We start from the raw sequence: 72,089 nt of genomic DNA on the forward strand, positions 1-72,089 counted from the left end.
TAAACTCTTTAAATTTGAAAAACTCAACAAGCAGATACCCGAAAATCAAAACAATCAAAACAGAGAACAATCAACTTGAATCAATTCAAGACAAACAAATAGAAACACATATCAAAAAGTAGTTGAAATTAGGGTTTATCAGAATTTGAAACTTGAAATGAAAAACAAAATTGAAAATGACTTGGTAAATGATAAATTTACAGATATAAGAAAACACTTATGAAAAGGTAAATCTATGAGGAGGAGAAGATGACTTACATAGGAGAAAGGCTTTCGTGAATAGAAAATGCTCTAAAGGAGAAGAAAAGATGATGCAGATGAGAAGCGAAGATGGCTTCGTAGCAACTCTATAAGTATGAAAAACCTATCCTTTCTCGTCACCAATCACTCTTTCTCGAGCTTTTCAAATTTCTCCCTCACAATGATAGGGAAGTTGTCGAATATAATGATGTTTCCAAATCCGGACTCGAACTCGAGATTATCCTCTTCGTAAACTTCCTCATCATCACTAAACAATGCAAGAAAAAAAAGAGAGCGTGAGAACATCGCTTCCTAGGGTTTCAGTTCAGTGGCCAGAACAAAATAAATTAAAAATCACGAAATAGACACCTAACAATTCTGCAAGTTTCGCTGGGAGGAAGACAAATGGAGTCGAGATCAAGAATAGAGGAATCGACACCGAGAAGCAGTGTAGTGTCTTCGATCTCCTTCATTACCATGACATCCACCATGATTATGGCCTCAGAGGCGAGTATGAAGAGCAGAAGTTTGGTTTCTAGGGTTCAACACATGTGCGTTTTCAGCTCTAAATTAAATAAGAACTAATTTTTATTTTTACAGCGGTTATTGTGTTTAACAAGTATAAAAGAAGTTTTTCAATTTTATATTGTTGTTATTATATTATTTTTTATACCGGTTGTAGGTTTAATAGGTGTAGAATTATTTTTTATACCAGTTTAGGTTGTAACCGGTATAAAAAAGTTTCTCTTATTTACGATACTACCATCGCACCATTTTTTAAACTTGTTGGATTTCTACCGGTATAAAAATTAACTATAAAAAGTATATTTTGCATTAGTGAATGTCTCCACATGCCTGAAAGTTGTTGCCCCTCTTATGGTGGTTTTGATATTGGTGGACTTAGATGTAAAATCCACAATGTGTTCCATTTATAAAGAGATGAATTGTGCATAAAAGAATATTAGGTTCAACATTAACAATATTAAGATGAGGTAAAATTTTAAACTTTTACTCATTCAAAGTTTAATTATTTACGTGTGAAACTATTTGTAATATAGCATAATTGGTTTGATCATTATATGTAGTTATGAAGAGGTTTAGAGAATAATTGATGCTCGATGGGATAATCAACTTCATAGGCCTTTACATGCAACTGCCTATTTTATAAACCTCCATTTTCACTGTGAACATAACTTTAAATATGATGATGATGGAGAGGTGAAAGAATGATTGTATTTGTGCATGAGAAGATTGGTACCAAATATGGTAGAAAAAGAAAAATTAATTTGCAAATTGTTGAATTTCATTTTGCTATAAGACTTTCTGGAATGGAAGATGCAAAAGAATGCAATAAAGAATTAAATCACAGGGAATGGTGGGAGATGTTTGGGGATGAAACTTCAGAGTTGAAGATATTTGATATTTGAATTCTAAGTTTGACTTGTAATTCTTCATGATGTGAGCGCAATAGAAGTTCATTTGAAATGGTAATTTAAATTATTTTTAATTTATAATTTTCTTTATTATGTTTATATATTTACTAAAAATTTGATATTTCATTTTAGGTTCATACAAATAGAAGAAATCGTTTGTATAAGAAAAAGATGAATGATTTAGTTTATGTGATGTATAACTTGAAGCTGAAAAATAGATAAATTCGAAAAACGGTTATTCTTCCATTTGATGACATTGAATTAGATGATGAATGAATAATTAAAGAGGCAGATGATGTTGTTGCTGAGATTGAGTAAGTTGAAAGTGAAAATGATGGTGAAAATGTTCACTTGGATGGAGTAACAACCGATCCTGCTCTAGATGTTTTTGATCTTGATAACATAACATTTTAAGATAATGAGGATGAACAACATTCATCAAGGAAAGAGTTGGATGAAGATGATGATAGAAATGATGATGCTATTATTAGAGGATTAGACACAAACACTTTGACATTTCAATTTATGTTTTACAATATTTTTATAAACTTATTTATTTCAATTTATATAATTTTGTGGACTTGTTTGAATTATGATGTTATTCATTTTTATGTAAACGAGTTTACAAGTCAAATTTATTGGACTCTCATGAGTTTACATATAAACTTTCACTTTTGACTTTTAAAAATTTCTTAAACATTTAAAAAAAAAAGCGAACTAGTAACACTAATCTCACATATGTATATAAATAGATTGTCATTTGCAAAATCAACTAACAAACGAAAAAAATATACTTTAACATGTCTAAATGTTAGACCATCAAATAAAAAACAATTGAAAGTTAACCTGATTTATCAATTACCTTAAAAAAGAATTAAACTTTACATTTTTTATAAAGAGATATTCATTTTATTTTATAATACTTTTCTTAATCAATAGTAATAATTGTACAACATATGTGAAAGAAAAAAAAAACTTAATGTAAAAGAATACTTATTATTTCAACAATAAATAAAAGGATAATAATCCGTCACTTTGTCTATTTATGTAAATAGAATGTTTTTTATAGTATTTAATTTATACTATTTTTCTCTTATCAATGTAATAATTATATATATATATATATATATATATATATATGTAAGAATTAGTTATAAAGTTTGTTTGATCTCATTTGTGATAGTTTTGTCACTTCCATTTTGACTATCCTACATATATATAAATATAATTATATATTTTTTATCCTCTGACTTGAAGTAAAAATTAGAATTAGTTTTTTTATAATTTATTATCCAATTTAGTCTCACAATTTTATAAATGTGTTTAAACTAAATTTTGTTAAATTTATTTAATATTTTAAACTTGTTTTATAATATAATAGTATTAGAATTATTTACAGTGTTTTATATATTTTTGTTTCAATACTAGTTAAAAAATACATATAAAAAATTATATAAATTTAACAAAATTTGATTAAATTAATTCTAAAAATAATAGATTACGTTGATCTAATTTTTTCTTAAAAAGACTAATTTTAATTTTTATTTAAAGTTAAGATATCAAAAGTATATTTAATTCATATAAATATTGTAATGATTGAAGAAAAAATTCATTTACTTCAATTTTTTTCCTTAAAAATAAAATTTCTTTATTAAGAGAGTGAAAAAAAATACGTATTCAAAGACCGAAATAGATAAATTTGACACTCAAAAAACAGAAAAAAAAAATTGATGTCACAAATAAGTTTGTTGATTGCATTTTGTAAGACATGATTTTATAATAAACAAACAAACCATTTTAGATAGAAAAATGATTTATTTTGGAGAGATTTAGTAAATATTGTACACGTGACAAGGAAGAGTTTTTAAAATGATAGGAGTCTTTGCTTTAGTAAATTTATAAAAGTGCGTTGAATAAATATAAAATGTTAAAATTAACTCTTAACACGAGGTTAAAAACAAAAAGAACAAGACAATACACGCATATAATCCAATATTTGTTAACTGTATTCTTGGAACTTTAAAATATAATGAATTTGGTGAAAACATAACTTAAACATGAAATGATGTGGTGATTAAGAATATAATCAATAATTTACTTTCATCACTCAATTACATGTTGAATGTTATTCGAAAACACTGTGATATGAAAAATGTTAATTATTTTGTTTTATTAATGATACAATTGAAGAAAAAAAGAAAAAAAAAGGTTTTGGTGAGGGATGGAGGTGACGGTGACCATCACGATGACGGTGACCAGTAACGGTTACAAAATCCATATGGAGAGAGTGAATGTGTGTCTTTCACAGTTTGACCCGTTTGACCAGACTTGGATGAGAGAAATGAAGAAAAAATAAAATAAAAATTATTTTTTTATTTTAATTTTTAAGAAATAAAATAATGAAGGTGGTGGTGGGTCCCAGAGTGAGTGGATGAACGTATATTCATTCATTCATGTTTGGCTTTCGCATTATTGCCAGCTTTCACTTCGTCCTTTTATTTTCTCGAAACCCACACCCAATTCATCTCTTCAACTTCATCGACCCTTTTTCTTCCTAATTATCAATATTCTTTATTTAATTTTTTATTTTATATTATTAAATAAAATAATAATAGTTGTACCGTATGATCGGACGGTCATATAATAGTAATAGGAGTGAATGATCTCGTTTCTTTTAATCCACTAAACAAGATAAGATGAAGACAAAGTTTACTGAGTCACATATGAGTGAAGGTCCACTAACAAAGTAATTCTCAAGAAATGTTAAGAATCGATATTAAAGATAAATATCAATCAGTATAATGATCGAAATTAGATCGTGATTAAGATTCTACTAAATCTTAGATCCATATATAGATGATCATATTTATTATAAATTTAAGACTTTGTTTTGACGCGTTCGAATTAATTATTAATTTAAGCATGAAAATATTCATCGAAACAATAATAAAATAAATAAAGAAAATCCGTAAAGCTTAACCTTTTTGCTTGTCTCTCTCCTACGCCACTTGCCTTATAAGTTCCAACCACGATCTTGCTTCTCCCATCTCATTCCCTTCTTTTATCCACAAGGCCACCACTCTTTGCTTCATAAAACCCTAATTTCTTATTTTGTTTTGCTCCATTCAATTTCAGCATGCCAAAAATGAATCGCCTTCATGGGTCCATCTGCTTCCTAAATCAAGAAAATAAAACACAACCTTAAATCTGCATAAAATCTGTCTTGTGACCACTCTGCAAACGTAGCTCCAACGAGCTAATTACCCCTTCAATTCAACAACACTAACTATTTATTCATTTTCTCAAGTTACTTTATTCACATTCTTCCAAAAAATTTCTTCATATGTTTTCCACAACATTAAAAAATCCACTTAAAATATATAAGTAAGACTATTTTACCTTACAAAAGTTAGATTTAAATTTATTTCTTCATACATTATGAAATCATATTATAAGAATTGCATTTAAGTTTGTTATATCACCTACTATTAAATCATACTTCTCATTCATATTTAAATTTCTTTATTATTCGTATAAGGCTAAGATTAATAATATTTTATGTTTTTTCTTCTTTACTTTATAAATGTATTTTAAAAACTTATGTATGATTAATTCATAAAAATTTCTCATGCAATTTAATAAGAATGATAAAATGATTCTTAAGTTAATTTGTCAACTTGTAAAAATTCTTACAACCGGCTTAAAGCCCACACAGGTAAAATCTTTGCTTTAGCTTCCTTAAAAAAAAAAGACAAAAAAAATCGTTTTAATACTAATATATCTCTATTAAAATAGTTGTAAAATTACGTTTAAAAATAAAATTTAATTAAAATATTATGAATAACTATTAATTTTTATTATTGGTATTAGAAAAAAACATTTGATGAGCTAATATTTTATTGGTATTATTAACAACTTTTTTAAATACATAGGAAATTATATTGGTTAATTATCTATATTTTCTTTTACTAATCAATTATGGTTTATATATTCTTTTTTTCTCTCTTTGTAACTTTTCACCTATTCATTTTACTTTTTAGTTTCTTGCTTTCTTCTTGAACATTGTTTCAATAATTCACTTTGATACATTAGTTCATGTCTATTAATTTATTCTCATTCTTATATGTTGTGCATGCATTATTTACTTAATTTATGTGTTTGTGTCATAAGTAAGTTGTGGTTACATGTTTCTTTTGTTGTAATGATGTCCAAAGCAAATTTTGTGATACAAAATTGTTATGCTTAATGTAAAGTTAAGCTATGTTAGGATAGATGAAATTGTGTCTAGATATGTTGTAAAGTCAAACTAGAATGTCCTTAAAATTAATCTGATTACAACGTAATTGATTAAGTGTTATTGTGGCACTGAAACATATCTTTTTCAAATGCTTAATTGCCTAAACTATTATAATAAATTAGAAATATATACAATATAATATCGATTAAAATAGTAATACTTGAAAAATGAGTTTCATTTATTAAATTATCAACATAATCGATTAATTTGCTTGTTTTGTTACTAGGCTTAAAATATTAATGCTTTTAATCAAATAAGACACTGATACAAATAAAAGCTTAATTTTTTAGAACTAAAAAATAAATATTTTTAATCGATTATCCCACTAGTATAATTGATTAACATATTCAGAAAAAGTTTTTTCATTAAAAATAATCTTTCCTCTGGTTTCAAAAAGGAGTTTTTGAGATTAAAATAACGAATGATAGAATTTAGAATGTTGCATTATTTGTGGTCTTCAAGAAAATCAATCAACATCAATTGATGGTAAGAAATTATCGTTTGGCTAGGTCAATTTGTAATATCTTCACAAATCAGGTGAATTATTTTCTTTCTATTTTTGTATAATCCTTCTTTTATATTGTTTTGACCTTGTTACTGACATATTAGGGTAATTCTATATAGCATTTGTTTTGTAATTTTTAAAATATGTTTCAAGTTCTTTCTTATATATTGAAACTTTTTAAAACTCGATGTAATTTTTAAAATATCGTTTCTTGTGTTTTTTTTCCATACTTAAATCTATATTTTAAAAATTTGATTAGGTTATTTAATTGTACATCATCTAGTCACTTTATCAATTGATAATAAAGTATCATTTCGATATTGTTTTAAAATTGAAATTTAAAAAAATAAAAAACAATTCACTCCTTCTTGATGGAAAAAATTAACAATATTAACACATTTATCAAGTTCTATTTTTTTTTATAAAAAATGTTAATCTAGCTAGTAATCCTAAATATAATACAGTAATAACTTTTCATTGTATAAATATATTTTGTATATATTTTAAGGTTTTATCCCAAAATCTGATCAACTGTGTGAATGATTCAAAATAACATTTTTTAATTGTTTTATCAATGATTAAAATAACATTTTAAAGTTCAATAAAATAATTAAATATTTTCCTACAAATGAGTGAAAAAACCTTATATATGGAGATACCATATAGGAACATGTAGAGTATTAATATATTTTTACATGTATTTAAAATAATTATTGACACATGATATTATAATAATTTTATTATTTTATTATCAGTATGCCATTTACTATTAAATTTTGAAGTCTCATTTTATGACATAGAATTTAGAAAATAACATAAATGTACATTATGATTATTATTTTTGAAATAAAATTTTCATTAAATTTGATACGTCCTTCAATATTTAATCTTAAAATTTTCATTGCATAATATTCAATACGCAAATGTGAAGAACTCCGTTATCTTTGTTTATCGATATACAATATTTTAGTTATTATATAATTACTAGTATGTCACTTAATTATTTATCTAAAATTGTTATTATACAATATTAAATTCACAAATTTCATTTGTTGAGAGAAATATTTGAACTTCTTTACATACGTAACATCTTCTTAATGTTATTCAATATTTAATGTGAAAACTATTATGGTAAGATATCGGTATAGAATGTCTTAATTATTCTAATATTGGTTAAGAAATAAATTTTATTATGTGTAAACAATTACTTACTACCAATATCATAACTCTTTATACACCATATTTATCCATTTTCCCTACCTACTTATTAATGCAAATATGCTAGAAAATGATATAAATAATACCAAAAAAGAACACATTCAATGAACTTCAAAATTTCCAATTGTAGCAAAACTTGAACTCTAAGCTATCATCATTAGTTAGTTGATTTTGGATAAACATAGAATCTAGTTCATCCTCCAAGAAATCTTGATATCCAACTTTTATTTATTTTCTTACCTCTATATTATTCGTTAACTCCCCCTTCTATTTTTTTTTCAATAAATGAAAATTCTTGAGGAATATTAGAGAAGATGAGATTGTGAATTGCACCAATGGGAGAAGGGCACTAAGAAGCTCTTATCAATGAGTCTTTTTCAGCACTAAAAATGAAAATCAATGGCATTAACATTTTTTGAACCTTTCAATGAATTCATTATATCCTCAATTTGATTCATTGGGTGCTCTCCAATCATTCTCATAACAATAGCTATGGCTAAAAGAATTGTTTTAATCGTGACAGATCTAAAACCCTAAGTCAAGAACATAAATATATTAAAATAAGAAAATAAAATATATATATATATTTCAAATATTTAATAACATTTTTAACAAAATTCAACCACAAAGCACCATCTGACATGAAGCACACAAATTTTTTTGAAAAAAAAGAAAAGGGCTGAAAATTAATCCCAAGTAGTAACTTATTATGCCTTGAAAATTCTCAATAATTGCTATTTGACATCTCCATGTTTGACATTTGATTTAAATAAGTAATAAAAGGTGAAGAACTTTGTTTCTTTCTTTTTTAACGGTTTTGCTACTCAACTATATATATATATATATATATATATATATATATATATATATATATATATATATATATGTGTGTGTGTGTGTGTGTGTGTGTAGGTTTGCATCTATCCATAATCTATAATTGTCATTTGTTAATATCTTAAGCCTTAATTAACTTAATAAAGTGTTTTCCATTATGTAAATATAAGATTATGTAAGATCATTTTTAAACCCAATCATTAGATTTCATTTACGTCAGAATTCATTTACTTAACCTTTAAAATGAATGTTTTTTTAAGGTCCAAGTATCAGTAATAAAACTCTTTCAAATAAATATAACTTAACGTTGATGTGAATTTTTGAATAAAATCAATCGATTCTTTATTAAATTCTTAGTATATTTATCTTCTTCAATCATCTTGTTTATTAAGAAATGTAATATTTTATATATAATATAAAAGTAATATTTCTGTTAATGTAAAATAATGAGAGATTTTTGCTATTCTCTTTGAAAATGTATTAGATATTGATAGTACTCTTGTTGATTCTCATATTTGGTGCTCTTCAATCCTTTTCCATGGAGATGCTATGCAGCAAATAAATTCTTTTTCTCAGAACTACTTGTCTCCATCGTCTTTCCAAGGCCCACTTTTCCATATTCACACTTCCACATGAATATACCCTTTGTCCCATTTGCCACCATCACAGGGAAAACAATCTTCATTAATTTTTATTTTTTATTTTTTATTTTCTTTTCATATATTCATACACATGTCACAAACAAACCCTAAAAGAAGAATCTAGAATCGAAGAATCAAATTTATAAGCTTGCTAGATTTTTTCCATATTCTAAACGCCATTTTTGTTTTGGTACAACACAGCGAATTTACCTCGCAAGTGAAAGAACAAGAATATTGGCAAGTGACGAGTGTGCAGTGCCTGAGCAATTATTATATTTCTTTTTTCTGCTACAAATTATTTTGTTTCCTGCAAAATAATTCTCGATTAATTGTTTTCCATTATCATCCACAATTTACGAATCATTACACACCCAGTGGCCTGTAATAATCATGCACACCCAACGTCATTTTGTTGTCTCTTCTCAAAAAATCAGCTCCAGATTTATGACCTGCATGAAAATCTCTCCAATGTCATTATTTTTTATTTTTCAAAATATTTTTCTATTGAATTATTGACGATGGAAATAAATAATCATGTTAGATGTATTTATTCACTTATATAATATTAATCAAAACCTTATCTTTGTGTGAAAGGGACAAAAACAAACACTATCTGGTCTTTGTATATATGAGTTGGTTTGCTATATATTCTCTTTGTCACAATGACCTACCTCTCATAATTTTTTTTCTTTATTCATGGATTTGATTATACACATATATGAATTTCTAATACCCATTTTTTTTAATTTTTAAATTTATCTAATTTTTCTAAAAATACTCTTTCTTTGTAAATTTCACCACCTAAATGAAAGTTTTTTTCTTCTCTCTCTCTATATATCTGAAAGTGTTGGTGATGAAGATCCTTGTCATCCCACAAAATGATATTAATTTAACAGTGAATGAGAAGGAATGGAGGAAAACTCTTGATGAGTTTGTAAGCACCAATGGCTGTGAATGAATATGGCACCCACATAAACGCACTCTTTGTGTTGATATTTAATGGTGCTAATTCTAAAAAAAGTGATTCCTACCATTTCAAAAAGTGGTGTTAGGGGCCAAATCATGTAAAAAGGTGTATATTCTATATTATATATTATTTAGGTGCAACTAGCTCAAACTAAATAAGAGTAATATGGATAACATCATTTCTTTAAATGTTCGATTTTAAGATATATAGGTAATATAATTATAAATAAGCCATCGAGAATTTATAATGCTATATTTCGGGTATGAGAATTGATGAGTGATAATAACATATCTAATAATTGGTGACATAATAAATTCAAGAAACAATAATTTTTTAATATGATAAGTTTTAAATGGCTTTGAAATCATTTAAAAAAAACAACTTCATAAAATTGAACTGTAAAATGAAAATTGTATAATCTATAATATTATTTATATTACAATTCAATCTTATGTTCATTCTAAATTAAGTAAAAAAATTAGAATTTTTAATATCACATGTATAATTAACAACACTTAGTTTTCCTAGTAATAAATTGTTAAACCACTTTCTATCCTTTTAACATACTACCAAAACTATAGTAAGACATGCTGTTAACACATATTAACATATTTTAGCATAAATCAATGGAAAAAAATTTTCTTTATAGCAAAATAGTTCATCAAAAGAAATAATAATTAAGAACAACTTCCTGGGATGAACTATTTTCATATATCAAACTATGATATTCTATTCTTCAATGTTATACAAATATTTATACTCAATTATTTGCAAAGGGAGACAAAAGAACTTGAACAATATATATAATATATGTTGTAAATGTCGGATATAGAAAATATATTATGTGGTCACCTTGCAACAAAACAAGGCTAGTCACTAGTTGATACATCGAGGTCAACAATATTTGATGAAATGACCAATGGTTTCCAACAACAAAAACACAATCCAGTGGTTCGAATTTTAACGTGAGACATGGAAATACAAACACATGTAGTGTCCATGAGAATGGGAAAAGAAGAAATGTCCTTTTATGGAAAAAATCAATGAATATCTAACGCTGGCAGAATCATACAACTTTCCAATAATGATGTTTTTGGCAAATTTTTTAAGTTAAAAATATATAACTCTATATACAAGTAATTTTTTTAGAAAAAGTTAAGTGATTTTAGCACGTAAAACTTATCCAAACGATCCTTTACTCTTTTAGTTGTTTTTTTTTATGGGGCTTTGAGTTTATATATTTTAACCCTTTCACTAATTTCTGCTCTATCATTAAAAGATTGATTTTGCCAATAATGGTCATTTTATAGTTGTATGTTTGGCTTCTCAAGCAACGTAATTAGCAAGTTTGATAACCAATAAAATAGTTTATTAGTGGATTATGCCATAGATTATACCCATAATTCAGATAATGCTTGATCTCCATTGGGGTGCAAAAGATCAGCAATGCTTAATGCCCTTGTTCCTATCGTTTTCCCTTCTCTCTTTCTGAACGTACTAAAGGTTCTCCTTTAATTAATATAATTTATTAGGAAAAATACAAATTCTGATCATGATATAAAATTGATAAAATATTTGAGTCAATACTGATGAATGGTCAGAAATTGAAGTAAAATATACAACAACTTTATCTAATGTTTGGTTAGGTGAGATGACCATATGGTATTTGTAACCTAATATTTTATTGTCACTTGATGAGCCAATAAGGTAATGTCACGTTATCGTTTGTTCGTACCTATTAAATAGTATGCATATCTTTGCCATTTAAAGTCGAGTGTCCCTTCTGAACAAGGGGTACCCTCTGAGTTTTCTTCCCATGATTTTGATTTTAACCACATGAAGTGACAACAGTGAAGTGAACCGTCAGATCTCTCAAATCTTTGTAAGGGGTTTGAAGGAAACAGTAACAATGGTACAAGAAATCAAAGACCATTCCCTCAAACAGGACTCAAAATCAACAACTTCAATTTTTCATGCACTTTCACTATCTCGTCGAGCAAGAGCCACATTAATTATTTAGTTATTTTATTTGATGGTGACTCAAAAATGGTGTGGGCAAAATTAATAATCTACCACTTGTTTCTGCTGTCCAATTATAAGCAATTAGAACAAACTTAGAAGAGTTTATTATGGTTGAACCACATTATTGAATTCATTTTCGATATCATTGATTCCATCACTTGCTATTTCCCTATAGTGGCCCCCTTTTCTTTCTGTTTTTTTAAGTAACATATGATCTTTAATTTTATGGAATTGTGTAAGATTTTAAATTGTGATTTTATGAATGCATTATATACGAATGGACGTGAATCTGGCATAGAAACTTGACATGGTTAAGAAGTAAATTTTAAACTTATCTAATAATAAATTTTGATATCATGTTAAAATATAGATTTTAATTTTATTTTAATTTAACAATGAAATTTATATTTATTTATAATTAATTTTATTTTTAGTCGAGATTATCAGGATTTTTATATAATTTTATATTATATCAAGGGTTTGTACATATAGTTTTTCTGTATTATTTGTTTTTCTACAAGTGTTTGAATAGTGTTTGGTCCATCTCTACCAAACTTTTTCCTTCCAATTATTGATATTGTTTTCATTTCAGTTTTCTCACAATACAAGTACTTCTCAGACCAACTTTAGTGAAGTTCCTTCCAAAGCTGCTTAAAGAAAGTAAGTTTTGCATTTACCATCAATAATGTAAAACCAGAAAATAATAAAATGCATCAGATTAGTCTTACTTTTTAACAATATTTATTGTTTATATTTTATTATTTAAGCTATTTAAAGTCAGTGTGTCTTAAATAAATCTTTCTTAAAAAAAATCATGAAATTTGACGTTACTAATTATTATGTTTTGAAAATAAATTAGATATAAGATATGAATGAAATGTGTTTGGATTAGGTAGCTGGATTTAATAAGAAGAATTTAGTGGAGATGGTAGATCTGCATAAGGGGTCCCTTGTTTTACAGAAAGAGCAGTGTAGAATATTTGTGGTCGTCTCAGTTAGCAACAAGTTTCAGAAGAATTCAGAAATGAGAGGTTGGAAAGGATGAGCTGAAGGAGATACTCACAGCCACACTATAACTGAACTCAGATATCAAATGAAAAAAAAAAGATTGATGTAATATTATTCTATTTTCAAATTCACACAATTCATATTCAAATTTATACCTTTTAATTAATTCTTATGTAATTTAAAATATCCATTAGTATATAATTCTCTATATGTACAATTTTTCTTATAATAATCCAATTCTCAAATATGGGAATTTGAAATAAAAATGTTTATAATATTTAAAAGAAGTATAATCAGTAATCAATGTTTACTGTAATAATCAAAACATTACTTAATTAATTAGTGACTTCCTTTCAATCTTTAAGAGAATATTAATAATTAATAATATTACATGGTCCTGAATTAAGGACGTTAGTGGTCTTATCCTTGACTTGTCCTTTATTTTTTTGGTTTATATTCATAATAATGATAAAGTCATCCATTGTCCTAATTTGTATTCTTCCACTAAAATAATATTTATATTCTAAGGAACACTGTTAACCCATGTGTTGCTTACAAATAAATAAATCAATAGTAAAAAATAAAATATTCTTACAAATATTTTTTCATCATTCTGGTCAAGTACGAAAATACTTTTTTCATCATTTTGGAAAACGACACGAAGTTAAGCACAAATAACTATTCCAGTGTTTCTCACATTGAATCGAAAACTGATAATGCCTTCTATTTCGATCAGAGTTTGTTAAGTATTATTATTAGAGTAAATTATATATTTAATATCCTCTATTGGAAGGATAAAAAAAAAATATATTTGAAACTACGGCTGTCAAAATGGATTGTAATCATGAGCTAATCTAATCTATCATGAGTTTGAGCCGGGTTGAATTTGAAAAAAATGTAACTTTTTTATGCGGGTTAGTTTTTAATCTGGCTCACTTAAAACTCGGTTTATCCGAGAGTTGAACCGTGGTGAGTCGGATTGACTCAACAACCCACTTAATTTAATTTAATTATTTATTATTTTGTGTTTTAATAATATTAGTTAGTATTTTTTTATTATATTCTAGATGGGGATAAAAAAAAGATGTTTCAAGAGAAAAATATTATAGATTTATCTATTCAAGACTCTAATATTATAAATGGACAAGTGATACAAAAATTATCAATATTAAAACTTATTTGTTCGCCTTTTGTGCTTGTTTTTGAATTATGCTTGGATGATATGATATTTTTTTATTTATTTTGAATTGTCTTTGGAGTTTAACATCATTTTAGAGTGAAATTTATTTAGATTTGAATTAAAAAAATTATATATACTTTTTATTTTAAAAAAAACTTATAATTAAGTGAGATAGTGAGCCAACTCGTTTAACTCATCAATCCGTGGTGGGTCCAGACTGGGTCGAGACGAGTTCAAATTTTTTCAACTCGCTAATAAGTGAGCCGGATTGGATTGACTCACTAAGTGACCAATCCGTGATGAGTTGGGTCGGGTCGAGTCGAATTATCCGTTTTGACAGCTCTATTTTAAACAATATAAAACTATTAAATGTAATAAAAATATAAATTCTTAGTCAAGATGTATAAGAAATGACTAATTATTCTCCATACAATACTTAAGAAACCAATTTGGTTATCAACTCATAACAGATCTTGATATTCCTATCTCAAGTATGTTGAATAATATACTTAAGATCAATCAGTATAGATCTGAATTATTATTTATTTTGAAATTTTTATTTATTACAGTTTTATTTTTAAAAAATATATATTTAAATTGGCTTAAACTTTATTCATTTGCTATTATTGGAGGTTGTAATAATAAATTCATTTAACCTAATCCATTTAATAATTTGGATAATATATATATATATATATATATATATATATATATATATATATATATATATATATATATATATATATATATATATATATATATATATATATATATATATATATATATATATATATATATTAATTCTTCAATCAACCTAAGGCAATATATTCTATATTCTCTTGGATCTTACTTTCACTTTTTCTCTTAATTTTCATTTCTTAATTTCAAGTTTCCAAATGTTTTTAATAATTTATTAATTTGTACTTTTATTCACACTCTCATATCTTTCCATTCAGTTTTCAATTTTCCCCTTTTCGTAACTAAATTTATCTTTCTATTTTTATTATTTAAGCGAGTTAACTTTTCAACATGTAATTTTAAAAAAATAATAATTAAGTGGTTAATGGAAGAAGATGAATTGAGTCTTTGACTGTTTATACGAACTAAACTTTTGATTTTCACTAAAGTCAAAACTATTCCAACATATGGGCCAAAACCCGAGTCCCTAATATTCATTGTAATCTAAAACATTGATTTTTCTTTCTGCACCTCCATAATTTTCAAAACGACTATTTCTGGAATTGGATTTTTAGAATAAATTTTCTTAAATGCATGAAATGCGATCTGAAGTAAGTTTTTCGGAACAAAATTTTTGGACCAAACATTCAAAAATATATATAATATATATTGAAATGAGTTTTTCCAGAACAAACTTTCTAAAACACATGTAATTATTCTTGAATATGTTTTTTGTTTTGGAATTAAGCTGAGAATATTTTAGTCTTTATTTGTAATATGGGGTGCAGTTAGTAATAATGGAGGCGGATAAAAAAGAAGCCTAATGTTATCGTGTTCAGCCCAAGAGGCCGTACAATGAAGGCTCAATAAAACTGTTTAAATCGATTGGCATTGCTTTTATTCGTAAACATGGGAATTCTTATAATAACATAAAAAAATTAGTCTAATAAAAAATATAAATAAGTCACACTTAATATTAAGAAATCAGATGGACTGCAAATCGATTTCTCAATATTCCATTTTTTTAATATCGAGATCTTTTTTTTTATAATTTCTTTCTATTTAAAATTGTATTTTATTTTATTTTTAATATTTTTTTATTATGTTAATATTTTTAATTACAAAATTAAACATATTTGAAATATGTCGTTTAAATTATTTAAATTTTTTTAGAAAACAGTTATTAAGCTGTTAATTTTGAAATTTAATTACATAAATTTAATGAAGTTTTTTATAATTTGATATAAATAAAATGAACAATTAACACCAGAAATTTAATCATATATATACATATTATGATATTAATCAATATGTAGTTTCTATATTATTATAAGTTTATACTTATAATAAATATTATTAATTAAATAGTCATTTTAACTTTTAATAATAATTTGCACATATTTTAAATTACTTAGAAGAGATCAACACAACTTTCAATAAAAATACATTTAAGCAATCAATTTAGGGATAGTTTAATTTTTTATTTGGAAGTGAAATTTATATTCTTGGATTCTAAAAAATTCTTTTTAAGGGTGATTTTCTTTCACATTCGTCCACTCTCTATTTAGCATAAATATTTTCAACCATGAACACCAATTTCGTACTGTCATTCACCTTAAGAGGATGCGCTTACTTTAACTATTTATTAAGAAGACTTTTCATATAGGAGACCTTACATACTTGTATAAGTCAATCACCAAGATTAACCATAGACTCTGGTATCATTGATAGGTTTTTCAAGAGAAGAATTCATCATGGATATACAATACCAATAAGACCTGAATTCAATCCACATAAATGATCAACACCACTTTTAGTCTAAAACTTTAAAATAATAGATTTGTGAATCTTCTACCTTATATGTTACTCAACTTACTCGTTTATACATTATACTTGACTCATTCTTAAATTTCCAATATTATCCATATAATTCTATTTATTTATTTTAAATATATTTCAAAATTTCAAAACAACTGAGGAATATTATTCTTTCTCGAAAAACTTCATATATTCTAAAATCAACTCCATCTAAATCAAGAATCAAGAAATTGCATCTTTCTACATTCTATCAATATTGATAGTTCTCCATTAGACTAATTAAACACTAGCAATTAACAACATCCAATAAATTCACCAATTTGCTTCACATAGTTCAACACATGCCAGAATTTCAATCATCTTTTAAAATTGTTAGGAACAGTCTCATGAACAAATTTAATAGTTATTAAATGTGGAAGAGAAAGTAAGACATGAAGAAGTATTTAAAAAATGAAGTAGAAAGAAAAGAGAAAGAGAGAATAAAGTCTAAAATGATGTTATGCTATGAAAATTGAGGAGACACATGAATGGGATGGGTCCAACATCCATGTGAGTGGGTATCCAAGTTCCATTAATCTCATTTCAACAAAATTTGCAATCTCATTCTAATAATGGATTAATGAAATAGAAATTGTTAAACTACTTTTTCTTTGACCTTATAGTTGAAGCTTATAGCAAGTTCTCGTTTGACAAGACAAGCAACAAACTAAACAAGTTTAAAGAAAGAGTACATTGTTCTTTTGTGAAATATGCAAAATCTGAAAAAGTTAAGATGTAATAAGAAAGATATGATAGCTAGAGATCTTGATCAAAGACAACAATAAAGCAATGAGAAAACACAAAAGAGATGCACTCAGAATATATATATGGGGATTATTGCTGAGTAATAATTACGTAGAAAGTTAGCTTATAAAGCAAAAGCTCACTGATTCAACTTGAAAATTTTAAATAAATAAATAAAACATTGTGATGAAGGAGAAAAAAAAGAGAAAGGAAAAGAAAAGAAAGGTTAGTGAAACAAGTGAATTATGAATATTGCTGCCACTTTATCTTCTACTTCCTTTTACCCTCTCAATCTTATTTCAAGGAGTTTTTCAAACTATCTTTTTATTATTCAAGCTTGACATTATCACTTGTGTATGTTAATTATTCACCAATGTGTGTATACAACATCATTTTCCATTCTAGTGCTTTAGAGAATATTACATTTTAGATCATAGTAAAAATTTGCAAATTAATATTTAGTATTTGTCAAGAAAACTATACATTATAAAATATCATTAAATTAAAGAAAAAATACGTAATCATTAGATTAACTAATTTAAATATTATTTTATAAATTAAAAAGTATTGATGTCTAAAATAATCTTTATTATAAATAAAAAATTATAATTAATTTGTTAAATTTGTTTCTAACATTAATTATCGATATTTTTCATACTTATTTTTATCAATCATTAGATACTTGTATAAACCTAGATTAGTAAAGGACATAAATAGAAAATGTGACAATAATTAAAGAAACCAAATAGGAAAATAAATAGAAAATAAGTCTAAAAGACAATGTGATAAAAAGTATATTTTCTATTCAAGAGAAGAAAAACGAAAAAATATCATGATTTTTTAAAAGACTAAAATTTTGAAAAACAAAAACAAATTAGATTATACTTTTACTTTATTATGTGATTATTAGTAATATTATTTAATTGAGTCATAATCATGTTGTAATAAATAAAAAGAGATGAATTGGTGTGGAGAACATGTTAGTTCAATTTGTTGGCTTTATTTATTTTTTTATTTTTTTATATACCATTTCACTATCAATCATGAATTTGAATGAAATATAATTGATAGCATTTATTTTAGATATAAAACATCATCATTGAATTGAAGTGTTTATGATGGATAGAGCTCCTTATATAAATTGTGATGTGAACTATTTCAATTGTGACTTGAGGTTTAAATATAAATAATAAAAAACAATTTTTTTTCTTTTTTATATTACTTAAGCACAGAAGATAAGTCACTTAAAACAATTATACCACACTTAAACAATGAAAATCCAGTATTGTTTATGTATGTCGAATAGTCTCGTATAGTTCAGGAATTGAGATCATAATTTGAATATTTTTTCATCTTTTTACTTTGTGAGACACTTTTTTAATTCTATTTAGACCTATATCGATAATGCTAATTTTAAAATAAATGAGTGATTGTTCTTCTTCGATCCTTATTGTCCGTCTAGAGACTGAAGACATTCTTGAAGTAATCTCCTAGTTCTTACAAAATGGAGACAGTAGATCAGTTTATAGAATTTTTTTTCTTTTTGCCACATTTCGCTCACAAAATTAAAGGGACATAATATTAATGTTATCTCTTCAATAACTCAAGTGTTTACAAGTGAGAATCTTGGAAGTTATGTTATGTAAGATGTAACTCAAGCCAAATACTCACAATTCAAAAAATCATTCTCCTCTATCTGAAATTTAGGAATTGACTATTTTGGTGATTTGTTTTGTTATTTCAAGTTGAATGTTGATTGTATTGTTATTCATAAGTGCATGCTTATAATATTATTTATAAACCTTATAATATATTATTTATATTTTACTCCTTTAAAATTACTTTTAATATGCATAAAAATGCCTATATAATACACGTGTAAGAAGTGCATGTCTATGTAAAGTTTTACACTCTATCTTGAAAACTATTAAAGTGTTAATGCCTATTTGGCTTTTACCTATAATCTATTCTTTCCACCCATTATTATTCTTTCCACCCATTATTATTACAATGTAAGATACAAACTTACCAATAAGATTCCACATAATGTACTGTTGGGTACAAACAAAGTCTCACATCGGATAAAATAAGAGATGGACATAAGTTTATATACACATAAAATTCATCCATCGTTAAGAGCTTTTTCGAGTGATACCAAAAACAAATCCGTGAATGTTTGACCTATAGAGGACAATAATAAATAGTGAATTAGCTCAGATTACAATGTCAATTTCAATTCAAAACTTTAAAATAATAGGTTTATGAATATTTTCCTTATATATTATTCTTAAATATTTTTATTCAATAGAACTTCCAACTTACCCTGAATTCTTATACTGAACGTATTAGTTCTAGTTCTTTTTTCTGTTTTTTCAAACAATATCGTATGAAAGTTTAAGCTCAAAGAAAATTGCATTTTATAGGAGAAAGATATGAGTTAAACTAGGAAATAGAAGGATACCATGCATCAATGTATGACTCATCCGGAAAACTAAAAAGAATCAGCTTTTATGAAATTAATTTAACTGTTTGAAGGAACATCACACAGCTGTTTTGAGGAATAACATTTAATATTCAAATAAACAACGACAGGGACAGGGTGTGATACAAAGGTTGTAGTTTATTATTATTAGTAGCAGTATTTGAATTGCTACATTGATTAATTTATTATATATCAACTTATCTTCTGCTTCTAAAAAGTGTGTTTGTCTGCTTTCTATTACGGATTGGCTGATGAAGATACAATTAATTAGTGGACATTTCACGTTAATTTGAAGTCTAAAGATCCCTCACTCACTCCATAGGCTTCTTTTGCCACAAAATGTTCTCACAAAAGAAAGGAAAAGGGTCATCAATTAAACTATATTAAGGAAAGAAAAGGATTAAGGAGGATATTTGTATGATGTAAATGGAAGTACCTACATACAAGGAAGTATATATTATCAGTGATAGGGGAAAGGCTTGTATCAAACGTTATGCCAGAATCTGTAAAATCTGTAAAAGAAAAAGAGAAAAAAACTCAAAGATAAGGAACTTTGGTTCCTTTTGGTCTGTTTATAAGCAATGATGGTTGTGATGAGTGAAAATACTTTAGCAGAAGCTACAACAAGAAGAGAAGAAGAGAAAAAATGTCACCGGTTGGATTACCACCAGGCTTTAGGTTCCATCCAACCGATGAAGAGCTTGTCAACTACTATCTCAAGAGGAAGATCGATGGCCAAGAAATTGAACTTGATATCATTCCTGAAGTTGATCTCTACAAATGTGAACCTTGGGAATTAGCAGGTTTTCTTCTCTTTAACTACCCTTCAATTCAATTCTTCCAAATACTTTGTTTCTCCTACTTGTCATTCATCCATTTATATCTCATAATACTTGGCTTGCACATTCACATTTTTTGTGAACAATGAAATTTAAAACCTTGTGTAAACTACTCAGCCTCTTCATCACTATGTTGATCCTGGTGGATATACAGTAGACTCTTTATCTAGTTCCAACATTTAGCTATCTGATAGGTAATATATATGGAAAAACTACCACCAAAATAGTACCTAACTTGAAATATCTTTGATGGACCATGCATGTGCCTACTTACTACTTAGTGACATTCTTCTTTGTTGAGAAGTAGATTTTAAACTTAACCTTATAAAATCAACTTCTAAAATGAAGTTTGTACTAATTTAATCCATAATGGGATCTCCAACATTCTTCGTATATATGAATAATCTTATTAGGCAAGGGCTATCAATCTGATGCACTGTATATGGCCTAAATTTTCAGTGAGGCAAAGTTGTTCAACTGATAGACTGATTTTGGAACATTTTTTGTTGTTTTTGCATGGTTAGAGAAATCATTTTTACCCAGTAGAGATCCAGAGTGGTACTTTTTTGGACCCCGGGATAGGAAATACCCGAATGGGTTTAGAACAAATAGAGCAACTCGTGCAGGGTACTGGAAGTCCACTGGAAAAGATAGGAAAGTTTCCTGCCAAAGCAGACCCATTGGCATGAAGAAGACTTTGGTGTACTATAGAGGCAGAGCTCCTCAAGGAATCAGAACTGATTGGGTAATGCATGAGTATCGCCTTGATGACAAAGAGTGTGAAGACACCACTGGATTACAGGTATGTGTGTATATATATATATATATATATATATATATATATATATATATATATATATATATATATATATATATATATATATATATATATATATATATATTCAACCAATGTTAAAATATCAACAATGATACATACACATTTTAACAGTATAATAACTTCATGTTTATCTTTTATATCTTTCTTTATGACACATTTATTAAGTTATCAATATCACATTATCATCTTTTCTTATGTAACCTTTCTATCACAATATTATTTCAGTATCTCACATTGTTATCATTTTCACCTCTGTGTATCTCTCATAGTGTATGCACACCGGTATTTGTATTCAAAATATGTAACTATTAGCACCATAAAGTAAAGCTCTCAATCCCTACTCATATTCAAAAGGGATTAAAATAAGACAAAAGAATAGTAACCCTGTAGCCACGGCAGACCTATTATACAAAACCAGTAGCAATTCAAATGTAAGATACATTAAAATAATATTTGAAGAAAGTTGATAAAGTCCTTCTTGCACTTATTTTAATGTTATCTTGAGTATTTCGCTAGTTGTGCTTATTGAATTGCTTGTTGGCTTTTTAGGTAGTAGCTTTTTACTCTGATTCAGTAATTGTTATCAGTTTTCATAATCAAGTGATATTAGCTTGCTTTAGTTTTAAAATGGCTATTTCTAAAAAATGCATTAGCAATCATGCAACTTATATAGTCACTCAGTCATGTCATGTACACATTTACAATGTAGTCAAAACTCCTTTTATGAAATCAATAGTTAACCACTTTAAATTTTTTTGACTTCTAAGTTACTGCAATCAATGGAGTGAAATAAGTTAGGAACTGAAGACGATTTAGGGTGGTATGAGTGTGGGGAATTAGTAAGTTACACCTTCCAAATTAGCTTTACAAGTCACATCTTAGAAAAGTAAATGTTTTTGTTGTCTTTAAAACTAGCCTATGGTACCCACCTGACCCTTTACCTACTTTCAGAAGTCTCTTTTGTTTGTGTGTGAAGTATGCACACTTGTCATCACATATTTGAACCAAAAAGCAAGAAGTTCGATGCTTAAGGGAGTGACAAAAGCATTTTTCATTGATTATTTTCAGCTCCTCTTTTACACCAAACACAAGGAGCAAAAAAAGATAGATAAGCTTTAGTTCCATATTCCCATGATGATCACTTCATCAGAGTCACACTAGGAACACAGTGAGAATAAAACTTGAAACTGTAGAAAAAATTGAAGTAGATAAGACATTGTACATATTTGGACAGTAGAAGAACGTGAAAATTGCATGGCGTGCATGGAAAGCCTTCACTTTTGTAGGAGCTTTATTCCTCCTCTCTCTCATGTTATTACTTTATGTTTGTTTATTGTAGGTACTCTATAAACGTATGGCTGACATATTCTTTACTTGTGTTACTCTAATACCTCTAAAATGACAAAGTTCTAGTGCTCCTTGTCCTTTATATTATTGCATGTACAATATAATATAGTGTAATGTAATGAGACAAAACTACTATCCTCTTTATTATCCCTATCCCTTCTTCATTAAAATTCTTTAGTTATCTGTTCAACCTTCCAACCCTGATCTACAATTATTAGATTCTATGTAAGCCATGAAGGCTTCTGCATCTCAAAAAGCAGCAACCATTCTCCCATCACTTTCATTCTGTGTCGGTCACTTTTTACTTTATTCCTAAACACCAAAACTGACAAATGGGTACTATACTATACCCCAGAAAATTTACAAATAATTAAGATAATAAAAAGGAGAGGGATGGTACCAGTCAATTGTACCAACCAAATATTCGTTGTAAGTAAACTAATATCTATGCCAGAATGTGCCAATTCAGGTAGGTCATGGTGATTATGGCAAGGAATTTAGCAATGAAGTTAGCATCTATAATATGTTCACCCTTTTAGTAACCACAAAAGTCTCCACTTGATTAGGACACAGTAGCAGCATTTTTAATATTCTTAATAAGAAACAAGGACAGAACATTTAGCACTCTTTGAATCTTTGTGCCACTGCTTGTTCAGAGGTTTTCTTTTAAGGTTTTAACCTCCACCACATTGTGTAGATCTGGTTAGGCCTCAATTTTTGACTACACTGCTTTTGTTGATCATTTCAAATGTAGGTAATAAAAAGACCTAAAGCAATTATTGGTAGGAAAATCCTACACTATCCTTGTGTGTTACTTTAGGCTGCATTAATTTATATGTATCCAAAAGAGAAAAGTGACACCAACAAAAGTCCAAATGAAGTTCCTTTAGCACACTAGTTAACTATATTAATAACTACCTTGCAGGATACTTATGCATTGTGCCGGGTGTTCAAGAAAAATGGAATCTGTTCTGAGATTGAAGAGCAAGGACAATGTAGTATATCACTCATTGAGAGCTGCCAAACCATGATTAATGAGTGTGATACCATGTCTCCTGACATACCAGGCGCATCATCATCATGCTTGGAAGAGGAAGACAAAGATGATTCATGGATGCAGTTCATTACAGAAGATGCATGGTATTCTTCTAATGCAGCTATGGTTGGTGGTGAAGAACTCTCACATGTTACATTTACAAACTAATATTTTGAAGACCTAATGGCAGGCCAGATTGGTGGTGAATAACTTGGGAGCCGGATATTAATATAAATATATATATTTATATACATTTCATCATATAATAAAATATTTATACATTTTCCATATAACTGTTATTAAGAGATTTAACTTTTGCTTTTCTGATTATCATTATACTTAATTGGTGAGGATGGTTTGGTTTGTTTTTGGTTTGGTGGGCTTGTTAATTAGGATCATATTATTGCATTGATTTTATACATTTTTGTACTAACCTCTATCTCGAGGTGATCTGGGTGTTATTTGTGGAATAAATATAAATCACAACTCAAGTGTTAATTATTATTTTTATTGTTTTTCATTTGGAAGAAGGAATTCTATAAGTGAAAGGCAGTTAAGAGTATAATCAACTATGCTAATGCTAATGCCAAATAACTTTGAAACCAATTGATCTCTAAAGAGTAACATTAAGAAAATTTTAGTCCAATGAAATTTTCAAATGATTGGAGAGACTATTCAAACATTGCTTTTGAATTACATAAAAAAAAAAAAACTCATTGATACCTAATTAATAGTCAAAAGAACTGCATAATAGAGTAATTAACAGAACTACCAAAACATTCCACATAACTTTGAAATTTGAGCAGTACACAGAAGATCATGTGTGACTGTAACTCCTTTATGTCTCCATGTCAAGTGCAAAAGTCCAATCACACCTTTCACTGTTCAAATTCATCAGCTATTAACATGAAAAAGCTTGCATTTCAATGTCTACCACCTCCAAATTCCTAAGATGAGAAAAATATATCAGATACAAGTATATCTAACAAGAGTCACATAGAATATTCAATTAGCATTTTGATGAAGGAGAAACCTGAGAGATAGGCATGGTAACTTCATTCTCCACACCCCTCATGCTTATTTTGTCCTTTGTTCATTTTCAAGTTATGGTTCTTTATACAGAACTGCACAAATATCTCTAAAAGTAAAAATAAGAATAGCAAAGACAAGCTGTCAAAGAGAGAAAGAAGAAAAACTGTGACAGAATAAGCTGTAATATATGACTTGGTGAAGATGTTACAGGTATTCTGTTTTTGATTTTTCACTAATTATGGGACTTTATTCATCTCAGAATAGTTGAGTTTAATGTTTTAATTTTCTATAAACATTGTATGAACAAATTCTTATATTCAGTCTCTGAATATGTTAGATGTATACAATCTCAAGAAATCGAATACGGATAATTTTTCCCTAGTTACTTTTGAGAAAAGAAAAAATAAAATAAAATTCTACTCATAAAAATTAACTTGTGAATAAACTGATCTATATCTTTCTTTCTATATTAGATTTAATTTATAAACAGACTTGTTTCTTCTTTTTTTCTTAAACTTGAGAAGATGTTTATCTATACTAATTCTTATATAGATTTTTGGTTAATGCAATTGCAAGATCAAAGCTGTATAAACATGCAAAACAAGTTTTAAATCACCAATTTACTAATGGAATGAACTGAAATATCATGTTTGAGTTTCATCAGTAAAATTCTCTTTTAAATCAGCAAGTACTATCTTAATTGTCTACTCCTCTAGAAGTTCTAAATATCCATCCTTAAAGAATTGAAATTTATTTCTCAAGCTGATTTAACAAATCATTCTCTGATATAAAACTCTCAGTCCAATGAAAAGAATATTGTACTTGAAACAAATTAGGCCATATGATTATAGGACAGTAACTGAGGTTACTTCTGGTTAATACAGTGACTGATGAAACTATGAAAACATTTCACATGGCTTTCAAATGTGAGCAGCATACAGAAGAACATCATATAAGAACTCCTTTGTCACCTCGTGTCAAGTGCAAAAATCCAATCACACCTTCCATTGTTCAAACTTATCAGCTGTTAACATGAAAGAACCTGCATTTCGATGCCCACCACCTCCAAATTCCTAATAGAAGAGAAAAAGATCTTAACTACGAGTATAACCAATAAGAGTTGCAAAAAGATTCAATTAGCAATTTGATAAAAGGAAAACCTGAGTGATAGGTGTTGTATCTTCGTTCTTCTCACTCCTCAGACTGATTTTTAGCAGTTGGTCATTTTCAAGCTCTGGTACTTTATACACAACTGCACCAATACCTCTACAAGTAAAAATAAAACTAAGATCAGATATCAATTCCTTGATTATGTTCTGATTCTCCAATAATTAAGGACACCCATATTAACCTATTTCTTTTTGTATGGTGGTTATGAGTTCCATGGTTTAATAGTCTATACATTGTATAAACAACTATGTATTTAGAGTGTAAGAGTATCAAAAGATGGTATGCAATAAAATACACACACATAAGTCCAAGATCACAAGATACATTAACATGTAAGACAAGTTTTACAGTACCATATTAACTATTAAATATAGTGAAAAAACTATGTATTGGATTAATCTCCTTGTGTAGAAAATACATATAACATTTGGGTTAAGCCCAAAATATAAATAAAAAGAAATACATATAATATTTGGGTTAAGCCCAAAATATAAATAAAAAATAATAACAAAGTAACAGAAGATAAGTAAGTTCCGGTAAAGAAGGAGAGATAAGTTACAGAAATATACAGAAATTATAGAAATTAAGGAAAGATAAACAGATCACTTGGGAATTGCAGATATTGAAAATCCTTTTGCTGTCATATAAATTAATTCATAAATTCAAGTACATGCCAAACCAGGCAAGTCTACTAGTATAAGTAGTTACTAAGATGAATTATATAGACTTTGGTACCATATCAAATTTTATCTTAAAACCAAATTGTATTCAAGTGAAATTGTCCAATATTATATATATATATATATATATATATATATATAAATATATATATATATATATATATAAATCAGGCTTCAAGACTTGAGCATGAGATGTGGGACTTCTCAACACGTATCACTAACCCTTTGTTCACTTGAATGGATTTGGAGGAGAGTGATTGAGTGGATTTGAGAGGATTTGAAGATAAATTTTGTTATTGTTTATTTCAGTGAATGTGAAAGTAAGTGAGAGTGAATTTGGAAGCAACGTTTGTGAGAATTAGTGTAGGATTTGATTGATGTGACAAATTAAAAAAATTTACTTCCAAATTCACTCTCACTTACTTCCAAATTCACTGAAATAAACAACAAAAAAATTTATTTTCAAATCCTCTCAAATTCATTCAATCACTCTCCCCCAAATCCATTCAAGTGAACAAAGCTTAAAAGAGATTTTTGAATGAGTAGAAGGGAGAAGAACATCAGTATGATTTAATTAATAGTAACAAGAAACTAAAATGAACAAACCTCAACTTCATTTCCTTGCTTTTAATAGCTAATTGATGTCCCAATTCACTTCTTAACTGTGAAAGAGTAGTATCTGCATTGACAGCCTACAAAATACAAATGATTGAAAATAACAAGATTCTGGTTAGTTCTCTCCTAATCAAGAGAGGTGTAGAAAACACAACTAAGGCTCAATATAAGTATTAAAAATTAGCACCAATTCATTAGTAACCAAAAACTGCAAATGGATGGTTTAAAGAAATTTAACTGCAAAACCAAGGAATAGAGTGGAAGTAGAGGAATAAATAGTGAGATCTCAAAAGAAGGAAACATCAATCGTACCAGGCAATGACCAAATGCACCATTCCCGAGGGCAATTTCATATGACTTGCTGAGACAATCATCAATTAATTTTTGCTTCAGTGATAAGCTTAGCATACCTCTACTAATGATAGTATTCGAGTCTAGTGAAAGCAACTGCCATTATATACAAAATTGTCAGTTATTTCAACTATTTATACAAATGACTTATCACTCTATCTTGGTGGCAACATATAAATACGAAAACAAAGAACTATCACTCTTAATGAGGCAGGGAAAATTAAGCAGAATAACGTAGAATCACCACAATGATCTCATGGGCAAATTTACAGGACAAAACAAAGGAGTAAAAGAACATCTTCATGCACTTAGCAACTCCTCAATGTGCTTGTTCAAATTAGAGAACACAGACTCAAATATTCAAAGTCTAATGATAAACCAGAAAAGTTTAGAAAACAATGCAAGACTCAGAAATCAGATTACCTGGTCAAACAACGAAGGATTTTTCCTGGCATCAAATTCAATGTTCAAATCCTTCAAACCACTGCTGAAAGCTTTGCTGTTCTGGAGTCTCCACCTCCAGAGGTCCCCATCTTCAACATACAGAAAAAGTTGCCTGGCACGCTCAAATTCATCAAGCACTGAGGAGTGTTTTACTGCAATATCAGGACTCAAAAGCTTATCTTTGAAGTAATCAAATGCAATAGTAGCCCCACTCCTCTCCATGTCAATAACCTTAACCACATTCTCACCAAGTGAATCATCATTCCCCAACCTCTCAAGGGCAGTCTTGTGATGGTCCAAAACAATCACCCTACACCCAAGAAAAAACTCAATCGTATTATACTTACAAAGATAACTCGAACCTATTCTACGGACAAAAATACAAAAAATTTAAAAACTGCATCTTTTACAAGAAAAACAGAAAACAAAGCAAAGAACCTTTGAACTTTGGTAGAGACTTCCTCAATAAAACCATCCGGCCCCACAAAATCTAGGAGGTAAAGATCACCGATTTCATTCAGAGGAAGATCTTGAACCCTGAAAATTTCAATCAAAACAAAAAAATACATGCACATAAATTAAAAGGAATAGCAATAGCATAAACGGCAGAACAATGATTGGTAGCAGAATGAATGGTACAAATACTGATACTGCTGAATGAGGCAAAAACCTGATGGGGTTGTAAACAGTGTTGGTAAAGAAAAGAGGGGAGAATAAGGAAGTGGCCTTGAAGTAAAGGTGTGCAGCAAGGGCAGCAAAAGCACCATCAGGACAAGGGTAGTGGTAGAGTACTGCAGGTGAACACTGATCGTTAGCCTTCTTCTTCAAACCCATGGTTATGGCATTGGAGATGTTGTGCAGTTTGGGTTGCGACATCATCATTGTGCAAGTTCTGTTCTTTTAAATGTAACATCATTGAATCATGTCTTTTGAGTCAGGGCAAGCTGTCACAGTTTGAGATTTTAACCGCACAAGAAGCAGTTATTATCCAATGATGGCTGTTGTTTAACTTAGATTTTGAAATTAAGGGTGTGTTTAGTTGGAGGTGACTGGGGGAGAGTGATTGGGGGAGAGTGATTAAGTGGATTTGAGGGGATTTGAGAGTGATTTTTTTGTGTGTTTATTTGAGGAGATTTGAAGGTAATTGAGAGTGAATTTTGGGTTGAAGTTTGTGAGAATTAGTGTAGAATTTGATTGATGTAACGATTTTAAAAAATTAATTTAATTAGTAGAAATTGAAGATTACCAAAATGTCCCTAGGTATTAAAGTAATATAAAATTATATTTATTAATGTTATATTTAATTGTAAAAATGTTAATTAAAAGTTAAAAATTTGGAATAATTATTAAAAATAATTTAAAAAATATAATTAAAACACTTCTGCTACCACCTTCCTTTCACAGACCTTCTCACTCAGATCTCTCCTTCACACACCAAATAGCTACCTGCTTTCGCTTTTTCAATTTTTCTTGTTTCTATATGCTTGGAAGGTTGAGTAAAAAAATGGTGAGTATATGGAATGTTGATGAAGATTGAGATTGGTGTGAGAGTTGTGAGAGAGAGAAGGGTGGTGGGGCCAGAGAGAGAGAGAGTGAGGGATTTTGGGGAGTAATGTTTGAGGGGTACACGAGACATTTTGTCTAGATCCCCTCCAAATCGTCGCTTCCCCCCGGGTGACGAAAAAGGTGCCCGTCTCGCAATTGCCTCCTATTCCTTCCGCGCAGTTCTTATCAAACGAACACGACATTCACTTCGTTTCTTCGCTCCCCAATCATCGTTAACAGTAAATTAACCCCATGTGAACACAGCCTAATAGTGTGATAAAATTGAGGTATTTTTATGGCCAGGATTGTCTGCAGTGTATGTATATTTATTGAACCTTTATATTTATTGATTACAATATATTCAAGGAAGTTGATAAGATAAATTCAGTTAAATTTAATAAGATAAATAAATTCAGATAGGTTTAATTTAAGAGGGCACAAAGATAGGGAAAGAGATAGTGTAAAGCCCTAGAACCTCAAGAACTACCAAGTGGTAAAAAGTTTAAGTTATAATGTAGAATAGAATGTTGTCAAAGTTTGACATGATTTACTATTTTAATTATAACTTTTTGTATAAAATATGAATTGAGTTGATTTTTTTTATAGGATAGTAGATTCAAAGAACTTCGATTTGATTACTCATATGCGTATTTTCGACTTCGGGAAGGGGGTCAACTGGACTGTCAAAGTTGCGACAGTTGTGCTGCTGGGGGACTTGCGCCCAACGCCCTATTCCCAGGGGCGCCCTAGCGCGAGCGTGGTCAGTTTTCACGTTTTCAGATCTGAAATAAGTGGGGATTGCGTGGAAAGTTGGAGAATATGCTCCAGACCTATAATGTTGGTCCCTTGGGCCAGAGAGGAGCGTGGGCAGACCTCCTTTCCAATTACTAAGTGCTTCTTAGTGGATTAAGGGGTCATGGTGTCTCTTGGACGGATCTACAAGTGTGGGAAAAGGAGAAATGGGTTCTGCACTTGTGGGAGTGAAGTCCTTGCTGCAAAATCTGTGAGAGAGGTGAAGTTGAGAGTTTCTGGAGTTGCAAGGAGGCCAAGGTGCTGCAAGTCTTGTGAAGATTGATTCAAGGTTTACAAAGGAAGTCTTCAAGAGGTAAGGGGAGCTAGAGTTTGGTTAAAATTTGTTGTATGCTATGCATGATGTTTTGCAGGAATTAAGCTTGTTGATGTATGTTGCAAACTGGTTTGAGGGTTTTAAAGGATAGAAATGAAATTGGGCAACTTGTAGAAGTGAATTTGGATTTTTAAAGTGTCAAAAGTGGTTTGATACACCTAGTGTTGGATCTAGTGATCAAATGAATGTTTGTTTTAACTTATAAACGTGTCTTTCCATCAATACAAATGTGTAGAGAACCCCTTTAGTCATTAAAACAGGTTCCAAGTGCATCAAAAGTCAAATTTCATGGTTGCTGTCAACTGGTATGGGGCTGGACGCCCTCTGGTTTGCGCCCAGCGCCCCCTGAGCGCCCCTGAATGTGAGACGGTTTGCGCCCAGCGCCCCCCGAGCACCCCTGGATGCGAGGCGGTTCGCGCCCAGCGCCCCTGAGCGCCCCTGGGCGTATCAGCATGTTGTTGTTTTTGTTTTTGATAGTTTTTGGGGTTCTAGATGTCCGTTTTGGACGTTCCTTAGGTCGTTTTGGAGGTTTTGAACATGTATGGAACTGTTGGTGATGGTTTCAAAGCCATTTTCTTTGTCTAAGTATGAGTTACGGGGTTTTGTGTTGTTTAGTGGTTCTCTTGGGACTGTTATTGTCTCGTAATGTGTATTGGATTGATTAATGTTGTTTGCTTAACAGATTGTCATGTACGGTTATGTATGAGACTTGAGTGATTGGAAAGAACATGGTTGTGAACTATAATGATGTATTTGAGTATGAATTGGACATCTCAGGGTGAGATGATTGGAACTGGTTGTGGGGGTTTGTTGTTGTTCTGTATAACTGTATGGAGCTTTGAACTGGTATGTCTATCCCTACACTCAAAGCACTGTTCATGCTCAAATAGAGAAGAACAGTGTGAGTGGTGAGAGTAGAAGGAGGTCCTCGTCTATAGTCTTAGAGTTTAGACATAAACAGATTGGGGGACTTACCTTGCATAGTGTTGGGGAGGGCCAGCTGAACTATGCAAGTGCAAAGACGACCAATAGTTCGACAGTTATACCAATCCGGATGAGTTGTGTTGAGTGTTTGAGTCATGGTTTAAAGGGTATGCTTTAATTGTTCTTTTATATGTAACTAAGCATGATGACATCGATTGATTGTACTATATGTTTATTGCTTGTTTATCTAGCTCACCCTTGCTTCTGTGTTGTGTGCTACTTGTGTATGTTTTTCTTGCGATGATCATCCACTTGGATGGGAGCAGATGTTGTTGAGGAGGTTCCCCTAGAGCAAGAATTGGAGGATGCTGATGCTGCAGTATAGTCTTTTTAGAATTTCTAAATTTAAGTTGGTGTAATTTTGAAATACTCCAAACTGTTTAAGTTTTAAGTTCTGTCCTTTATGTGGATTACTTTAATGTTAACTACGAAACTACTATTCTACTCTGACTGTTCTCTTTATTGAAATGATGACGTCTTTATTATATAAGTTGTTATATATTTGAGGGTGTCACATATAGAATTATATAAATTATTATTATTTAGATAAATTTTATTTCGAGAAGATATTTTTAGATTTCTTTTTTATTTTTCATTTCTCACTCTATCAATTACAAATAAATATTAAATCATTATTTTTTAATACGGAAATTAAGGTTAATTTTTACTTAGACATTGAGAGGCGCAAAGTAAGTTTTATTACAGACTGGAAAAATAATTGGGAAACTACTACGTTTTAGTAATATATTCTGTAAATTTAATTAACAATTGATTGAGTTTTATCATAATATTTTTAAAAGTTATATGTACGATAATTTTTATTGTTATTAGGGTTAAAATATTTACGTCTGTAGTGTTTAAAAAGTTAACTATTTATTGTTAATGTTAAGTAAAATGAGTATTATAAAATTTGTATTATTTCAATTCTTTTAAAGTTTAAAATTGTAACATTCCAAAAATACAGTCCAGAACTATATAATAGAATAATCACATTAATTAATAATTCAGATCAGTCTTTACACTAAGAAACGTACGATTATGGCCGAACGGCCTTACATAAAAGAGTTACACAATTTACTACACAACTTAAGAAAATTTTAACCGAACGGTTTACAAAACTTATACCGAACGGTCAAAGTAATCAAAAAGGAAGGTGATCGAACGACCACCTTACTATACTAAAACTAAACTACTGACCGAACGTCCTATTGTTCGGCCTTCACTTCTACCTCTATCAAATTTTCTTCTTCCAGCGCTTCTTCCAGCAGCTCGTCTCCTTTTGCTCACATCCACAAGGACGATCATTGCAATGACAAGGACGGACGTACAAAACAAGACAACACAGGAAAACACAGGGTAAGCTTATGTAATTTAATTAATTCTATAAAACATTTATTTCACATAAATTTGATATTCATCAAATAATCAATCAGGCAATCATCCAATCATACATTTCCAACCAAAATCATATGTCAAAGCATGCAATGACCGACCACTTTACTCTGACTGTCCGGACTGTATGAATTCTGTGTAGCTACGACATTTTTGCACCTGGGTCATGTAACAGCTGAGATACCCTCACCAGCTAACGCCCAAGGTTAGTCCGTTCCGCCCATATTTACATTATGGTCTAAGACCTCCTGCCATTCCCACACATGACTTACCCCTCTCTACGTGAGAACGAGTAATCACGGAATATCAGGATAAACGCCAGCTAAGCTTTGTCCACATTCATACTTTACCAATTTCAATATCATCCATGAGTCGTTCCTCCCCAGAACGCTCGTTCACAATTCACAACATTTCAATCATATCGTATCCTCTTCATCTATCATTATCCATAATTTTAATTTCATCTTTGTCAGCACTTCGAAGAACATCAAATACCGAACGTTCAGTCCTCACTCAGAACGAGGATGAACACTAGGAAAGAGACAGAGAAGTCTTTCGTTTCAGAATAGAATAAAACCGAGAGGGTTACTGTCAGATTGAGAAAGAAACCGATTACCTTTAAACATAACCCAAGAATGAACGTTACTTACAACATGAATCAGTTAAATGAACTGACTCTCTTGAGCTCAAATCAACACTTCAAAGAAGAGGTCAAGTACTAAGGCTTTAGGCAGGAACCAAATGAAGGTAGACATGTCAAGACGTTTACAGAACCATTCTTAGAATAATTCACATACAGAAATCAAATGCCAGTCAATGACCGAACATGATATAGGGAAATTCTACTGAGGTTGGACGAACGTCATTTTCATCAGGATATATCATACCATATACGAGTACGAGCGCTTAGTATAAGACCGAGCACTACTCATTACGAGCGCTTGGTGTAAGACCGAGCACTACTAACTGATAATAGAAAGCTCGATAAATATAATAAGATATTATTGGAATAGTGTTTAAGAATAACTAAAATATACAAATATATATATGTTTACAACATTTAGGTTTATCACCGAATACTCAAATGCAACTACGCTTGTCCGAACGTTCAAGCACAGTATTATCACAAGAAGACGCTCGTCCTCAACTAGGATTCTTTCCAAATGAAAGAATTCAATTTCAAACAAGTTTACTAGAAGCACCGAACGGTCAAGGACCGTTCAATGACGAACATACATTATCATAGGGAAATTTCATATTCCGAATTCATTTATATTCAAACTCATTTCTCAACATATAACTTCATATTTGCATACATTCATATCATAGCACATTTCATATTCCTCATACATCAGAAACATAATAATCATCTTATATCATATAGTCAAATATCACAACAATCATGCTTCACTGCAACTCAACGAACGTTCAAGCAGCACAGTAAACATACAAATTAAATTAAATAAGTGATAACGGTAATTTTTACCATTATCTTTGAACCAATTTTCGTACCAAATCTACCCTTTTGAAGCTTGAAACATGTTTAATCCTCCCTTTTCTATCTAAGTTTGTGGATAAGTCTAGCTTAAGCTTTACATTTGAGTTTTCATCACTAACTCCTCAAATTTGTAGGCAATTTGTGTGTGTTGGAGAAGTACTGAACTACTAAGAATGGGAGCCAAGGAAAAGGTACAAAAGCAGGAGGCTAAAGGAGTAAGGAAGGCACCCCACGCCTGGGCGTGACAAAGAGGGCGCCTGGGCGCAACTTTGCCCGAGAATCTCACGCCCGGGCGTGACAATGGGGCGCCGGGCGCGACTTTACAGAGAGTCTCGCGCCCGGGCGTGACAAATGGGCGCCCGGCGTGACTTTTCCAGAGAGTTTCACGCCCGAGCGCGACTGAGAAAGGGGGCTGGGCGCGACTTTTGCTGACCTGGAACCCTAGACCTATTTAAAGCATTCTGGAACTGAGGGTGCTATCTTCTTGGCGGCTGAAGCTTGAAAGACCATTTTTGGACCTCAGGGAGCTGGTTTTGGGCAGTGGGAACTCTCCATTCTTCCTCCTTGGATCCCCATTCTTCCATTTTCCTCCATTGTAAGCTCAAGTTCTCCATGACTATGGAGTACTAATTTCAATTTGTTGGGGAATGATGTAGTTACGAAACTTTCATGTAAATGCACTTGAGTTTAATGAATTTAAGCTTCTTTCATTTGATTGTGATTGTTTAATTTCCTTCTCTTAAAGCTTGTTGTGACTTGATCAACCATAGCATGAATCTTAGATCTGCTTGATATTGGGAAATATTGTGTGGATCTGGAACTGGAATTAACACCTATTGGGGATTGTATCTAGGGATAGAGCTTGACTCTTTAGTTGTCTTAAACCTCTAATTGTAATGCAGATGAACTTTCTAGGTTACCAAGGGATTGAAACTGCAAAAGTGAGTCTAGGCTCTTTCTACCAAAGAATTGGGTCTGAGTATAATAGGAAGGTTGACAAAAGCAATTAATTGAAGAAGTAGTAATTTGCATTTGCATGATAGCGTAGTAATTACAATCATTCTCCAACATCTCAAATCCATATTGTTTCATTATCCATTAACCACTTTCAATCTTTTAGTCTTTAAGAAGTTCATTTTATCACGTATATATGAATTGGAATTTTATTGTACTTGAGTCATACTAAAAAGAGATTATTCTTAGTCTAAGTGAGTTAAATTATTATACGGTTGTTAAGTGTTACACGAGTCTCTTGGGAAACAATATCCGGTCTTACCGGTTTATTACTTAGAACGATTTGGTACACTTGCCAGAAAGTTAACAATAAGCTTCACTTACCTCTGAGCGTGAACGAACGTTCCTAGAGACAGAATACAATTTTACCACTACCGGTTTCCCTACCTTCAACGCTCAACAACTCCAACTACACCAAATGATAACCCAACACTATCAGAATCACTCATTTTGAGAATGATGATCAATCATAGGAAACCAGAACTGGGTTTGCATGTTTAGGAAACGAACGACTGGGTGAAAAGAAAGACTTACCAGCTCAGCTTCACAAACCGAACGGTTTATCTGGAAGCTCTTGACGCCGGGAGTGCTTCTACAGTGGCTGAACGGAGATCGGAGAAGGGAAAGTGAATGTGTTCTTAGAGAGAAGATGAAGAGGATGTAGAGAGAAGGAGGAGAGAATGAGATTCTTTAGAAATCTGAAAAGAGTGTGCATGCAGAGAGTGGGGTAGATTTTCTGAAAATCCAAGTTTTGCTTCACACTTCAAAACGGACGTCCCCTCACCTGTCGACACTTGCTTTCCACTAACTGATTTCCGGATCTCTTCGCTTGACACCTGGCGTCCGCCATCTGAGTGTCGAGCCTCCCTCTTGACACGTGAATTCCACTAAACGATACATGCGTGGATTTTACTGGTTCTGACAAAAATATATTTTAAATTCTTATTGGTAATAATGATTGAGCAAGAGCTGACAATGAGTGAATTGTAAAACTAAAAATAATTTTAATTATAGGTATAATTAGCATTACATTAAAAACTCCTTTTTTCATTTTTATTATAGAAAATTAAGTTAATTATAAATAATAATTTAAATTAAATAGATAGTAATTTAAAAGATTAAAATAGAAAAATAATTATTTTAATTTAAAAATAATTAAATTTAAATTAACAATCATTTAAAAATAATAATTTAAATTAAATAAATAGTAATTTAAAAGATTAAAATAGAAAAATAATTATTTTAATTTAAAAATAATTAAAATTTAAATTAACAATCATTTAAAAATAATAATTTAAATTAAATAAATAGTATTTTAAAAGATTAAAATAGAAAAATAATTATTTTAATTTAAAAATAGTTAAATTTAAATTAAAAATCATTTAAATGGTAAAGATATAAATATATTTCAACAAGGTGATCAGCTAAATTCGGTTAAATTTAAGTAAAATAAATAAATTTAGTCAGATTTAACTTAAGAGACACTAGTATGGAAAAGAGATATACAGTTATATAAATTATTATTATTTGGTGATATATTTTATTCCCAAAAGATATGTTTTACATTTCTTTTAATTTTTCATTTTAACTCCATTAATTACAAATAAAAATTAAAATTAAAAGTCTTGTTTTTTAATATGGAAATTAAAGTTAATTTTGACTTAAACATTGAGAAGCACAAAGTAAGTTTTATTTATTTATTTTTTCAGGTCATTTACTAAATGGAAAAATAATTGAAAAATTACTACGTTTTAGTAATATGTTCTGTAAATTTAATTAACAATTTATTGAGTTTCATCATAACGTTTTAAAAGTTATATGTAAGATCATTTTTATTGTTACCCTAATCATTTGATATATTTCAACTTAAATAGAAATTTAGAATATTGTTTAATATGTAATAAAAATTTAATATTATTGAGTTAAAAAATATATTAATTCAATTTTTAAAGTTTAACACCAAAATATTTATATATAAAAAATTAGAATAGGGAAGAAGTTTAATTTGTTTCAAAGTTTACAAACTAAAACTGCATTTAACCGTTTTAAAAACTATGGGATTAAGTTAGTAATTACGGTGGTGCAGGTAGTAAAAGCTCACGCATAAACTTTCCGGGTCAAAACCTGGTTCGGTCCAGCCCATATAAACTACAACATTTGTTTAGCATTGCTGAGGAAACAGTTGCAATGGCAAACATGGTCTTTGTTGGTGTTAAGGTTGCCGCTGTTTCTCTACCACCATTACCCATTACAAACAAAGCTCTAACTTTTAGTTTCACCCAGAAGAGACACTTCCTTCTCCTGAATTGCTCCCGAACCAATAACAGAACATTGTCTTTCTCTTCTTCCTTCTCAATCTCATCATCTCCCCTCACAAACAAGGGTGGTTGTTCTGTGTTGGCTTGTCTCCCTCCTGCTTCGTCTGAATCCTCAACCTCATCATCTTCCACTGCTAAACCCTCTTCCACTTTCCCTTCAACTAAGCTTTATGTCAGTGGTTAGCTACTCTTACTCTTCTCCTTTTCTCACACTTCTGTTTTTCTTATCCAAATTTATGTACGAGTGATAAGTTTTCAGCTTTTTCTTTTTTACTTTTTTGGGTCTCCCTCCTGTTGGGTGCTTGTGTTGATGAACAACAGCAGTTTTATCTGTTGTTACTAGTGGAAACTTTGATTGAAAAAGGGTCTTACTTTACTTTTTTAGTGAGAGTTAGGTTCATTATGGAGAATGCTTCCTTTATTTCACTGAAAAACGATGGTTTTATTACATGTGAATTTTAGCATTGGAAGCATCCAGAATCTTGTCTAGTGTTGCAATGGTGGTGCCATCATTGTTTAACCGTATATGATATTAGGAGCAAAAGGGATAGTGCTACGGATTTGATCTGCGAAAGAATGACTGTCGATGGCATTTTTTGTTAGTACTATTGTGGATTTGACTTTGAGCATAAATGTTTTGCTATGCAGAAGAGTTTGATGCAATAGTGGAAGAAAGAAGGTGCCCAATATCTCTAGCTTCAATTCAGTGTCCACACCTTATTGTTTAACTTTTATGGATAAAGAAAGAGGAATGATGTTAAGAGACAATTTATATGAATTCTTCTGCTAGAATAATGTTTTTAGTTTCAACTGTTAACTGATCTACGTGTCTATTTAATTATGTTTAGTTCTTTGTACAAATTTTTAAAATGCGGTTACTGTCTAGCAAAAATGCTTTTTTCATCTTGCAACCAACATTAAGCTAGGCATTTTGTTGAAACCTTTTTGCAAACTGTGTAACCATTCATCTGTAGGGCACCTTGATGTGCCTTATATACTAGCTATGATTGCTCTTGATTCAATGGTCATTTGCCATATGTTGTTGCTAAAGTCTACAGATTGTATCCCTTACTTCTTACGCATATTAGGATGAATTCTTGCTATTTGTTATGAATTTCTTGGATATTTGATTTTATGTCAATTTTGGACAACAACTTTATTTCTTGTTCTTTTCAGGGTTATCATTTCGTACCACTGAAGAAAGTTTGCGAAATGCTTTTAAGAATTTTGGTCAACTCGTGGAAGGTAGGAAAATGATGATATTTTCCTCTTTGTCAATTATGTTTTTTGACTAAAATTTAGGGTGTAGTATCTGTTAGTAATTTGCCAGTTCTTATCAATTTGTTGGTAACACTTTCTACTTCTAAAATATTTGCTTAACTTTACAACAGTCAAGCTGGTGATGGATAGAATTGCAAATAGACCAAGAGGGTTTGCTTTTCTTCGTTACGCAACTGAAGAAGAATCTCAGAAGGCTATTGAGGGAATGCATGGAAAGGTATGATGCCATTTGGTTTATTGCTGTTGTTAAATTGTTGTCATGTTCTGCGTTAATTCATTGAATAAATTCTATGATGCCTCCAAGGCTTATCTTGGCCACAGCGGTGGATTTTAAATTTTTTTAAAGGAATGAATTAGAATATAACCATGATTGCATTTATGTAGCAAACTAATCTAGAAACTAGATTGAGCTCTCCTAGTGAGAACAGAGTCAAAGAAGCAATATTTATGAAGCATCTTATTGTTTAAGTGTGAAGATTTGTAACAGATTTTTAACTCGGAAAACTCAAGATACTATCAACTGAAACTGTCAAAGGATCACTAGAAAACCAAATCCTTTAAACCAGCACTGGAACTGTAGTGCTCCCTTTGATTGTGGGTCTAAATTGTTGTATTATCTTGAATGTCAGTTATTCATTATTTCCCTATTTGCTAACTTTAATTAACAGAAAAAAGTTTTAAACTTTGCTGGATACTGACAAGAAAGAAACCACTTTTTCAGTTTTTGGATGGTAGGGTCATATTTGTGGAAGTTGCCAAACCGAGATCAGAGCTACCGCAGCGGAACAGGCAAGGCACAAGATTGTTGTAATACGAAGAACCAAAGTTTGTTCATTTTGGTGTGCAATAAGAACTATTGCTGCAGTGTACTTGACACTTTATATAAAAATACTCTGATCATGAAACTTTGTTGGCTCCCTCCTACCTCCCCAACTGAGGCTGCAGTGGAACTCATTTATAAACCAACTGTCATTTCATTACCGGGCTCTATATTATCAGAATTGATTAGTAATGAATTTTGATCATTATTATATAATGCACGATGAAGTTATAAAACATGTTGGCTTCTGTTTTAAGTATTGGCTCTAACACTTGACAATAGTACTGAATTGATTGAAATATTATCAGTTTTTCGATCAAATTAGCGAGTGGATAACATGTATGGAAGTGAACTACTTGACTATTGTCAGACCAGTCACTCTAGCAATCAAGCTTAAAAGAGGGAACAAGTTAAGAACTGTAAATTCAACAATGAAGAAACAATGTTTATAATCTGTGATTAAAAAGAATGATACAGAAAGAAAATCCGAAATACATGACACTCTCTCAAAGCTTAATACATGGACACAATATGCTTTCCAGAGGCAATCCTTTTGTCAGAAGAAATAATATGATGTTCAGTGACCTGCGATGCTTGTCCAAGCTTCCCTGGTACACCCTCGTCACTGATGTGTGTCACTGATATGTGTAACATGCAACTGGAAAGACATGCAAATAGTAGAAATAAAACTAACTTACAGACTTGCTGCTATGTGTCTATTTGGTTAAAGTAACTGTAACACGATACAAACCAGAACAAATAATGCCACCAGCCCCCGCATGAATTATTGGACATGAAATGTTTTCACGTGGAAGAAGAAACTTGTTGGAAAAAAGAATTGGAAATCAGATGCTTGTCAATTAGACAATTAGATCACAGCTACCTAAATCAGGTCCTTATTTCTCAGTTTTTTTTTCCCTCTAATACCATGATTATGAATCTTCTAAAAATGGAATGGAAGGCTATGAGCACACACGAGCTCGTTGCCCGTCCCTCTCTTCCAAAGCCGCAATTAAAGAAGTTCCATCTCTTTCGGCCAAACATCTTTTATATGGAACAAACCCTCTTGCAGGCTTCTGGGGTGCAGCTCCTTCCCCTTCATATTTTTCACACTTAGAATCAACAGCATCTGAGTTCTTGCCTTGGTTTTCCATGTCACAAACTGATTCTGTGTTGGAACCAGTACAACAACTTTCCTCCTCTCTTGCTCTTACTTTCAAAGAGGGCCTAAGAGGCATGTGATTTAGGATCTGATTGCATGGGCTTACACAGAAAGCTGGGAGGCCTTGGTACAAACTCCACTGTGGAAAAGATGCATCAGGTACACATTCACTGAGGCACACGTTCTCCTTCGGTGGCTCTTCACTGCGATCAGCTCCATCAGAATCAGGTGTTATGGAACAGTTGCCACCAACCAAGCCTAGTGATAATTGTGTATCTACTTGCTCGGTTGATTGACCAAGCTTCTCATTCCCAGCATCATCCACTACATCAGACTTAACAGTTATTATTGCCTTACCATTGTCATCTATGTTCTGCGGCTTCTGATTGTCTACCATAGATACCGTTCTTCCAAAAAGCTTAATACTAGTGGTTTGTGGCATATTGGCCGAATCATCTATACCATATTCAGTTTCCTTGGAACTAAATTCGGGCTTCTGCAGCAACACCGGAGAATTTGAAAGTTAGTTAAACCTAGACAACAATAGTTGGACAAGCTTATCCAAAAAGAACTTTTAGGAGAAAAAATTATAAAGGAAAAAGATTAAATTAATTTTCTATAAGTCATGATTAACTTACGCACTTTGAAAAAACTATATGGGAGAATTTCTGTAATTTACCTTATACATAAACTAATTTTAATTTCTTGAGAAGTCAATTTTTTTTCTTGTTATCTTTCTCTGTTAAAGTTCTTCTAGGATAGCTCGCCTTTCAAAAGATCAATCATAGAAATCAAGAAGCTTATGATACCATGCACATGTTTGGGTCAGAAACAATGGATAAAGGAACTGAAGCTGGAGATCCTTTTTCTTCCTCCTCAGATGCTTTGGATGTCATACAATCATTTTCCTTTTCAACAGGTGACAAGCTGACGGAGTGAATATCAGTTGTGCAAGAGTTTGGCGAAAGGCATCTGTTATTCTGCTCTGAAAATGCAGACCCAAATGCTTCCGAACCAACCGTAGATAGCACAGAGGTCGGAGATGGGGTGTCTTTCTCTGCAACCAACAGGTTTGTGGATTGAGATGTTTCAGTTTCATTTGGTATGGCATGTCCTCTGAAAGCATCAACTGATTTTCGAGGATATGGGTGGAGGGGTTTTCTCTTAGGCCGAGGAGGAGGTATGTTAATTGGCTGTATAGAACTCTCAGCACTTCCCTCAGATTCCCTAACAACCTGAAACCAAGTAGAGTGTGATGCTTGAGAACACAGAAGTGAACAAATTCATCTAACTTCAAATGCTATTAAATTGAAAATGATCAAATTACTTTAGCTTATAATAGCCTACATGCTCCCAGTAGAAATTATTTGCTGAAGTTTTAAACAAATAATAATATTAACCTTAGAGAAAAACTTTTGAGCATGGCTTCGAATCTGAACAGCTGTTTTGGTACCTATATGCTCTGCATGAAGAGAAAATGATTTTCATCTGACATGAAGACAAATGAAAAAAGGAAAATTTCAGATTAATAACTCAGGACAAAGAGTTTACCTTCAATTTGGCGCCACCCTCGACCGTACAATTTCAAAGCTTCAAGGAACTTTTGATGCTCTTCCTCTGTCCACTTCTCCCTTTGTTTAGTAATGGTATATGGTTTCCTCACCTGATGAACATTGAAATAAGTTTTAGATATCAAAACTAAAAGTGGAACAAAAAGGTCATTAAAAGGAATACTTTAACATGTAAAGTGAAGCAACCTTGGGAGCATGGCCGTTTCGGACAGAAGGTATATGAGCAACATTTTCAGATTGTTTTCCAGCATTTGAATGGCAGTTACTAGCTGAGCCTGATATGGTTGATCTTGTGTTTTCTATTTGATCCTACATTAGTAGTAGTTGATGAATCAATAACTTTCCTCCAATGAAAGGATAATGGAAATAAAGGAAAAGAAAGATAGATAATCTCATCAGGAAAGAAAATGATGCTAACTAGAATATATTTCAGTTCCTTTTAAGAAATAAAGTCACTGGATGAATTCATAATGAAATTCTCTTTCTTCCTAATATAAGAGGACAAAAGTCTCCACAAGATTGAATGCACGACGATTGAGACCAGCTTCCAATTAAGCAACAGCAGATCATATAGAGTCTAAAAGAGCTGACTTGGCATCTCTTCCAAACACATGCTAACCAATTCAACTATACTCAAACCAAACCAAAAATTCATTTACATTCTAGTAAAAACACTGTCAATAATGTCATATGAAAAAGAATCAGCTGAAGCCATTTTGGTCCCTTCTATGAAATTCCTGTCCAAAACTTCCAGGGGAATGGAGGATTTAAATTATCTTTCAAAACTGCAACAGCATAACATTGGCTGCATTTGTCTGCATTTACTCAACCCATCAAGGTTCTATAGTCTTTCTTTTATTACGACTTCAACTTAAAACCTGTAATACATGCATGGGATGTGAAATTCTTCAAAAATTAAATGTACGGGTTCATTAATATCCGTTTTAAAACAATAAAAATAATTGAACTGGCATAAATAGAAGAAAATATTTATCAATAGTTGGGAAACATTTACAATATAAGGAATTAATAATTTCACATCTCTAAAGGATGAATGGATCTGATTTAGTAAAGAGAAACAGAAACGGATAAACTGATTAAAACGGTAAAAAATTCCTAAACTAGAACTGAAAAACTATCAACTTAACAAAAAATGATCTAGTTAGTACATAAGACATACCAAGCCAGACCAACTTGAAATAGATTCTTATCCCAGTCACATATCTAGTTCTTTTTAATAAGCACCCAATTACCAAAAGATGTACCAATGATCTATATTTGTAGATGCCACCGAAGAAATACATGTACCCTTTCCCTCGCTAGAATAAAATCTCCAAGTAATACAGAATATTAATTTAGTAGGATCAGATCAAACATGAGTTAAGCACTATTCCTAAGAAATTAGAAGCCTATAAGCTGGAAATTTAAAAAAGCACTTTACAGTGTACACAAATATAATGGTGCAGCAACTTAGATGCTGATCAAGCCACCACTTAAACACCGTTTCTTTTAGTTGTTTTAAGAGAGATACAATCGAATAAATCTAAGAATCTGCCAATCCATTTTCCATACAACATCCAATATGACCACAACAGTAGAAACAAATAAAACACGAACAATACAACAAAGAAAAAAGAATCCACCTAAGTTCCATGTTTCTAATCTAGAAAATGAACAAAAATCAAAGGGTGCTCTAGAAAAGTGGCAGGTTGCACTGTTTCTTGCTATACCTGCATTTCCATTGGAGCAAAATGAGAGTCAGCCTGCCTCGGAAAACACCCCAAACCTCCACAGAGACTAACCCCAGCAGCTAACAACGACAAAAGCTGTCACCAATCAAGCCACACCAACAAAAAAGTGATTTTTTTGGGAAATAAAAAAAATCACATAGCATTATTCATAATCTCCTGCTCCATGTTCTCTCAGATATCAAAATTAAACAGCTCAACTTTTTTTCTCAAAATAGAAATACAAGAGTCAATGCTCAAATCAGATCAACCAGTTACAAATGCCAAAAGCACGCGAAGAACTGAATCCAAAGCATGTTGTTATTGTTCCTAACACACACACGAAATTGAGAACAGTGAATACCTCTGATTTTCAGACACCCCAGTTCGGGAATTCAAGATTCAACAGTAAAGATGCGAACTTTCTCGGAAAATGAGAATTTTCCGAGAAAATCAAGGCACCCCAGATGGCGAATTGGAAGAGAGCAATGGAAGAATGCGTGAGCAGAGAGGGGGAGGAGAATGAGAGAAAGAGAGACTATAAATTATGAAAATAAAAATAAAAATTAGAAAAAAGGGGAAAAAGGAGAGAGTGACACGTCAGATTGAGAAAATATTTTTGAAAAATAAAAATGAAAAAGAAATTTCCATGGACGATTCGAGAAGGCATTAAGGTTTTGTGGCTGAAAACGGTCCGGGCCCAAAGACACGTGGCGAGTGTTTGTGATGTCTGATATTTAGTTTTTATTGGGAGAAAATAAAAATAAAAATTGGTAGAAAAAATGTGGTGCTGCAGATTTTATTGTGGAAGACATTAGTGCTCAGAAGATAATTGAGAAGATTTTTATTATAATAGGATATTTTTTTTGCTTGTTTTTTTGTGTGGCTTTTTTGACTTATTGTCATTTTTGTTTATGTTCTCATGTTCTCCCACACGCGATTCCAGTGCGTGAATCTCAGTGTTAGACCAATCCACTGTTAATAATTAGAATTAAATGGGTTAACTAAGATATAAACAAGTTTGACTAATGGGTTTGGATACTACAATAATAAAATTCCAATTATAAAAATGACTTTTTCAACCCATTTTCTCTGGTAAATGTTATTACCAAAATGACTTTTTCAAACTAATTATTTTTTACACCAATTTTTGTTACAGTTGTAAAAATGCTTAGCAAATAAACAAACTTAATAAATATTAATTAACACAAAGCCTTTTACTGGTATATGGAGTAGTTCGTGTTGAGATTATTAAAAGAAGATAATGTTTTTAACGACACCAATTAATATTTTAACACATCAATTATTTAAATCATCAGTGTATTCGTGGTGGTCTTAACTGGTATTAATTATATTACAATTAGTTCCAATCAAAGGTAATTATATAATGTATTAAATAAAATAATATATAAAATATATTATCTTAGTCACGGACTCTAATAAAATAATAAAAGTAAAGCAGTTGAAGACATAATTCATCATTAACACTTTAAGTATCTTTGTCTTCAACATTTGGACAAAAACAGTGAATTTTCTTTTTATCTGAAACTGTGAGGCCACAAACATTGCTACAACTGCGAGATAAATTGCTGATATTTGATCAATATTTTATGTTTTGTACATAGTCTTACAAAATATGTGTTTAAATATTTTTTTTAAAATTTAAAAACTTATATATATAGAATTAAAGATTAGTTGAGATGAGACAGCAAAACACGTAGTGGTTCAATATTACCTAATAATTTCTTATTGGAGACTGATATGATTATATTATTATTATTATTATTATTATTATTATTATTGATTGATTGATTAATTGATTGATTGATTGATGAGTCTTTTTTATAATGTAAGTGAAACAATTAAAATGTAATTTTTACACATAACTTGATCTGCTTGTTAGAATATGATTGTAAATTTAACTTTATTAAAGTATGCAAATGGATATGTCACAATTATCTTAATAATTGTAAGATGTGGATGGTTTCTTTCTAATTGTTTGGAATCAGAATAAAATGTTGCTTAGCTTTCTCAGTGAAATTTTAAAATATCTACACTTAGGTTATTTTATTTTATTTTTCATCTCATTGATTTAAGAGATTAGTCCTCGTAATAATTTCATTAAATATATTAAAAAAATAATAATTTTTTAATTATGACCACTTATCCAGTTACATAATTAAGACAAGAGTAAAGAAAATTATTTAATTGGAAAAAAAAAGTGAAAAGTAAGTAAAAATTTATGACAATTTTGTATTAAATTTAATAAATTAGAAAATATCTTTAATTTTATTTCAATAAGTATGAATTAAAATTGAAATATGATTAAATTATGAAGTAATTAAATTATAAAATAGAAAATAATTTATATAAGATTTAAAATTAGATATATTTAAATAAGGAAATGTATAAATCATGTAAAAGAATTCCATATACCAATTTTGAAAAAATAAAGTTTAATGGAATAGTTCTAAATTTAAAATGAATATTAGTATTGTTGCAGTGTTTACGAAAAAATCTTCTATTTTAAAAAAAGAGATGGAAGCCACCGAAAGTTATTTACATAAATTTAATAGGTGTTTTACTGTTTTGAAACTAAGTCATAAAAATACAAAATAAATAAATATATTATATATATATGGAAATACATCATAATGATTGAAATTTGAGCGCGTGGTACAAACAAATGTTTGGTTTGCAAGTAATTTGCACACTTACGTCAAAAAAAAATCCAGACACAGTAACGACCACCAACCACTAAAATCTATCAACAACACCTCAATTTTTAAATATTTAAATAAATACACTTTCATACATATATTTTAAGTGCTTCACCTTGATTCACGCATGTTATCAAATATTTTTCACAGTACTATTATCAACCTAAGATATCACATCATTAAATAAACTTCTTATATGTAATATTTCAATCTGTAATTTATATATAGAAATTTTTTTTTCTTACTTTAATAATTCCAATATGTGTTAATAATTTTCAGTAAAGTTACAAAGTTAAAGATGGTATTTAGACTCGGTAACTTAGAAGTAATTTTGTTATTTAAAGAATATAATTTTTTCTATATTAAAATTACTTGCTTAGATAAAGTAATTAAATAATTTAAATTTTAAGAAATTTAAGAAATTATTTAAATGAATAAAATAAAATATTTTTAAATAATTTAAAAGTATAAGAAATTTTAAATTTTAAATATTCTTAAATAAAAAGTTGAGACAAGTCGGAATAAAAGTCCAATTGAAGTGACTCGTGATAAAAGTTGAGTCGTAGGTTAGGATGACATGTTGACTCAGCATGGGTTGATAGTTGATTTGAGTTATTTGAACCGAAGTCGATCTGAGTCGTATCGACCCGATGTCGAGTTGAATTGTCTAGGTTTGAAGGTCAAGTCGGCTCGTGCCAAATGTCGACTCATTGGTCTAAATAAAAGGTCGAATAAAGTCAATCCAGACTAATAGTCTAATTGAATTGACATAGATCGATGATCAAGCCGAGTTGATCCAATATCAACTCGAGTTGAAAGTCGAGTCGAATCAGATTGACCTAAAGTCGAATCATGTCGACTTGGATTAAAAGTCAAATCAAAATCACTCAAAAGTAATTATATAATTATGGTATGAGTTATACATAATTTTAATTTTTAAATTAAAATTCTATTTTAAAAGTTAAAAAAATAGATATAATCTTTTTAACATGCGGTGTTAGTTTTTCTTTTACATATTAAACATATTTTCATATGACATTTGAATTTTTTTTATTTGATAAATTTCAATCAAAAGTTAGTTTAAAATACCATTAAACAAGTAAAAAATAATTAACATTATTAACTTAAAAGGCTGATTTTTCACTTTTAAAGTTTGAAAATGTATCAAATTTCAAACAACGACATACTTTGTATTTATTTTAATTTAGAGTGAAATTTTCAAATTTTTAAAGCTTTCAAAGATTTAAACTTTTAATATTATATAATATACTAAGAACAAATTTAAAAATAATGAAATGAAAAATAAACTTAATTTTTTGGGATATAATATAACATTAGACTGTAACATAGGAAAGTCAAAATTGAATATATATATATATATATATATATATATATATATATATATATATATATATATATATATATATATATATATATATATATAAGAGGAACGAGACGAAAAGCAAAATAAAATATTTATTTGGTCAAGGGTTTTGTGGAACTATCTCATATTGAGTCATATTGGAATTAGGTTCAAATCAAATTAATTACAGATTTAATGCAAAACACACATTGCATCCAGTTTAATAAACCATAACAAGTGTAGATTAAGTCTAAACCAAATTAAGATAAAAGAAATTAAAAAATTTTAACTTTAGTTTGATTTCAAGTATAAACCTCACATTTCATGAAGTATAAGTTAAGTCAATATATATTGATACGAATTACAGCCAACAAAGAGTTAAGTAAAAACAAATCTCTATATTAAATATAAACTTCTAAAGTAAATCCATCAATTCAATTTAAACTTTAAAATAAAGTAAACTCAAACTCAATAGAAGATTTATAAACACAAAACTTTCATTAATAATGAAAAAAAAAGTAAATATGTTTAAATATTTAGTTTACTCTTCGAAAGTTTTTATTTATATGGATTTTTTTAGTCATCTTATTGGTTTCATCAATTTAGTCTTTTTTTAATGCTTATGGTTACTTTTATTTTGTTTAGAGTTCGATTGCTGATGTGGAGGTTGATGTCTCAGCATATATCCAAATTGGTTCAGTTTTCAAATAATTGATGTTCATATTATTTTTTAAAATCTTTTTAAGGTTATGGTGGCTTGTGTTTCAGAAGTTATTTTTGATCTCTTATGGTGTGAATAGTGTAGTTGCTTTAAAATTAAATGTTCAACAATTTTTTATAAATGTCATTTAGAAAGAAAGAAATAATAGGACAAATGTCCTGTGTCATTTGTTGAGGTTGATTGTCTTGTTTAGCCAGAGTTTTAATAAATTGTGTTGTATCTCATTCTTCTTTTATTTTGCTTGTTAATTTTCATTTGTGGTTTGATAGGCTGTATGAATTTGTGCATTCTTTGTTAACATCCTTCCCATGGCTCTCAACAGTGCCCCAGCAGACAGTCATTTTCTGATAAATAACACATGGGAATGGGATGCATCCTAAATGCTAAGGCAAGAGGTGTCCAGAGATAAGAACCTTTCCTTGACCAAGTTTCAGGTACTTGCAAAAGCTTTGCCTGAGTCAGCTAGGACATGTGATGATGGACTTTACAGAGCAATTTGATAGTGTGATAAGAACCTCTCCATTTTGAGCTTGAGAGTGTGAAAGCCAAGTACATGGAGCTTCAAAATGATATGGGTAGTTTGCATAAACAATTTGATAATATGGATAGTTATGCTCTTGGATATAAATAAAATGCATTAACAAATCTTGAAGGTGATTTGCATTTATTATACACAAAAGTAACAATGCATCAAACACAACTAAAGAAAAGTAAATACAAAAGTACGCAAAACAATGATACTGCAGTAGCAATCAGAAAAAGAAAAAAGCAAAACTTCGCCGCCGCTTCCGTGGGTGGCCCCAGAGTGCTGTAGAGTCTAAGAAGAAGAAGTCCATCGTGGCTGCGGAGCGCCGGCAGAAGTGGTGGTGGCTGTGCAGGGGTGGCGATGTCAGGCCGGCGACGACACGTTTTATTGTGCGGCAGCAGAAATTGAACGAATGGTGATGGATTCTCCGACGAACCACGATCGGGCTTTGTTTTTTTCCTCCGTCTTGCCACTTTCGTGTTGCGCCTTCAAACTCTACAATTTGCGCTTTCAAACTCTTCAACCAACCTTTTGCCAATTTTAATCCAAGAAGAACGAATCTGAATTCCTAATTCCTCGTCGTTAGATTTAAGACTCTATGCATATGCCACGTTTTAAAATCCATCATCAAATCCGAAATCCTATTTTTAAAATGTTTTTTTTTATCAAATACCGCGTAGGCACGTGAATGTGACGTTTAAAGAACTTGTCACTTAAACATTCATGTCATCAAAAACTTAATTCCGAAAATAAATTTAACGATAAAAATTTAATTAATTCAAATTATCAATTTTAAAAACTTAATCGAGGATTCCAAAATAAAAGAGATTAAAATGGAAAAAATCCACAAAAATAAGAGCAACTAAAAAATTTAAATAACTGAAGATTTAAACTAGTCGATCATAAATTCAAATCGAGTCACTTTGATAATCAATTAAATCGAAAAACTGAAATTCTATCTAGATTTCTACGATGAGACGTAATAAAAATTAACTTGGGAAAGCATTTGTTGACTAAGCTTAGATTATGATTGAGTTAAATAAAGAGCATAATTAATTGGTGCTCTAAATTTAAAATGTTAGAGTTTCACGTTTAATTGAATTAATTTAAAAACGAGTGTGTATTATCTTTTTCGTTCTTGTCCTTATACCTCATTACTAAAGCACATTTAATTTATTGAGTAATCTAATAAATTTATATTATTATTTTTTCTTTAGTATCGTAAATATAAATAAATTTGATCTTCTATAAACAAATAAAATAAAAAAATTATGGGCGATACTAACACACACATGAATAATTATACGTAGAAGTAGAATTTATAATCTGTGTATGTAACTATCACCTACTTATATTGTTATACTTGTGTGTGCATCTACCACTCACTGACTTATATTATCATCTATTTACATGTCATGACACATTTTTCGAAATTACAAAACAATCATAAATAACAATGAAAATCACCAAAAATAAAAAGTTATATGATCTCAATAACAATTATGTATAAATAAAACAATGACATAAATATCTACACTTGCCAAAGACATAAATATCATTATAATTAACCTTAATAATAGTTTAAAAGTTTGTATTAAATTCGAACATTTGTGACTAATTTGAGTATATACTTGACTGATATATCTAAAACTTCACTTAAATAATATCTAATTCCTTATTTTAGTAAGGACATTCATTCACTGGAAACTCTCAATCTTAATATTAATATTACTTGAGTCGGGATGCAAATATCAACACTTCAATACTTTGAATTTTGCAAAGTTACTATTTGGAAGCATGTTTAAATCTTAATATAATTTCACAAAAAATGTTTTAATAAGATGATATCTGAATATGTCTATGTATTATAATTTTATTTACCTCTAATTAATATGGAATATCAAAAATGTATTTTCATGTTGACATTTAAAAATGTTTAATACGAATAAGGAAAAATTTAATAAAAAGTAACACCAAAATTGTTAAACTTAATTAGGATAAATAAACTTTTAATTTAACTCAATATCATAAAATTGACTTAATTTACATTTACTTATATACTATAATTATGTTACAAAATCAATTTATTTATATACATTCACATATTATAATTTAATCATATCTTTAATTAATAAATAATCTCTAACAATTAACATAATTTTTAATTATATCTTTGGTCAATATATAATCTCCAACTTCATAATTTTTGGAATGTCTTATAACAATTTAATACTAGAATAAAATATATAAAAAAAAACAATAAATCAATAAGTAACAACTCGAGGAAAAAAAATATTATTCAATAAAATTCTATATACGTCACCATTCCTAAAAGATAAAAAAAAAATATTAAGCATTATGGATGTTCCAAAACTTAATTCAATTTAATATAAATATATTTCAATGCAATCATAATTTTCAACATACAAGAATTAAACTTCAATCCATTTTATCATCATATTTCAGAACATACAAATAATCTTGAATGAAATAGATGTAAATATGTAGAAATAATTTGTTTACAAGTAAAACAAATTTCGAACCTTGCCAATTTTCAAAATAAACAAGTGGAAATGTCAAAATTTCAACATTAAAAAAACAAATCACTTGTCAATACACAATGTTAGAGAAATAAAATTTAGATGGAATAAAGAATGAATTAATTATAAACCTATGTTTTTAAAATGTTTATTTTTCATGATATTTTTTTTTCTATCCGGATTAATATATATATATATATATATATATATATATATATATATATATATATATATATATATTAAAAAGTACTGTTGAATATTTTTTAAAATCTTTTCATTAAATAACAGGTTGACTTATATTTATTTAGACTATATTTATATATCATAATTAAAATTCTATAGTTTAATACACAAATTATTATTTATTTATTTATTATTTTATTATTATTCATATATTATACTATTTATTATGTAAGTATTATTTTAATATTAACATAAACTCACGATCTAAATTAATTTTATAAATATAAATATCTAGAAGCACTAAGACAATAAGGGAGTGAATATAGGTGAATGCGATTCCATGGTGGGCTCCCCACCGTACCTTCATCTGCTCTGGCTTTATTGCCACCTCAGCTTTTCACTTCCTTATTTATGGTAAACGCCAACTCCATTTCTCAATTTCAATTTCTCTCTTATTTTATTTATTTATTTATTAATTTATTAATTTATTAATTTATTTTAGTTGGAGTGCAAGTAATTGCTATTCATCATGCCCTCTCACAGCTTTCCTGTGACATTGTACTTTCAAGATTGAGTTGTTCAATAGTCCAATCAAATTATATTTATTCCTCCCTCCTTTCACTGCTAAAATTTCTAAAAAAAATAAAATCATTTCAATTAAATTCTCATTTTCCAATTGAATTGATTAAAATTATAAAAAAGAAGAACTAGTGAAGTTATTTATTTTTTACGAAAAAAGAAGTATCTAGACATTGGTGCTTGGTAGTATTGAGAAAGAGAAAGAGGGTTAGTTTGAAATATAGTAAAGTATTGATAATATAAAAAGCAGAAAAAATTGTGAGCCACAATTGAATTAGGGTTAGGGTTTTGCAGAAGTTGTTTGTTGGTCTGTTGGTTGGGTTAAGGAACACGTAGTCTTTATATTTATAACACTTCCAAGTCAACACCAAAACAAGCACAAATCTCACCCACATCTGTCTCATGTCCTTTCAACCTACCCTACACTTTTGGCCCACCATCCCTTAATACCAATATACTAATATTAATTATCATTATTATTTTTTAATCTTCTTTTTTATTATTATAATAATATTAAAAAAACTTATGGATGCATATTAAAAACAGCGTTATTTTACTAATTTAAACCATAATGCGTGTATTTCCACGATTTCTTCGAAAAATATTTCCTTTTTTCCCCTTTTGTCCACACATTCATTTAGCAACCTTATGCAAATTTGTGGCCAACCAAACTTAGCTTGAAGGGTTATCAAGTAATGTAAATCAATAAAATGGAAGACACTTAAACAAAAATTTATCTAATTCTTGGTATATGAGTAGTATTAAAATTGATTTATTTTAAAACGAGATCTTAAATTTAAATTGTGTTGAGTCCGAGAAAGAAATTTATGAGAAAGACATAATACTAATGATATCTGAATCAATCCAATAATACTAATGATATCTGAATCAATCCAATAAAAGATTGATATCTCTATTAAAAACTTTAACGAGATTAATGAGATATTAACTTTATTTAAAAAATAGTTATTAGTAAAATGAATGAAAAATACTTCGTATCAATAATATAAAAAGTTAAATTTATAAGTAAAAATAATAATTACGCTACTCCATATTCTTTAAATTTACTAAAACTTTTTTATTAATATATTTGATCCATGTGATGAAGAATTCATGAGAAGGTTTGTTTGTGTGGATAAGTGGGATCACATGATCTTGTAGCTTTTTGGGGTTAGGGTTTCATTCTGGCCATAAAATTGATGTGTGCAAATCTCATCAGAGAATTCAGACCTCTAGTTTTAGGGTAGAAGAAACCTGAAAACATGGCCACTCTGAGCAAACTTCACATGCCTCTCTGGATATGTATTTTCGATAAAATTAAAAATTGCCCATCTCATTTTTAAAATTAGTTCAGTTCAGTTTCCTAGGAAGTTTTATCTCGTATATTACAAAAAAAAAATAGTATAATTGTTGTCCACAACTTTTTCAATTTATATATGGAATGGTTCATAAAAGCCTAACTATTTTTCCTTTTTTAGTAAAACCTTTTTTCCTACAAAAGTTAACATTTAATTTAGGACTATTATTCGAAAACTAATTTTGATTGGATGGTTTGTAAAATGTGGTATTTGCAAAAGTAGTTTACTCATAAGGAAATAGGTGATAATATACCAAAAATAGTACAACTTTAAGTTGAAAGTGAAAGGAGAGTGATTATGATTGTACTTTCTTCCATTTTGTTCTTGTTTATTCTAGGTGTTCTCATAAGGGTCATTGAATGTTCATATAATAACTTTAGACACGTTGATAAATTCGATTATGCTTTATATTTTTCAATTTTAATTTAATCACAAACATTGATTTTCACACCCAACCCTATGTGGGCCATTTCTATTATGGGCAAAGGGCCCACTTCAACATTCCAATGTAATTCTTTGGGTATGCTTTCCTTCATCCTATCAAATTTTCTTCAACACTATTATTTTGAATTTCGTTTTCCAGAACATTTTAAAATAAATTCAGAATTTTGTTCGGAACACAATCAGATTTTTTTTCCAAAAGCTTTTGATGAAGTGTAACAAGAAATTTGACAGGGTGCAGGAAGCAATAGTCTTTTTTTTTCACCTCTTTTATTTTATTGGAGGGTTACTCCTAGTTTAAAAATTCCAAAACTAACTTTTATATTTTAAAAGATCCTACGTCACAATTTCTTTTTTTCAACAAATTAATATGCCACATCCGAATGTGTCCATCTCCTTCCTTAAGTTTCTATTTTATTTTAGTTTTTACTTAATTAATTTATTGTATTATTTAATTAAATAAAATAGAATTAATTTACATAATATATTATCTATAAATTAATTAAAATATATTATTTAAATAAACTAAAAATTTGAAAAAAAAAACTTAAACATTGTGGCATGTGACACATACGTTGATTATAATTAATTAAAATTTTTATAATTTAATTAAATTAATAATAATTATTTAATTAAATAAAATAAATTAATTTATTACATAATTATATATAAATTAATTTTTTTAATAAAATAATAATTATTAATTTAATTAATTATTTAAATATTTTTTATATAATTACTTAAACGAATTGTCCCATCAGTTTTTCGTTAAAATTTTCTTTATTTTATTAGTTTTTAGTTTATTAATTTATTATATTTTAAATTAATATATAAATATTATTTAAACTTTTTTCAAATTTCTTACGTAATTATATATAAATTAATTTTATTTTATTTAGTAAAATAATTATTATTAATTTAATTTATGTATTATTATTTAAATATTTTTTATATAATTACTTAAACAGATGTGTCACATCCATTAAGTTTTTATTTTTAGTTTTTAGTTTATTAATTTATTGTATTTTAAATTAATATTTTAATATTTTCTTTTATATTTTAAATTAATTTATAAAATATTTAATTTTTTTTATAATATATTATGTAAATAGAAAATATTATTAAAATAAAATCTAAAATAAAAATAATAAACTAAAATATAAAAAAAGTTAAAATATGTATACAGATACAGATGTCAACATCATGTCAACATCCGTTCAAGATGAAATGGATGTTGACATCCATTTATAACAAGGGTAAATTGAGTATGGGGTGGCGCATGGAGCATTTAGTGGTAGTGGAAAGAGCAATGCTCTTTTCATCGAGTTTATTTGGACTTTGTTAAATGTATCTTTGACATTGTTTTGGTGAATGTTTAAAATTAATTATTTAACATGAATCTTGACACTTTCTCCACCTTTAACTGCTAAATTAAACATAAATATATGCAATCATTGTTTTAAGTGCGTCATAGGATTTAGGATTCTTATACAAATAAATAAATAAACTAGAGTATTTTATATGAAAATAATAAAATTTAGTTAATATATTTTTAAAATTTACTTAGTTATTACAATGTTTTTAAAATTTATTTAGTTATTACAATACTTTTAAAATAATTAATTTATATGTCACGATTGAAGATTAGATACACTTCCTTCGATTCTCTAAAAATGAAAATTAAAAAAAAAACTTGATACCTTTTTATAACAATGAAAATTTTTCAGAAAATATTTTGAAATGTTAAGATTTTCTGTTGATGTACAAAATTTTGGAATCTAAATATATAAAATATAAAGTTAAAAAATATCTTTATTTATATATATGTAAACAAATTGAAGATCAAAGTCTCTTTCATATCTAAACAAGTTCTACCATGGGATAACAAAATGACTAAGATTGACTATCTAATAACATGAGAAAGTCTCATTGTTTTGATATTCATCTTCACATTAAAAATTAACTATCATTCCTTAACAGATATGAAATGTTTGTTTCATTCTTAATGTCATCAAGTAAAATTAAGAAAACATGAAAATACTAATAATTTAATGTTAAAGGATTTTTTTTATGTAAAATATTAAAAAAATTATAATTATATATTCCAAAACAAATCAAAAAATAAAAAACTAATAAAGATAAAACAAGTTTAAGATATGACACATAATTAATATTTTATAATAATAAAAACATCTATTAATTTTACAAAAATGTTACACAATTGCACTTGTACAATCCACCTATGTAAAGAAAAAAGGAGAAAAAAAATACAATAAATGAAATTGAAAATTTTAGTTAATGTAATATAATATAACGTTATTTTATTCATTATTACATTCTTCATTGTATTTCTTCTTTTATTTTTTTTATCAGCATCATCTTTTCATTTTCTTTGTCCATGGTTGATTGCATAGTAATGAAATTAGACCTTTGGTGAATGTTAAAATGTAGTTCTTCTTCTACTTTCTTCACTTGGACATCAAACTTCTTTGAGAGTTATTCATCTTCTTTTCACTTTGATTATTCTTTTATAATTTTATAATATGAACTTTGAATACTTTTAGACTTTAATACCTGAATGAGTTTTAATTGAAATTGTTCCTATTATTGAAAGTCTCAAGTTAACTAGAAATAAGATCAATTTAAAGTATATAAGTAGGTACAAACCTTACCTAAAAAGTCGGTTTTGTGGAGTTGAGTTATAAGCTTAAAGTCCACTTCTTAACACCTAAAACAAATGATGTTGCAAGGAGTAATTTCTCCTCTGATTTATCTTCTACAATCTTGATATCTTCTTGAGGATCTTGAGATTTGCATACATTTTTAAAGTGTCCAAATTAATCATATTTGTGACATTTTACATTTGGCCTAAACTAACATTTGTTGGATTGGTGATTTTTTTTTGGCAATAGGAATAAGATGGAAAAATTTGTGTTGTTATATTTGTTCCTTTTGTTGTTTTTAACTGAGAGGATTTTCTTTTGTATGATCTTCTTTCATTAATCTTTGTTGCTCTTGTGCTTGTAAGACATGTATAACATCTATCAAACTAATAATAGACAAGTTTTTTGTGTTTCCTAAAGAAGCAATAGATGCTTCATAAATCTATGGTACTGCCACCAAAATTTTTTCAAAGATTTTGAAATATGGAAACTCTTTTCTCAACAATTTTATCTTGTTAGAAATTTCCAATAATTTGTTTAAGTATTCCTTAATTATCTCATACTCTTTCATCATTTGCATTTCAAACTCCCTTACAATTTTAAGACTTTCATACCTAATATAGTATCTGTTCTTCTTTCAAATAATCCCAAATTTCTTTGAATAACTTTAGAGTTATGATTTGTGAAACACCTACAAACATAAATGATTTTGCTTTGTCTTCCTTATCTTATTTTTCTTATGTATTTTGATTTGAGTCGCAATGGAATTTTTAGGCATGAGAACATCATCTTTCTCCACAACTTCTCATAAGTCTAGTCCTCTAGATAACTTTGCATTCTTACAACTCCTAAATAATAGCTTTTACCAGCAAAAAGTGGAATAACGACGTGTGAGAAATTTTCTTCCATTGTATTTTGTATGTTGTATGGAAGAACTTGTTATTTTATTTTATTCATGCTCTTTTTATATGGAGAACAAAATGTAACAAAATATCAAATATCAAATATTTACAATATATCAATATTAATTTCTTAAATCTAAATAATAACTAGTTTCTAAACTAAAAGATAATTTTAAAATTAGAATATTTCCTAAAAATTAATCTAAATGAAAAATATATTAAGTAGACATTTTCAACATATTTAACTTTATTTTCATAAATAAAGTTTTATATTTTAATTTTTTATTAGAGATTTTATATTAAGTAACAAATTTATAATATATAAGTAGATGGAAATAGATGTCAAAAGTTAAATTTTTATTTACTAATATATATATATGTATATATATATATATATATATATATATATATATATATATATATATATATATATATATATATATATATATATATATATATATATATATATAAAAGCTTGAAGTATTCGTCTTCATTCTTCAAGCTTGAAGTATTCGTCAGCTGTGTCTTCTTCCAGGTACAACTTTGACACCTTTTCCTTTCATATGATCTAGTTTGCATTCAAATGATTCTGCATTTTCCAAATCATAATTTTTTTAAGAAAAACTTTTGACTTTTCAGACTTTTGCCTTTGGGGTCTCCTATGCACGATGTGGGAATGGGAAATAACAGGTTTGAATCAGGATTGTTTTTTCATAGGATGTGATATAACTCAAAACCTTGATTTTAAATTTAAAAATAAAAATAAAAATAAAAACATGATTAAAATATTAACACATTGATTTTGAATGCATTATATATTTTTTATCCATTGGTTTTAAAATACAATCTCCCTTTCTTTTTAAACCGTCATTCAACACTATTTGTTTCAAAAAAACGTCATTTAATATTTACTCTTGTCCATTTATGTGAATGTTCGACTTCTCTATTAAAATAAAAATGAATTTGAACATTATCTATAAAAATGTGTTTATTTATCGTCATTATAAACAATTAAATAATACCAACAAAAGTTACATAAATTTAAATTATAATTTAAAATAATATATGGAGGTCAAACATCTTCACATAACATAACATAAATCGGAATTCATTACATCTAAAGGCAAATATTTATATTTAGAATTAATTAATTAATTAATTAACACGTAGGATATTGCATAATAAAAGTTTTGAATTTATTTTATTCATACTTCTTTTTACATTATTTATAAGCTTATATATATATAACTAACAATGATTTAAAAAAAATAAAAAATCAAAGAGACAATTTTTGTTGTACTTCGTTGATGTCACTCTCGGTTTGCTGGATATTTAGAAGTCAAAATTTGAATATTGATGCATGCATGTGATGAATGAAACTACAAACCCTACGTGTGCCCACACTTCATCGTTGACCATGGCTTTTTAATATTGTTTCAAAACAAATCATTTGAGTATGACTTAATTTTAAAATGTGATCCACGATTTAATTTTCTATTCATTTACTTCTCTATCTTTCAAACATAGTGACTCAAAACAAGATGAACTAGTACACTTGACCAGACAAAGAACCCCTCTACAATTTTGTGTGTCGTTAACGTGCAAAATTCCTTAAAATTTAAATACATTCGAAGGGGATATTACTTTTTAGAATTAAATATGTTTTTGGTTTCTTAATTTTAAGTGAAAATTAAAAAAAGTTTCTCTTCAAAATTTTGGTCCAATTTAGTCCTCTAACTTTATAAATGCGTGAATTTAATATTTTTGATTAAATTTTGTTAGGTTTATTTGACATTTTATATATGTTTCATAATACCATTTGAGTTATTTTTCATCGTTTAACACATTTCCACTTCAACGTTAACTAATAAACACATTTGAAATCACTTAACAAAAATTAGTTTAAAAGATTAAATCCATGTTGTTTTAAAAACGAGAGACTAAATCGGTCTAAAGTTTCAAAAATGGATTAATTTTAATTTTCACATAAAGTTAAGAGACTAAAAACACATTTAATCTTATTTTCTATTACATGTATAAAAATTGATGTTTTTTTTAAATAAACTCTCTCAAAAGAGTTAAGGTAGTATCAAATGAAAGTGAGAGTTATATTTATGAATTATATTCTATATATGAAACCAAAAAATGATATATTTTCATTTTTTCAAATAAAGAAAAATTACATTAATGCTTTCAGAAATTCCGCCATTTTTTCTTAATACATTTTTTTTATTCACACTCTTCTTAACTATTTATAAAATACACCATATTGACACTAGGAATTATTACCGACATATGAATATATATATATATATATATATATATATATATATATATATATATATATATATATTACATCATATATTATCTTATTATAATGATTAAGATTTTTTTTCACAGAATACATAAAGGTAAAACATTAAATCACTTATATAGTCTGAGTTAAATTATTTAACTTATCAGCATAATGATTTCCTTCTTGAAAAATATGATAAACTTTGAATTGAATATGCATACAGAAATGCAAACACCGACACTATCTCTCTCTAAGACTCTAAAAAATCACTCGTTAATATAAAAAATCATGACAAACTAGAGAAGAATCAATTTTCAGTCAAAACCCCTCAAAGTCCTCCCTTATAGCATGCTTCAAGCATAAATGGCCTTGAAAATTCAGCATAAATAAAAGTTTGTATCCTTGAAAAAGCTAAAAAATTATCCACATATTCACTTTGACTTTCTTTGAAAATACCAGCACATGATCACTTTCTAACCAATGCCTTTGAAAGTCCTTCCTCCTAGCATGCTTCAAAACATAAATGACCTTTACAAATTCAACATAAATAAAAGCTTGTATCTTAAAAAAATAAAAAGTTATCCATATATTCATCTCAACTTTCTTTAAAATTATCAGCACGTGAAATCAAATAAGGACAACTCCGTGTTGCACCATCAACATTAACCTTAAGTCAATTTACAAATCAAACTTGTCATATTAAGTCTATAAATGAAATCACTTTATATTTTTTAATTTAAATATTTGAAAATTTTCAATATAAAAAAATCAAAAATAATATTATTCATATGTTTATTTTAAACCTAACATATTTCCTCATTTTAAAATTATCAAGTGTAAAAATAGAAAATATGTAATATAAGATGATAGGATAGGTTGAAAAAAAAAATTTAATAATTTAAATTTTATATTAAACTAGTAAAATTTAAATCTAATTTCATCTCTTTAAATCGTCTCATTATAATATTATTATAATAATATTTATCTTATCTATATACTATAATTTAACTTTATCAATCAATGAGTTCTCCTATTAATATATCTGTTTGGTTTTTCTAGATCTAGAATACTGAAGCTGAGATAAGTAAATTTAGCTTTACAGTACATCGCGCGAGTGTTTAAACCAATTAACCTAAGGTTCTAATGTAAAGTTTGGCGAATTATTGTTGTCCTTATGCAACCCTACTTCGTGTCACACTAAGGAAAAATGATCTTCTTCTTCTTCTTACGAGTTTATTTCCTATTTATTGTAGTTAATAATGGAATTGAAATCAGTAACCATTCAAATATTTATTTAAACCAATTAAAAAAAATAAGAAAATGGTATTATTAATAATTCAATATTAAAATTTGAAAAAATAAATATTTATATTATAGATATTTTATGGGGACAGGGTTAGTGATGCTAAAAGATATAATGGTGAATGAGATGGAAAAATGTGTGGCAGTGAATGGTGTGTTGGTAGGTGGATGATAACCAATGGACAACTCATTTTGCAAACCCTAGATTCTCATGCTTCTCTTCTGTCTTTTCCTTTTCATTTTCTCTTCTCCATCATTCAATTTTCTTTTCTTTTCTTTTTTAACTTTTCAAATAAATTGGATAAATTATCACAGTCACAGATATTTAAATGGAGCTGAAAACAACAGATTAGATTACTGTGCTTCTTTTGGTTCTTCTATAAACTATTTTCTTTCAGATTCTGTCACGACACAGTGGAAATTTTAACCTTCAACATGTATCTTCTACAACCTCTTCCATTAAATTTGGATATCGTCATAGATTAATCTTTTGACTGAAGTTGACATGAAATGTTGAATGAAATATATTATATAAAGTATGTATGAATCATAAATTCAATAATACACTCATAATTTGCCAATTGTGTTAAGTTTGCTTTTCAAAATGTTGGGTGTGATTTGACTCTAAAAAAAAATCTTAGCTTGGCTTGCATAAGGCATGTCGGCATGATATAAATTCTTATTGGGCAAGATTTTTTTCTCTCTCTCCCACACGTACTCGTTATTAGTTTTATTCGAAGAACAAATTGGATCAAATAAAATATTTTTAATTAATATTTAGTTTGGAAAATTGTTAATAATTTTAAGTTAGTTAGAGATAAAATCAATTTAGTGTACATACGTGAGTATAAATTTTACTTTACAACAATTTTGTTAAATTTGATTAAATTTAAAGTCTATTTTTTATAACAGTATTAAAACTATGGATTAAAGCTTATTTTAATTATATTTATGTTTGTTGTATAGTTTCACCTTCGAGGTTTCATACTCGATATGTATATATCACAATGTAAGGGAAGTGTGAAAGTTTTACGTTGACCAGTAATAAGACAATGTACATATATGTGTATAAATCTCACCTTATAAATCAATTTTAAGGAATGAGTTAAACTTTAAATTTATTTCTTAACAAAGATTAATTTAATTGATATTCTACTTTGGAACCAATGTTGAAATCTATAGTGTAGTTTTCCACCTAAATTATCTTAATTATTGTTCAAGTAGTTTCATATTAATCACAACTGTAATAAAAAAATACAAACCCAATTTATATCTTTAATTATTTTTTGACATTTATAGTCATAAAATGAAAGTTGAGGTGTTTCGCTGTCACACATAATTGAAGAGAACAAGGATAAATAATGACAACGTGGTCCATTATTCACCATCCATAAATTACACTCTAATTATTCAACTTTATTTCGTATTATTAGCTTTGTATTTTTGTTCACATCTCTGTGTGCGTATATTTTTAATTTTATTATGTAATATACTTTTATTTCTCACAAAAAATTATCCTTTTTAATTTTCTTAAACGAAGAAGACACGCAAAAAGGAAACAAAAGAAAACAGGTTTTCTTCCGAAAAACACAGTCCAAAACTATGGGCCTGTACTGTTCGGGCTGCTTTGTAATCAACCATAATTACGGATTTTGGGCTAAGTCTGGCCCAATACGAGAACAATAAAAAACAAGTAATTATAGAACCATTTAGACATATCACAAAAGAAACTCGTGCACTTTCATAATTTCAACCTGCATCCTCATAAATTTTTTATATTCTATACTGTACATTTCGAAATGCAAAATAAAAATAACATACAGAATTATATAATTTAAAATAAATTTTTTATCACATTTTAAAATACAAAAAATTAAAAATTATATTATAGATTATACATTCCTAAACACATAAAATATATTTTGATTGTATAATCTATAATATATAAATTTGTAAAATGCAGGAAGAAAAGTACGTTGAGGTCCCACAAGAGGTAGAAAAAATTGGATCCCAAGTTTCTATAACCTATAAAATTCTCATGGCATAAATGTGATAGTCAGATTTTCCAGGAATTCGAAGTTAAGAAATTCTCTACAAAATAACACCCCCACAAAAAAAATATATTCCGGAAATGGTTTTGGTCAACTATATCCAAACTCAACCCTATATCTAAATATATATTTTAAATTAAGTAAATTTTAAATCTAATCCAATTTCATAAAACCAGTTTATAAAATGATATTTACATTTATTTATATATTTTAAATTAATATTTTTAGACTTTTAATATTAATAAAAAGATAATGTTTGAAAATGATTTGAAATAAATGTTTAAAAAATGTAAATATTATTGTGAGAAGATATTTTGTAGGATTGAACGAAAACGGTCCTTTTATGCATTTGGAAATCTTTGTAATGTGGAAAACATTCTTTTAATCTTGTGGCTAAAAATAGTAAAGTAAGGTGTTGGATACAAAGGTGGAACCCACCAAAGAAATATAAAAGAAAAGAACCCAGCAAAATCCTTTTAGAGACAGAGAATATTTGCCTTTGTGTTGGACAATGGGACATGTTTTCTTCCATAAATTGATTGTGGTTTTCACCATGCTTTCAACTTCAATACATTACCCCTTCTCCACACTATATCTATACAGTGCTTAAAAAATCTACGTCTCTTTTTCATTAATATAAATATAAGAATAAATTTTATGTTTTAAATTGATTTTATAACATTAAATTAAGTTTAATTAAATAAAGTCTATTTTTTTACTTCTTAGAAGGCAGTGTGAAGAAAAAAGAATAGTAGATCTGAAGGAGTTGATATAGAGTTATTGTATGTACCTAACGATGTTAAATAGTTAATGAATAAGGAAAATGTATAAATACTAAAAAAGAATTGATAAAAAACAATGTATGTGAGTGAAAAGTGAAAGGAAGGACAATGGAAAGTGAGAATTGTAGGGTACATGGTTTGAAGTTTATGGTGTGAGTAAATGTTTGCATGGAAAGAAGCAGAAGAATGTTGAAGTGGTGGAAATGGAAGAGGATGGAAAAGCAAGAGGGGCCATCGACATTCATTTTGATTTTCGTACGACATGGTTGGTTTTCATCAACAAATGTCAACAAACAACCATATTTTCCAATTGATGCAATCATGCCATGAATGACCACCTAGTACTACTTTTCAACTGCATTCTCTTTTCTCTCCCATAATCTTTTCTCTACGTACTATTTCTTCATTTTCATCTCCTTCTCAACATCTTCAACATTTTTCTTTCTTCACGTTAGATCCTCTCAATCTAGCTACATTTTCACAATATCTTATTTCTCTACGATAACTTTTCAACATCTTCTTCTCTCTCTTTCAACATGTGTAATTTATAATTCTAAATAATAAAAAACTAAAATATTATTAAAAATTGATATTCAAACTATCCTAAATAAGATAAATTTATAATATATAACTAAATACAAATTTCATCTTATAAATCAGTTAAACTTTAAATTTATTTATTAAAATAATATATAATATCATATTGATTTAGGATTTAATTTTGTTATAATTGTTAATATATCATTATGAGATAATAATATTTTAAATTAACAGTTTAATAAAGATTTTGTTTCCAAAAGTAATGCAAAATTTACTTTAGGGTTTTTAGTTAATCAATCTACATTGATGGGTTGGTTTTCTCACAAAATTTCTAAATTAAATATATAAAATTGGATAAATATACAGTTTAAATCCGTTTTATTTTAATGTTTTGTTAGAAAGAAAAAAAAATGTAGATTAGTTGGAGAAAGAATCAATTTAAAAATATTAATTACTCCACATTTTCTCTCTACCAATTTATTATGTTGACGTCCGTTACAACTTTTTAAATTTCTACTAAAACATTCTAATTTGAAAAAGCATTTTCTATGTGTAATTGACACAAACAATATAAATGATACATTCTAAGTTTTTATTTACATAATTTCGTTTTGAATCCCATTTTAAAAGGTTGATTATCTATTCAACTAATCCATGTTACGGTGGGGGATAGTATTTTCAAATTGATCTATGTCTCCATGACTGAAAAAAAATATTCTAAAACTTTCAAATGTGCTTAAATTTTAAAAGACAAAGAGCTATATTACTTGGTTAAAAAGTCAAGAGATAAAATATTCTACACAACAAAGCCTCTTTACAAATTGTTAGCAAAATTATATTTTTTATTATAACCATAAATATTGTACACAGGTAATAATCTTGCTAGACTTAGGAACATTTACGTTAAAAGACATTTATCTCTTGACATCTTTTTACATTTGAATTCAAAACTGTTAAATAGAATTTAAATTATATATTAATTACAGCTAAAACCTTCAACAAACAAGCCATAATGTGAGAAGAATTTAAATAGTTGAGTGACTCATTTAGCAAATAAAACTTAAAAAATGAATGTGATAAAAGCCTAAGATTAGAGGATTAATTTGAGATTAATTACTGTAAAGTATTTGGTTTTGTTTCACTAAATAAGTTGAAGCTTAATTTTTGTGGTAAAAGTTGTATGATATAAGATGGAAGTCTCCGACAATATAATTTGAGAAACAAATTAAGAGTTTACAAAGGCTAATTTTTTGAATTTAATTGCTTGTTTGGATATATGAAAAAGCAATGGGTGGAGTGACAGAAGCGTGTGAAACAGGAAAATAAGCAATAAGTGCAAGTAATTGCTTCTCTTATAACGTAAATCACATTTCAGGTTAAGCATTAAAATCATGCACTAATAAAGATCATCAAGAGTGATAAGACGTGTTAAAATTAAATATGAAAATCATTCAAACATTAATCCCTCGTAAAATGTAGGTAAACACCACAAACAAGCTTTCAAAACATTTTCTTTAATCACATTAAACTCAACATACATTCATGGATCAATACGATCAGACTGTATTAAGTTTTCAATTTCATTTGAGTTAGAGATCCATGTCACCCACCTACAAATTTAACATAATCTTAATAAATATAACTTCAATTTTAAATATTAATCACTCTTAAGATAATTAAAACCAAATTATAATATATAAATAAAATATTAAGAAATATATTTTAAATTATAAATATTATTAAGAAATAAATTTTAAATCTAACATAATCTTACATAACCAACTTATAAAATAAGATTTACATTAACATATTTTAAATTAATTTTATTTTTAGTTGATATACAACTTCCAACAAATATAACTTTAATTTTAAACATTAAACACTCTTAAAGTAATTAAAATCGAATTCAATCCTAACAAAATGTTGATTCTATGTGAGATATCTCGTTCTCAAGATGACAAATCAATTTTAAAATGTTAATTTAAAATTAAATCCCACTTTTTTTTTTATAAAATATAATAAAATACTGGTATATGAAATAATAAATAAAGTTGAACTAATTAATTTAATAATTTAAATTTCAAAATATTATTACAGTAATTTAAGTACTATTCAAAATAAAGCTCTCTATAATAACACAAATTTATAAGTAAATAACACTATTAAAAAGCTTATATGTATATATATAATAAAAAGTATATCAAATTGTCAGATAATTGAACCAGAAACATTAAGTAGTATGAACATCAACGCTGCTTAATCTCCCACAAAACTTCACTCGGATTAATAACCCTAGTTCTTATGTTATTTTGATTTACTCTTAAAAATAAATTTGCACGTTAAAATTTTATCTGAAAACTCAGTTTTGTAAAAGCGAAAACTACTGTCAGTTCTACACTTGAGTTTGCAAGTAGATCTATTCAAACAACATCCTGAAAAAATGTGATAATCATTCATGTCCAGACACTAATTACTTCACGTGATTTTAAGAAAACCAGGATGTGAAAAATGAAGTTGAGAAAGCATTTACATTAGATGAGAAAAATAAAAAGATGAAATGATGTTTTTGAAGTAAAAATGGGAAACGGAGGTGGAAAACACAGAGAGACAGAGAAACACAGTTAGTTATGAGTATGAAAGAAGTTGAAAAATTGATGCATTGAATGAATGTGAATTGCTATGTTGTTTCATTTATCCCAGCTGCACGTCAAGTTGTCAACCCAAATGCAGCAACATTTCATCTTTTATTCAAAGTTCCATTACTCTCTTCAAAATGCATGGAGCCCATTAATGATGTCAAGCCACAAAAGGTATCCAAACTGTCAATATCTGCCTGCCCCCACATCACCCCCGAGCATAAATCCCTCACCAACTTCTCAATTCATGCACATTTCTCTCTCTCTCTCTCTCTCTCTCTCTCTCTCTCTCTCTCTCTACATCAATACATATGTATACATATACATATATGAAAAAAGTATAAGCAAATAGATTTATTATAACAGCAGAAGAAGCTAAACAAGAACAATGAAAATATGAATAGCAATAATAATATTCAAGTCTCTTCACAGGAAGTCAATGCCCGAACCATACACATTTTCTATGGAGTGCTAGCTAATCAGGGAATGTATGTAGAGAACAAAAACACCCCTAAGTGTGTGTATATATATATATATATATATATATTTATGTATATATATGGTGCGTTCTTGACTCCCTCTTCTAAGACTGTGACTACTACTGTTACTACTATTACTACTGATAAGACTATTTCTGCTACTTCTTGTTCAAAACAAAGTATGCAAGATAACAAACCATAATGTTTTTGTTTTTTTTTGGTGTTGGAAATAAAAGAAAATAAATTGGTAGTTGGAGTGAAAGGTAATGAAAGTTGAAGGATTGAAGCAAAATACAGGTCTGATCAGATGGAGCAGTAAATAATGAGGCCTTGTGGTGTTGATGAGGGGGCATTGAAGTCCCAACTAACCCAAAACACTTCTCCCACACATTGATTATAGCAGCAGCACAAACAGCCTCAGGTCTGAACCATTTCTGATAAGCATATTTAAGGAAGGGGGAGAGAAGAGTTTAAAGTAGCATGCAGCAGGTCCTCATCAGGAACTTGGACAATTCAAGGCAGCTTTTATTTGCTGGACAGTGTTGCCGATGAGGCTATTAACAGTCGTCACAGACTCAAAGTTCAGTTTCGCAGATGGTAAGCTGCTAACTAGGATTTGGAATGCAACAGTTATCAGTGATCCCCCAGACCCCCCCATCACCCTACCTGAGCTTGTACTGCTTGAGGCTCCTCCACCGTCTTGCTCACCTTGTCCATCTGGTGAAATCGTGAACCCTGATGGAAGGAGCGGAATGTATGAAGGATCTTCACCACTCATTGCTATGTTTATGGCTGGAAGATCAACTGGACAATACACCACTAGGGACCCTGATGAGTCCACACAGCTCTCTTGCAGGATCAGCATGTTGTTTTGACTTGTGTTGAAAGCCTACAATACAACATCAAGGACAAAGGCATATGATGCTTTTTTCTACCAACATTCTATTGTCTTTAAGGATTCACAACAATTCAAATTAACATAATGGAAAGAAAAAAACCACGGCTTACCCGAAGCACAGATATGCAGTTACCGGGGTGTGCCCCATTTGCTATATGAGCAACCTCTTGCACAGCATTGCCATTGGAAAGAACATCCCACTAAGACAACAAAAGAAAATGTTAAAACATTTCTCAAAATCAAAACATCAGATAAGACAACTCGGTCAAACTGTCACAACCTGAGGTCTTTTCTTTTCATCTTTGAAGAAATTGAACACTGTTTGTGGAGGGATTGGGAGCCAAATGGTGGTGGCTGCGCTTAGCACGACACCATTAGGTTGGCCAGGGTCTGTGCTCTTATGCACAGTGACTCTCACTCCAATCTCATTCATCCCACTACCAGAGAGTGTGGTCCATCGGTGCCCAGCTGATGCACTGATGCTTGCACAAAAATTGGTGACCATTCTTTGTGCAAGTTTCATCATGCTTCTCTTCCCCTCAGGTGAGGGAATCACTGAAAAAAAAAATTATAATATCTTCAAATCATAGCTAGAAAATTAAACACAAGTGAGATTGTAACAGTGCAATTTGTATACCTCCCCCAAGATCGCGGGTGGAATTGCTAGTCACCATAAGACAAGCAATTCTTTCACACATCCTCTGAAGTGTAGTTAGCCATCTTTGTGCTCCAAATGCAATGCCACTATAAATCATGTTTCTGTAGAGCCTGTGAACTGGTGTTTTGTCTTCAACCTCTACATGTTCAATCCAGGTAACCTACATGATAACAAAGAAGAGTGAACAAAATTGCACGTAAAGGGGTAACAAAATAGTGTTTAAGGTTACCTTGGAATATCCATTAGGCAAGTCTTGAATAAAGACACCAGAAGGCAGACGATGAGATCGAAACTGAGGAGCAAATTGGTTGTCTTGAGGAAAATCATACGAAACATCTACTATTGCCCATAAGCCTTGTTCAATTTGTTGACAGTAACGCAGGAAGTAGAACTCTCTGGTAGAAACAAGTGGAGAAAGCACTTGCAACTCCTCGTACATCTACATCATAGAAAAAAAATATTAAAAATAACAGTGGAACAAAACAAGAATGGAAAATCTGTAAGAAGATAATTTGGACAAACTTTCAACATACCAGTTCCAAACAACCGCTATGACCCCCCATCATTCCAGAAGATATAAGCTCAATCGTTCTTGCTATTGTGACAACGGTGGGAAACAGCTCCATCCACTTGTTCTGCAAAACAAATCACGACGATTGAGTAATTTAGAGAATTGAATTGAAGGTTTCGATTTGCCGGCAATCTAGAACATAAAAAAGATTATCAAAAAGTACTAACCGGGTCCATGAACATGTCAACCAAAGTGAAGCCATTCATAATGACAACTCCTGAATCTCTTGACGCTTCAACGTGAACATTGGGGTTCTTCATGTGACCATTAGCCTTGGGGAACATTCTTTCATAAGTATCAAGATCAAGGACATCCCTCCCATCAGGACCTTTCATCCACAAGGGCTCATTTGTTTGCAGTAGCCTGATCATTTCTTCCATGGCATTTGAGGCAATGTCCGACATGAGGGACTTATCCATGTCCGAAAGACATGCGGGTTGGAAAGGAGGCACATTCGGCATGGCCGATGAACTCCCAGGGAGAAGATCAAGATCAAGTGAAGGACCACCCAACCCTTGGCTTGCAAAACTCCCCATTGACAAGTCCAGAGAAGATATATGAATAGGTTGAACAGGTGGGAGCTGAGAAATTGGCCTTCCGATGTACTTAGCTGCAATGCTAGATACTCTATCAAGCTGCAAATTGAACCAATCTTTCAATGGACAACAGTATCAAAACAGCCATATATATATATTCACATTCATAAATCTAAACAAAGAATTCGTGAATTAGAAAGCCTGTGCACCTCCTCTTTGAGTTGAGCATTCTCCAATCTTAACTTTTGCTCATCAAAATAACAATCGTCATTGATGGGAGGACCACCACAAGAAGGGCAGATAACGTTTTTCAAGGCCTCCCTTATGGCTATGTTCTCACATCGTATCTTGTCATTCTCTTGCCGGAGTGCAGAATTATCAGCTCTCTCATGCTGAGCCTGAATTGTTGTTGAATTTACCAAAAAAACAGTCTTATCACCGTGAATGA

General features: G+C 29.2%; 5 protein-coding genes across 9 annotated transcripts in view; 2 read left to right on the forward strand and 3 right to left on the reverse strand.

Annotated features, from left to right (window-relative positions):
- Positions 1-20,647: 20,647 nt before the first annotated feature.
- Positions 20,648-24,655, forward strand: LOC108345254 (NAC domain-containing protein 54). Its single transcript, XM_052867251.1, has 3 exons — positions 20,648-20,909; positions 21,470-21,747; positions 24,056-24,655. Exons 1-3 carry the CDS (start codon positions 20,753-20,755, stop codon positions 24,332-24,334), a joined length of 714 nt encoding a protein of 237 aa, XP_052723211.1. The 5' UTR covers positions 20,648-20,752; the 3' UTR covers positions 24,335-24,655.
- Positions 24,656-24,817: 162 nt separating this feature from the next.
- LOC108344846 (uncharacterized) lies at positions 24,818-29,424 on the reverse strand. Of its 3 annotated transcripts, none has more exons than XM_017583356.2 (9): positions 29,129-29,424; positions 28,897-28,995; positions 28,438-28,768; positions 27,976-28,110; positions 27,655-27,740; positions 26,359-26,464; positions 26,200-26,271; positions 25,200-25,290; positions 24,818-25,113 (listed from the first exon to the last, which is right to left on the reverse strand). In XM_017583356.2, the coding sequence occupies exons 1-8, from the start codon at positions 29,338-29,340 to the stop codon at positions 25,222-25,224; spliced, it is 1,110 nt and encodes a 369-aa protein (XP_017438845.1). In that variant the 5' UTR covers positions 29,341-29,424; the 3' UTR covers positions 24,818-25,113; positions 25,200-25,221. The 3 variants fall into 3 exon arrangements, with proteins under 3 accessions (XP_017438845.1, XP_017438848.1, XP_017438846.1); XM_017583359.2 differs by having other exon boundaries at positions 25,200-25,304; positions 26,170-26,271; positions 29,129-29,423; XM_017583357.2 differs by having other exon boundaries at positions 26,170-26,271; positions 29,129-29,422.
- An 8,771-nt stretch (positions 29,425-38,195) lies between these two features.
- On the forward strand, positions 38,196-40,692 carry LOC108345682 (organelle RRM domain-containing protein 6, chloroplastic). The gene is made up of 4 exons (XM_017584356.2): positions 38,196-38,514; positions 39,512-39,580; positions 39,727-39,833; positions 40,338-40,692. Exons 1-4 carry the CDS (start codon positions 38,205-38,207, stop codon positions 40,425-40,427), a joined length of 576 nt encoding a protein of 191 aa, XP_017439845.1. The 5' UTR covers positions 38,196-38,204; the 3' UTR covers positions 40,428-40,692.
- Positions 40,693-40,860: 168 nt separating this feature from the next.
- On the reverse strand, positions 40,861-45,421 carry LOC108345681 (protein REVEILLE 7). 2 transcript variants are annotated; one of them, XM_017584353.2, is made up of 7 exons: positions 45,261-45,421; positions 44,900-44,979; positions 43,356-43,478; positions 43,150-43,261; positions 42,999-43,060; positions 42,408-42,833; positions 40,861-42,094 (listed from the first exon to the last, which is right to left on the reverse strand). In XM_017584353.2, the coding sequence occupies exons 2-7, from the start codon at positions 44,909-44,911 to the stop codon at positions 41,399-41,401; spliced, it is 1,431 nt and encodes a 476-aa protein (XP_017439842.1). In that variant the 5' UTR covers positions 44,912-44,979; positions 45,261-45,421; the 3' UTR covers positions 40,861-41,398. The 2 variants fall into 2 exon arrangements, with proteins under 2 accessions (XP_017439842.1, XP_017439841.1); XM_017584352.2 differs by having other exon boundaries at positions 44,900-44,995.
- A 23,417-nt stretch (positions 45,422-68,838) lies between these two features.
- The window catches only part of LOC108343712 (homeobox-leucine zipper protein HDG11), a 4,655-nt gene continuing 1,404 nt past the window's right edge, over positions 68,839-72,089 (reverse strand). For both annotated transcript variants that reach the window (XM_052867659.1, XM_017582053.2), the window contains exons 4-11: positions 71,851-72,039; positions 71,273-71,740; positions 71,068-71,169; positions 70,764-70,973; positions 70,514-70,694; positions 70,157-70,431; positions 69,987-70,076; positions 68,839-69,867 (exon numbers count right to left, since the gene is read on the reverse strand). In XM_052867659.1, the coding sequence (XP_052723619.1) occupies positions 69,475-69,867; positions 69,987-70,076; positions 70,157-70,431; positions 70,514-70,694; positions 70,764-70,973; positions 71,068-71,169; positions 71,273-71,740; positions 71,851-72,039 (1,908 nt within the window). In that variant the 3' untranslated portion in view covers positions 68,839-69,474. The remainder of the gene's footprint in view (positions 69,868-69,986; positions 70,077-70,156; positions 70,432-70,513; positions 70,695-70,763; positions 70,974-71,067; positions 71,170-71,272; positions 71,741-71,850; positions 72,040-72,089) is intronic.

This window comes from Vigna angularis, chromosome 8 (genome assembly GCF_016808095.1).
Source record: "Vigna angularis cultivar LongXiaoDou No.4 chromosome 8, ASM1680809v1, whole genome shotgun sequence".
NCBI lineage: Eukaryota > Viridiplantae > Streptophyta > Magnoliopsida > Fabales > Fabaceae > Vigna > Vigna angularis.

What these genes read in the sequence shown, in the direction of transcription:
- LOC108345254 (XM_052867251.1), top strand. Translation starts at nt 20,753, where the DNA reads ATGTCACCGGTTGGATTACCACCAGGCTTTAGGTTCCATCCAACCGAT. An exon ending in TGAACCTTGGGAATTAGCAG is followed by an intron (nt 20,910 to 21,469) that starts GTTTTCTTCTCT and finishes TTGCATGGTTAG; the next exon opens with AGAAATCATTTTTACCCAGT. An exon ending in AAGACACCACTGGATTACAG is followed by an intron (nt 21,748 to 24,055) that starts GTATGTGTGTAT and finishes ACTACCTTGCAG; the next exon opens with GATACTTATGCATTGTGCCG.
- LOC108344846 (XM_017583356.2), bottom strand. Translation starts at nt 29,340, where the DNA reads ATGATGATGTCGCAACCCAAACTGCACAACATCTCCAATGCCATAACC. An exon ending in GTCTCTACCAAAGTTCAAAG is followed by an intron (nt 28,769 to 28,896) that starts GTTCTTTGCTTT and finishes TCTTGGGTGTAG; the next exon opens with GGTGATTGTTTTGGACCATC. An exon ending in ATACAACACCTATCACTCAG is followed by an intron (nt 26,272 to 26,358) that starts GTTTTCCTTTTA and finishes CTCTTCTATTAG; the next exon opens with GAATTTGGAGGTGGTGGGCA.
- LOC108345682 (XM_017584356.2), top strand. Translation starts at nt 38,205, where the DNA reads ATGGCAAACATGGTCTTTGTTGGTGTTAAGGTTGCCGCTGTTTCTCTA. An exon ending in AACTAAGCTTTATGTCAGTG is followed by an intron (nt 38,515 to 39,511) that starts GTTAGCTACTCT and finishes TGTTCTTTTCAG; the next exon opens with GGTTATCATTTCGTACCACT. An exon ending in TTTTGGTCAACTCGTGGAAG is followed by an intron (nt 39,581 to 39,726) that starts GTAGGAAAATGA and finishes ACTTTACAACAG; the next exon opens with TCAAGCTGGTGATGGATAGA.
- LOC108345681 (XM_017584353.2), bottom strand. An exon ending in GAAACGGCCATGCTCCCAAG is followed by an intron (nt 43,262 to 43,355) that starts GTTGCTTCACTT and finishes AATGTTCATCAG; the next exon opens with GTGAGGAAACCATATACCAT. An exon ending in CTGACCCAAACATGTGCATG is followed by an intron (nt 42,095 to 42,407) that starts GTATCATAAGCT and finishes GTGTTGCTGCAG; the next exon opens with AAGCCCGAATTTAGTTCCAA.